Below are 72,089 nucleotides of genomic sequence, written 5' to 3' on the forward strand. Positions count from 1 at the left end.
GAAGTTTCTGAGAGAAGTCTTTTATACAGCATAGATTTTTAAGTCATCTGAAATATCTTTGCAAATATTTGGTGAGTTGTTTTTTCACTTTATTGATAGTGTCCTTTGAAACTCAAAAGTTTTTAATTTTGATGAAGTCCTATTTATCTATTTTTTTCTCTTGTCCCCTGTGGTTTTGGTGTCATATCTAAGAAACCATTACCAAATCTGAGATCATGAAGATTTACTCCTATGTTTTCTTCTAAGAGTTTTATAGTTTGTGCTCTTATATTTAGGTCTTCAAACTATTTTGAGTTAATTTTTGCATATGGTGTGAGGTAGGGGTCCCATTTCATTCATTCTCTTGCAAGTGGATATACATCGTCTCAGCACCATGTGCTGAAAAGACCACTCTTTCTGCATTGAATGGTGTGTGTGCTTTTGTCAAAAATCAGTTGACCATAAAGTAATGGCTTATTTCTCAATTCTATTCCATTTAGCTATACATTTATCCTTGAGCTGAGATCACATTGTCTGGAGTATGATTGCTTTTTAAAATTCAATATAAAAATAAGGAAGTGTGAGTTCTTCAATTTTTCTTCTTTTACAAGGTTGTTTGGGCTATCTGGGACCCCTTGAAATTCCATGTGAATTTAGGGTTTTTTCCATTTTTGCAAAAAGACACCATTGGTATTTTGATTGGATTGCACTGAATCCGTTTGTGGTAATAATGTCATCTTAACAATATTAGGTCTTCTAAACCATGTACATGGACTGTCTTTCCATTTATTAGATCTTTAATTTCTTTCAACGATGTGTATAGTTTTTGTTATAAAAGGCTTGCACTTCTTTTGTTAAACTTATTCCTAAATATTTTATTCTTTTTGATGCTGTCCTAAGTGGAATTGTTTTCTTTTGTTTTGGATTGAGTCATTTAAAATAGAATTTGACATAAAGCATTAGCATAAGGATGCTTTACTACTCAACTTGTCAAGACACCACCTATGTGAAAAGTGAAACCCACTGTGACCCTTAAGCCTAGGTCAGTCACTCCCCAGGGCCTGCTCTATGACCTCATCTCCTACCCTGGCCACTGCTGGGGGCCCGCCTTTAGGGGAACATTTCATCCTTGTCCTAGGTCTCCCTGACTCCAGTCTCTCTCTGCCCCTCTCTCCTCCTGTTGCCCAAATGATTCTTCTAAATCTGACTCTGGTCACTTCCCTGCTCAAAGCCTCCAATGGCTCCCCATCTTATGCATGAGAAAAATGTGATTTCTTTGGCCTTCTATTTAAGACCCTTCATCCTCATTAAAGACTTCTCTTGCCAGTTCTATGGTGGCAGCCATTGTGTCCATTGTCACTGAGATGTCCCAGATGATGCAAAACCATCGGACTCTAGGGAAACTCAGGGGTACTAGCTCAGGTCCCCCTGTCTGGTTCCATCTCCATCTACAGCCTCCACTCTGGTTTCTCGGATGCCTCCTGTCCTTCCCTCAACTCCAACATGCTGTTACCAAACTCTATAGATTTTATCTCCCTGTCCCTCTTGTGTCTGGCTCCTCTTCTTCATATACAGTCACTAAATTCAGGCTTTATCCTGGCCTGCTCACAGGCCACTAGAGTGATCTTTCTATAGCATAGATCCACCTGCTTAAAGTCTTTCAATAATCCCCCTTGGGCTCCAGGAACACATCTTGGGTGCTGATGTTCTGACCTTGCCCATCTCTGCCCTTTCCTTGGGCCTGCCTTGAACCCTCTGTGAGGCCTTCTGCAGAACCCCCACCTCCATGTCCACGGTGGCTTCTGACAGGCCCACCTGGCAAACTCCCATTCCTTACATCAGACTTGCCTCCAGAGCCACCTCTTTGCCACAGTGTCCCCACCTCCCAGGTGCAGAGACGTCTCCTTCTAGATGTCAGCCATGGCACCTCCATCTCTCTCACTCCCTCAGCCAGGACCATGGCTGGATTTCCCTCTGCCACAGAGCCCAGCACTGGAACACAGTGGTCATCTGCAAATGTTTGCTGGACACAGAGAGGACCAGTGGGGAGGGATGGAGCCATGAGACACTTTGGAAAAGTCTGAGTTTGGTGCCCCACGTGTGTGCTCATGTCTGAGCACTGTGGTGACCTGAGAGGGTCTGTGTGTGGCTGGTATGGCTTTAGCTGCACCAAGAGGACCCTGGGTCCTGAGAGAGGCTTTCTGTGTGTCCTCAAACCTCCCAAGGCCTCCCCCTCAGGGCTCACCTCTTTGGACCACCCCCACCCCTCAGCTGGGCTCTGGTCACCTCTACTTCCTCTCGTTGCCCTCACCCCTCTGTCTATTCTGATTTGGCTCCCAAGTCATTGCTCCAGGGAGGCAAAGGTTCTCCTTGCTCATCAACCTTAACGGCTGAGCATGGTGGGGTGGCACCCCTCCTGCCTCCTCCTGGCCTCCCTCCACCTCTCAAACCCTCAGCGTCTCTCTGGGGGCTCTCACAGGCCCACCACAGACCCTCCCAGCCCTGCGCTGGGCACAGGCCCTGCTGGACCTTTTCTAAGCACTCGCATGCAACTGGCCTCCCCTGCTTGACTAGACATTTCCCAAGGGCAGGGACTCAGAGGGCTTTCTCAGAATCCTTAGCATCTAGTGTTGGCCTGGCCCAGGAGTGGTTCAATAAATGGTTAAAAATGTAATTATTTGGTAAATGGCTTACTCTCTGCGTTCCATGCCCAGAGATGAGATATTATTTGAGAGACACAGAGTGGCCTCCAGTGGGGTGGGGTGGCAGAGGTATATGATTGATTTTGGGGGTTATTTGAATTATGGCTAGGCGAGGTCCTGGACCTTCTGGGAGTGGGAAGTGGATATGAGGAGCAGGTGCTGTGAACCTTTCCTCCTCCAGGCAGCAAGTGCTGTGGATTCAATACCAGGAGCCCTCCACTCCATGTCGCATGCCTCTCTCCTGCCCTGGGGTCCTCTCTAGATGCCCTCCAGAGGTGGGACCCTCTAGCCTCCCAGTACCCCAGCACGTGAGCCTAGTTGCACAGCCTGGCTTGGTACCTCCAAACGTACACAGCAGCCCTGAGCCCCTCAAAGCCTGGGGCTGGGAGGAAGCCCCCCCGCCAGGGTCAGAGCTCCCCGAGCTAGGTTCCCGTCTCCGCCCCGCGGCATCTCCCGCCAGCACCTAATCACTTCCATCTGCCCCACTGACTCATGGGGCTCCAGCTGTCAAGGTTTAAAAGATTTCCAAATCCCTCCACACCCTGCCCTTCCAGGCTATTTCCCCAGCTATGGCCCCCTGGGCACCCCCATATACCCAACCAACTGCCTTTCTCACACTGGCTGCACAGAGAGAGGAAGTGGTAGGCAGAGAGAGGCTTCTTCGAGGGGCTGAAAAGAAAGAGCCACTGCCTTGCAATGGGTTTCAGACCTGGGCAAGTTTGCTATGGATTCAATGTGACCAAAGAAATTGACAGCAAAACGTTCTTGGGGTGAAAGGGTTATACCCAACTTTATTTCCAGGTGGCAGGTCAGTCACTAAAATCCTGTTCACTCAGAACGAGTCTACATGCAGCAAGCCGGTCTCTGCCTCTGGGCCCCTCTGTCTGCACAGCCGTCCTCTGGGCCTCTGTCCTTGGCGCTGCCACCACTCCAGCCTCTGCTCTGCCCTCCTGCAGCCTTGCAGACCTGCCACCATGTTGCCCAGAGCACTGGGCAGAGCTTTTTTTATAGAATCAACAGCCATGCATTGCCCACAGGTGTGCAGTGAACTAGTCAACCACGGCCAGGTGAGAATCCTGGCCACAGTGACTCTCATTTTATCCATAGCCACCGAATCCCTCTCTCCTCAGGGGAGGCCCTGACAGCAGCAGAGAACATGAGAGCTGGAAGACCAGGGTCAAAAGAGACATCAGGACAGCCCATCCATTTTACAATGGGGAAACCGAGGCCAGAGCTGGTGACAAAGTTGGGTGCAGGATCCGTGTCTTGGGACTCCAGTCAAGGACTCTTCTCTGCTCCTCCCCCTGCTGTCACTCTTCCTTCCACCCACAGTTCTCCCTTTGGGCCATGAGAAAGGCAGCTTCAGACCCGGCCCCACCTTTCCCCAGGGACTAGAGCCACTTGGTGACCAGGAGGGATTTCTCCATGCCCCCTACCCCCTGGCCTCTCCCTGGCGGGCCCTCTCTGCCCCCTTTGTCCCTAGGATATTGCCTAAAGAAGTGTTTGTACTGAAATACTATTTCTAAGGCGACATGCATTCCTCGGGGTGCCGGGGGGGGGGGGGGACGCAGCTGGGGAGAAGGGTTGGGGAGAAGCAAGCCATCTGTGATGCTCCCATGACCCACAGCCTCTCTGGGTTTACGGGACTTAGGGCCTGGGAGCCTGTCTCACCCTTGATCTCAGACAGCTTGAGGATGAATTCGAACCATCCCATTCCCCTCTTCTACGGGGCATCCTCTGTGGGTGAACTGTGTAGAGGGTGCTGTGGTGTGTGGGGTCCAGAAGTTCCCTCGGTCTCAGGAGGCAGAGGGGCAGCCCTGGGGTGGTGTGGATAAAAATGAAACCCATTGGCAAGACACGTGGACAACTCCTTCCTTCTGCTCCTCAGGAGAATGTCAGTGCTGGGGACCCCTCCTGGGCAGTCCCTCTGCCGGCATACCTCTGTCTACTCTGTTTCACTAAAATGAAATCCTATCCCCATGACAACACTTGCCGGGCTAGGTGTGGCAGTGCCTGTCCACTTCTGCGGCCCTACGTTGCCCTTCTCCCTGCTGCTGGACAGCCCCTCCTCTCCCCATGCCAGGCCTCTTTACCTCGCCTCCTCCTTCAAGCCCCGCTCAAGGATCACGCCTCCTCCCCCTCCAAGCAGGCTTCCCGTGGGCTGCCAAAGGAGCTGACCACTGCCCCATGGACTAGCTCACACTGGAGCAGACTTGGGTCTCTATGTGTGCAGTGACCTGGTTCTCAGCCTGTGTCCCGTCTCTCCCCAGAGCCATTCCAGGGAAGGGTCCCTGTGCCTCTGTGCCACAGCCCCAGAGCCTGACCAGGGCCTGGAGCCTGAATCCCACCACGCCTGTACTGCCCAGGCCTTTGGGGAGATATCCTCAGAGGGCCCAGACCTTGGGCCATGCTGTCCTGGACATCAGTGAGGCCCTGGATGGAGAGGACCATGGCTGGATGGTCTGGCCCAGGCAGACAGGAGGCCAGAGGGAGCAGCTTCAGATGCGTGACAGCTGGGTGGCAGAGCTGAACAAGAGGACGTGTGATGAGGAGGGTGGGTAGGCCTGGGTCTGCTGCTGAGCGTACCCCATGTGGACTCAGGCAGTGAGCCCCTTGCTCTCTCTGAGCTCCCGTCCCTTTGATGTCCCCCTATGTTCAGTCCAATCCTGACTACACCCTCTACTGCCCTGGCCCCGACTCCCGGGTCCGGCTCTGCTGGGCATGCTCAGCATAGCTAGGAGCTGCTGGGCAGCAAGCAGCTGGGTCCCAGTCCTGGTGCTGTGGCCTCTTCCCAGGATTGGCCCAGAGCTGGGTGTTTTCTGGGGAGACCTCCGGCCTGTTCCCCCTCCATGGCATCCTGGGAATGCAGCCCCTGCACATGCAGAGCCGCCCACCGCGGGAGGGGAGCTCAATGCAGTGGACTTTTAAGGACTGAATGGGGAGTGAGCTTTGTCCCTGGACTGGCCGAGCTGTCTTCCAGATCTGGCTCTGTCTGGGAGGGGCTTGGCTGGCTGCCTTGGTGAGGACAGGTCCTGGTGCTTAGCTCAGGAATGAACTGGGGCTGGAAGGCCTGCTGGGTCTGGCTGGGCCGCCGTCCCTCTTTTGTCCCCACTGAGGGGCTGCTGAGAACTGAGGACCCCTACCACTCTCCAGCAGGGGTTCCAAGCCTAGCACTCAGAGCTTCTGATTCAGACACCCACACTGAGCTAGGGCCCCTGTGTGCTTCTCAGAGGTGCCTGGAGATGATGAAGTCATGGAGCCCGCAACCGCAGTCATCATTTCCCTGGGCCAGACCCTTCCCTGGCTTAGCCCATGCCATTCTCCAGCAGCCTATGTTTTATTATCACTCCGATTTACAGATGAGAAACTGAGGCTCAGAGAGATCATGTACCTTGTCCAAAGCCCTATGGCTGGTAAATGCCACAGCCAGGATTTAGAGGCAGCCCCTTGTCTCCTAGTCTCGGGGGACAGAAGATGAGGCAGAGGTAGGATATTCCCCCTCCGTGTCCCCTGTGAGCTTTCTCTTTTCACAGCAGATTTGGGAACTTCATCCCACCTTGGGCTGTTGGGTGGCTCCCTGCCCCTCTGTGCACGTGGCTCTTGAGCCTACACATGTGTTTTGAGGTCCAGAGCCTCTGGCCAGCATGACTGTGATAACTGGGCTTTGTGCCCCAACCCTGGGTCTCCCAGAGCCTCCTTCCTCATGGGCTGGTAATGGTTCCTGGCTCCCAGGTGTGACTTCCATACCTTCAGACCTCCCACTGCCCTGTTCTGCCCCACTGGACTATGGGGTCTGACTGTTCCACCAGTCCAGGGCTCCAGGAGGGCATGGCTACCTGTGGGTCACCCTGGGTCCCTGGGGTTTCCCTGTACAGAGAGGCCTTGGCCAGGGGTTCAGCCCAGAGCCTGTGGAGAGAGCCAGTGCATGAAAAAGCCCCAAGGTGCTAGGGATTCTGGTCCCTGCTGGGGTGGTCCTGTCCCCCACAAGTCACCAAGGCTGACCCACAAATGCCAGCCATCTCCCTCCCCGTCCTGCCACTCTGCTTGGTCTCAGTGACTTCCTGGAGGATGTGGGATGGAGAGACAGGTTGGACTCACATTAGTTGTCACCTGTGTCTTGTCCTTGTCACCTGGGCTTACCTGTGGCCTACTGGTAATTGAGGGAAGAACACACTATGGATTTGGGACCCCTGATGTAGGAGTTACTGTGATGAGCAAAACCGATCTCAGAAAGGTTGAGCAGCATGAGGGTGGGGTCAGGAGTTAAACTGAGGCGGGCCTGACCCACAGCTGGAGCCCCACAGGCCTCAGAGCCCCAGGTCTGGGGTGAGGACAGCCTTGGGGACAGTGCTGCTGAGCCCCAGTGAAGGTGGGCGAGACAATTTGAGAGGAGTTCTGCCCTTCACCAGGCGTAAAACTGCTGCCTGCTGTCCCCACTGGGTCTCCCCGTCCACGGAGCAGTCACCTGCCCAGGAGCCTCTGCTCTGACTGGCCCCGCGCAGTCCCAGTCCTCCTGCCCCAAGTTGGGGTCTGTTTACAGCGGTCCTTGGCTCAGAGACTCCTCTGGGGACCAGGGGAGCCCAGGGGTCAGTGGGCACCTGGCACCCTCCTTCATCTCCTTTCTCTGGGCTGCCCACCCTCTCCTGTAAAGACCTGGGGATTCTGGTCTGATGGAAGAAGCGCAGCCCTAGTCTGGGATGATAGTCTGAGGGGGACAAACCCTGTCCTAGGACGCTAGTCTCAACATGTGTGTGTGTGTGTGTAGACACAGCCCTGACATGGGGATCTTGGTTTTAGGGAGATAATAGTTTTGCTCTGAAATGGTCTGAGGGTTGAGGCATGGCCCTGGGGGGAGACACCAGGGGGCCTCAAGTGGACATGGGGAGAGAGACTAGAGGCAGCTGAACCTGGCCTCCCCTTGACTGTCCAGGCTTCCAGCTCTCAGTCAGCCCTGGGATCTGGGCAGTGGGTACAGAGGGGCCCACACTCCCGCAGGGAGTGGGAAGGGGCTCATGGAGGAAAATAAGGGCATGGGTTGGGGTGAGCAGCCTCGCCTGCCCCGGGTTCCTGGCCCTTCTTCATTCCCTGGCCATGGAGCAGGTGGCAGCCTTCCTCCAATTTCCCCTCCCCAGCCCTGCTGTCTGGGCCCCAGACGCGGCCTCGGTTTATGGAGTGATGTTCCCTCACTAGCCAGCTTGGCAGCCACTTCAGACATGCTCGTGCCTGAATGCCCCCCACCTTGCTGAGGATGGAGAGCACAGTCTGCCTCCCCCAGCCCAGCTCCCCCTGCACCCTGCTAATCCCGAGCAAATGGGAGGCCAAGAATGTCTTGCATATTCTGGCGGGCAGGCGAGCCACGAAGCCTGCTTGGAGGGGCATGAATCACGGCCCCTGCCTGCCAAGTGCTCCCTTGGGATGTGTTCGAGGCTGGCCGTGCCCAGAGTTGACCGGGAGAAGGGAGGGAAGGAGGGCTGGCAGCTGGGATGGGCAGACAGAGCGATTTCGAGGGGAGAGATGTCTGCTGGACTCATCCCTAGTGGCAACACAGAAATTATGTTATAAAATTTTAGGAGCCTGGAACCACACAATACTGACTTCTTGGAATTCCACAGGTCTGAATGCAGGATTCGTGGAAAGCCACATTGTAGCCCTCCGACAGCACATTGGCGCCAAGGCTGCATTCTGCAGGTGGGGAGGTGGAAGCCCGGGAGGGCGGAGGGGCTGCTCCAGGTCAGGCCTGGAGGCAGACGGAGAGCTGGGCTGAACGGGGGACTCCTGTCTTGGTCTGAGGCCCTTGTAGCCCCTTGAGCCCCTGCCCTGCTCCACCTGGCTGGCAGTCCCGTTTCAGCCCCCCTCAACTTGTGCGCTGCTCCTGGAACAGACAGGGTGTGAGCGTTGGGCCGCGGGTGGTGGAGGGCCTCCTCTGCTCCCATTTACTCCGAACATGTACACCACCCATGGAGACTCCTGACCTATCCTGCCTTCCTGTCTGCAAAATCCACTTCCTAGCTGGCTTTCTCCTCCCAGCTGTCCCTAACATGAAGGGGGCCTTGCCTGTCATCTGTACCTGCTCACTCATTTATCCAAAACCTGTCCCCTGAGCTGGAGGTCCCCTGAAGGCTGAGACCTCCCCCAGGCAACAACCCCTGCTCTCCTGGGTCTTCACACGCTTCCTGGCTGTCAGCATGGTACCACACCCAATTCTCTCTCATCTTAAATGAATAAAGTCCCTCTTAGTGTCCCTCTCCCAGCTTCCTCCATCTGTCCATGTCCAAGTTTCTCTGGAGTTACCTACACTTCCCACTCCTTACTGTCTCCCAGAACCCTCTCCAGTCTGGTGCCTGATCCTAGTCCTCCACTGATGGAGGGATGAATGCAGGAGCTCCTGTGGCCAAGTACACCTGCTCCGCCCCTACCCCCAAAGCCGGCCATTGCCAAGCCCGCCTGCCATGAAGCCCCTGCCACCCTGGTCTCCTCCTGCCTCCCCCAGAGCCTCCCTTTGAGTTCCTCCCCATGCTGGCGGTCAGCATGGTCTTCTCTTCTTGCCATCCTCTTCCAGGGCCAGCAGCCTGATTACCAGACACTGGGACCAGTGGTTGCCCCAGCTCTCCCTGGATCTGACCACCAGCACAGCCTTCCCTGGGCTCCGGACCAGCATATCCAGAACCAAGTTGACACACCCTTCTGGGTAACACACACAGTCACTCGCACTCAGCTATCTGTGCTCCTCCAGCCCTGTTCCTCCCCAGGATCCCCCTCACCTACCAGATTCCTGGGCACCTGATACTCCTCTCTCTCCCCACCCAACTCTTGGCCGGCTCATTGACCAAGGCCAGTCCACGTGGTCCCATGACTTCATTCCGTCCCTGCTGCCATCTTTTCATTCTGAGCTCACCCTACTGACCCAGACTATTGCAACAGCCACAACACTGGTCTCTGTCCCTCCGCTGCTCCTCCTCAGGCAGCCAGAGGGAGCTCCTTCCAGTGCAAACCTGGCCTTGCCACTCCCCAGCCTGCTGCCCTTCACTGGTTCCCACTGTCCACAGCCCCTCAGGGCTCCCTGTGGCCAAGTCTTTGACCACCCCTCCAGCTTGACCGGCACCCAGTGTTCCAATGCTTATCGCCCCAAACACATACAAATGCTTGCATATAATCTTTTACCTACCATTACTCCTGCCTGGGATGCACCTTCCTTTTTTTCAACTCGACAAACAATCTGCCCAAGTCCAGAGTCCTCTCCCGGCCATTTCTGTGCTCCTGCAGCCCCTGGCACTCACCATGCTGTGTGCAATTGTGCCTCAAAGTGTCCGCCACTTGAGTGAGAACTCTGAGATCCTCCTGGGTCTCTCCATGGGCCTGGAACAGAGAGAGTGCTCAACACATACTTACAGAACAAACGGATGAATGGTCCCAGGAAGGGCTTAGTCCTCTCTAAGGGTCCCTGCTGAGATGATGTGATCCCAGACTCTGGCTGCACTCCCAGCGCTGGGCCTTGGCAGGTCTGAGTTTGGAGCACTTTTGCCATGGGCTGATCTTCTGGGATTTCTAACCCCATGGGAGAGGGCAGAGTGGGGTGGGTGCCAGGGAGCTGGGAGGGCTGGCAACCAGTAGAAGGAAAAAGGCTAAGGGTCATGGGCTTGTGCCTGGGGTTAGTACTTGGGTCTCTTTCTGGGGCAACAGAGACTTTGAGGGTTTAGTTGTGGAAGGGGCATGAGACCTGTCTTCCCACCCTTCTTCAGGCCCATCCAGGAAATCCAGGCAGAAAAATCAGGGGGTGGAGGAACCAGTGCAGAAATGGAGTTTGTGCAACAGCATTCAATATGTTTGCAATAAAGGGGAAATGGAAAAAATGTTAATTTAATTTTGACAGTGCCCTGGGGACAACCCTCATGGCTCTGAGCTTTCTGATTGCCACCCTGTCCAGCCCTGCAAGGGGAGACTCTATAGAGAGAGGGAATGTGGGGTCAAAGGGTGAGATGGTTGGAACGTCTTGTTCCGAGATGTCCCCTATGCCGACTCCTGCCTCCAGGAAGTGGTCTGCTCAGGGCTTCTAGAGCCATATGCCTTTTAGACAAAGGAACGCTGCTGGCCAACTGCTCACTGCATTTCCCTCCCAGAGGAGGGCCTGGGGCTCTGAAAAATACCCCCAGCTGGGAAGTGCCAGCCCCTTCTGCCATGAGCTCCAAGCTCCTATGGTCCCCAGGTCTGCCCCAGAGTCTGGGGGCTGGAGGACAACAAGGCCCTGGCTGTCAGGAGACCTGGCTTCAGGAGCCCCTCAGTTCCACAGAAGCTGTGCAGCCTTTGTGGAATCGCTTCTCTCTCTAAGCCTTTGGGTCCTCACTGAAGATGTGCAGGTTCCTTTAGGAGGGAATTTCCTAGACTGCTGGCTGCAGGCAGGGTGGGGACCTTTAGGATAAGAGTGGGGGGAAGGGGGCAACCACTGCTCCGCTCTGAGTGTGAGGGACTGGCCTGCTCACCCCCAGATCTCAGGGCTGTTGGCCTCTCTACCAGTTGGCCTCTACGTGTCCCTCCATGTATCACCTTTAGAGACATGGGGATGGCACAGGGATCAGTAATCCGGTCCCTCTGCACCTTCAGGGACTCTCGGGCAGTGGTGGCTGTGGAATAGCAGCTGCCCTCATTCTGACGTCACCTGGCCTGTTGATTAAGGGGCTCCTGAAGGCAGGCCCTGGGATGATGACTTGGGTGCATGTCTTTTGTTTGCGAGGAGACCTCAGGAAGCCAGGTCAGGTTGTGGGGAGAGGGAGACAGGGAAGGGGGAAAAGCCAAGGAAAGATGTGCTCGTGAGCAGGCAGCTGGGGCTCATGCCCTGAGGACCCTCTGAGACAGTACTGCCCAACAGCACCTTCCGCCTTGATGGGAGTGTTCTAAATCTCCCTCGTCCAATACGGTGGCTGCTGGTGCATGCGGGCCACTGAGTACTAGAAGTGTGGCTAGTGTGCCAAAGAAATAAATTTCAGCTTTCATTTACTTTCAATTAACTGCAGGGCATTTCTGGGGAGGCCCAGGCACTTGCCCACTGACTGAGGGCTGTGCTGGGGGAATCCAGGCCCCTACACTTCTGGGTGGCACCTGGCAAGTCCCCAGGCACAGAAGAAAGGCAGAGGCAAGAGCTTGAGGCAGGAAACCATCCTCAGGCTGGAACTCGCCAGCAGCAGGTAAACTCAGGTGGCCTGGGGCCTGGAGTCTAGGTCGGTGGCATTCACGGACATGTCTCATTGGCCACCCTTGGGCTAACAATCCAGGGCGGTTGTCCCAGCCTCTGCTCAGGGAGTGGTCCACTGGGCAAGGAGAGAGGGCAGCTCCTTTTCCTCTGAGATCGGCTCCATCAGAGAGGCCCAGAGCAGGGCTGCTAGGGCCCAAAAGCTGTGGCTGACTCCAGCAAGGCAGCATTTTGCTCCTGCCACCACCCTTTTCTCCCCAGGGTGACCCATGCACATGGCCCATATGTCACTCAGTCCTGAGAGCCAATGCCTTAAAATCAATCTCTGTCTCTGTCTCTCTTTTATTGGTTCTGTTCTGGAGAACCTTGACTGACACATGCATGAAGGTTACTTTATTAAGGCAGGCATCTCTGTATTCTTAAGCATTTACCAAGCACCTGCCCTGGGCCAGAACTGGCAATGGCCCTACAGAAGTCACCACGAGGAAGTCCCATGCTGGCATTTCCCCTCACTGGGCCTTGGCATAACTGTCCCCTCTTCAGAGGAGCCCTCTTGTACTTTTGTAAAACCAGTTACTCCACCCCATTATTCTGTGTCAGCACCATCAAATCACACATTTAAATTATTTTATTAGTATCCTTTCAGTGAAGGAAGGGTCTATTTTCTGTATACTTGTAGAACCTAAGTGCCAGGAGGGATATAGCATAGAGCAGACAATAAATGTTTGTTGAATGAATATGTGGGAACTGCCACTTCTTACTCTCGAGACCCTCACCTCCAGTGGGCAGCTGTGGGTGAGACTGGGTGCCAGGTCCCAATCCTCCGTAGGTGCCTTGGCAGAGGATCTGAGGAAGTCTGTGTCCTGGTGAGCTCAGGGAAGTTGTCGCATGTGGCCTGAACCCCAACCTATACCCCAGCCAGTTGGCCAACTCTCTCAATTTTTAAATTCATTTATTTAAAAATCTTTATTGAGGTTTAATTTTCACACAATAAACTGCATCTATTTTTAGTTTCCTAAGTATAGACCCACCTGACCACCACAATGAAGACAGAAAATATTCCTACCACTGCAGAGAGCTGCCTCCTGCCCCTTGAAGATCTAAGCCCAGGCAACCACTGACTAGTTTTTTGTTACTATTGACAAAAAGTTTATGTGACCCTTTTCTAAGAGTGTCATACAAAGAGAATCGTATAGTATGTACTCCTTTCTCTTTGGCTGCCTGTGCTCCGCATGCTTTTGAGATTCCTCCCTGGAATCGAGTTGAGTGTGTCAGTAATTCATTCCTTTTCATTGCTGAGTGGTATTCCCCATTGGAGATAATAACACTTGTTGATCCATTTACATGCTGATGGACATCAGGGAAATTTCCCATTTGGGGCTATTACAAATAAAGCTGTTATGAACATACGTGTAAGAGCCTTTGTGTGGACATATGTTTCCATGTCTCTTGGGCATCTACTTAGAGGTGGGATTACTGGGTCATAAAGCAAACTTTATAAGCAACTACTTATAAAGTTCAACTTTCTAAGCAACTACTGAGTTGTTTTCTAAAGCAACCACACCATTTTGCATTCTCACTGCAGTGTATGAAAGCTCTAAAGATTCACCAACACTTAGTATTGTCAAGTGTTTTTAAAAATGTATTTTTCATTGTAGTATAATTTACCTACAGTGAAATGATAAAATCTCAAGTGTATTACTCAATCAGTTTTGACAAATGTGTATCACAGAGCATTTCTATCATCTCTGAAAGTTTCCATTGCTTCTTACCCATGTCCCCCAACCCTCAGAAGCAAACCTTGATCTGATTTCTTTTTTTTTTTTTAATAATTATTTTTTTATTGAAGGGTAGTTGATACACAGTATTACATTACATTAGTTTCAGGTGTACAACATACTGATTCACCATTTATATACATGACAATTCTAGGTACCAGCTATCACCATACCAAGCTGTTACAATATCTTGACTATATTCCTTATGCTATACATTACATCCCGGTTACTTATTATTTTATCATTGGAAGTGTATACTTTTTTTTTTTTTTGTGAGGGCATCTCTCATATTTATTGATCAAATGGTTGTTAACAACAATAAAATTCTGTATAGGGGAGTCAATGCTCAATGCACAATCATTAATCCACCCCAAGCCTAATTTTCGTCAGTCTCCAATCTTCTGAGGCATAACAAACAAGTTCTTACATGGAGAACAAATTCTTACATAATGACTAAGTTACATAGTGAACAGTACAAGGGTAGTCATCACAGAAACTTTCGGTTTTGCTCATGCATTATGAACTATAAACAGTCAGTTCAAATATGAATACTCATTTGATTTTTATACTTGATTTATATGTGGATACCACATTTCTCTCTTTATTATTATTATTTTTAATAAAATGCTGAAGTGGTAGGTAGATGCAAGATAAAGGTAGAAAACATAGTTTAGTGTTGTAAGAGAGCAAATGTAGATGATCAGATGTGTGCCTGTAGACTATGTGTTAATCCAAGCTAGACAAGGGCAATAAAACATCCACGTATGCAGAAGATTTCTATTTTTTTTTTTAGATAATTATTTTTTATTGAAGGGTAGTTGATGCACAGTATTACATTACATTAGTTTCAAGTGTACAACACAGTGATAAAACATTTATATACATAATTCTAGGTTCCAGCTATCACCCTACCAAGCTGTTACAATATCTTGACTATATTCCTTATGCTATACATTATATCCCGGTTAATTATTTATTTTACCATTGGAAGTCTGTCCTTTTTTTTTTTTTTGTGAGGGCATCTCTCATATTTATTGATCAAATGGTTGTTAACAACAACAAAATTCTGTATAGGGGAGTCAATGCTCAATGCACAATCATTAATCCACCCCAAGCCTAATTTTCGTCAGTCTCCAATCTTCTGAGGCATAACAAACAAGTTCTTACATGGAGAACGAATTCTTACATAATGAATAAGTTACATAGTGAACAGTACAAGGGCAGTCATCACAGAAACTTTCGGTTTTGCTCATGCATTATGACTATAAACAGTCAGTTCAAATATGAATACTCATTTGATTTTTATACTTGATTTATATGTGGATACCACATTTCTCTCTTTATTATTATTATTTTTAATAAAATGCTGAAGTGGTAGGTAGGTACAAGATAAAGGTAGAAAACATAGTTTAGTGTTGTAAGAGAGCAAATGTAGATGATCAGGTGTGTGCCTGTAGACTATGTGTTAATCCAAGCTAGACAAGGGCAATAAAACATCCATGTATGCAGAAGATTTCTCTCAGAACGGGGGGGTGAGGTTCTAAGCCTCACCTCTGTTGATCCCCAATTTCTCACCTGATGACCCCCCTGCGACTGTGCCTGTCTTAGGTTGTTCCTCCCTTGAGGAATCTTACCCGTCTCTGGCTAACCAGTCATCTTCCGGGGCCATACAGGGAAATGTAATGTTGGTAAGTGAGAGAGAAGCCTTATTGTTTGAAATGGTTAGCTTTTTATTTCTTTGCATATTTATGCCCTGTAGCTTCTATGCCCAGCATTTGTCTTGAGGTATCTTTGCCACTTGGAAGAATTATGATACTCGGTAAATTTGATATGAGGCACGAATTCTATTTAAGGCTTGTAATTAGGAAGGAAGAAGAAAAGCTATAGAAGTAGCAGGCGGAAGAAAACATGGGAAGATTGATTATTTCTTTGACATATCTTCTTGTAGAGTAACTTCAGCATGTATAGGTTTTAAGCTACTACTTAAATTGTGCACACACGTTAACATAATAGGAGTATAGTTACATAACCAAAGCATACCTGTAATTACCAGCCATCTCCAGTGAAACCAAGAAAACCAGTTAGGCACCTTAGGCATTTGTGAAAACTTATCTATGATATGGTGGATATTGTCCAACTGAACTTGAAAAGTCTGAGAGAAATCAGACAAATTAAAACAACCCATTCCTGGGGAATGTTCACATCCCTTATGTTCTTTTAACAGTAAATAGTCTGTAGTTGTAAGATTTTGGAGCGCTACAATTTGCACTTCTCCTAATTCTTGTTTGAGTTCCAACAGTATAGATCCAGTCAAATTTGTTGTTTTACTGTATGCACAGGCCAGCTTAGATATCTCCTTCCTCATTCCCATGGCAAGTCCAGGAACTGGTGGGATGAGTTCATCTACAGCTGTAGCAGTGCGTGGATCTTTGTTGGGGTTTTTTGATGATCATCTTCTGGCATGAGTCTTCCAGAGAGTGCTGATGTTGGAAGTTCTTTTTCATACCGTATCTTAGTTCATTTTCGGAGTAGCCCAGTTAGGCTTTGATCCTCTGTATAAACACAAACAGACCCTTTGCCTACACTTTTATATGCCTTTATACTTTTGTGTAGAACTCATTGGAGGTTACCACACAGGAACTGCCCTTTTTTTTTTTTTTGGTATCACTAATCTACACTTACATGAAGAATATTATGTTTACTAGGCTCTCCCCTATACCAGGTCCCCCCTATAAACACCTTTACAGTCACTGTCCATCAGCATAGCAAAATGTTGTAGAATCACTACTTGCCTTCTCTGTGTTGTACAGCCCTCCCTTTTCTCCTACCCCCAATGCATGCTAATCTTAATACCCTCCCACCTCTCCCCGCCATCCCTCCCCACCCACCCATCCTCCCCAGTCCCTTTCCCTTTGGTACCTGTTAGTCCATTCTTGAGTTCTGTGATTCTGCTGCTGTTTTGTTCCTTCAGTTTTTCCTTTGTTCTTATATTCCACAGATAAGTGAAATAATTTGGTATTTCTCTTTCTCTGCTTGGCTTGTTTCACTGAGCATAATACCCTCCAGCTCCACCCATGTTGCTGCAAATGGTTGGATTTGCCCTTTTCTTATGGCTGAGTAGTATTCCATTGTGTATATGTACCACATCTTCTTTATCCATTCATCTATCGATGGACATTTAGGTTGCTTCCAATTCTTGGCTATTGTAAATAGTGCTGCGATAAACATAGGGGTGCACTGATCTTTCTCATACTTGATTGCTGCATTCTTAGGGTAAATTCCTAGGAGTGCAATTCCTGGGTCAAATGGTAGGTCTGTTTTGTGCATTTTGATGTACCTCCATACTGCTTTCCACAATGGTTGAACTAACTTACATTCCCACCAGCAGTGTAGGAGGGTTCCCCTTTCTCCACAGCCTCGCCAACATTTGTTGTTGTTTGTCTTTTGGATGGCAGCCATCCTTACTGGTGTGAGGTGATACCTCATTGTAGTTTTAATTTGCATTTCTCTGATAATTAGCGATGTGGAGCATCTTTTCATGTGTCTGTTGGCCATCTGTATTTCTTTTTTGGAGAACTGTTCAGTTCCTCTGCCCATTTATTAATTGGGTTATTTGTTTTTTGTTTGTTGAGGCGTGTGAGCTCTTTATATATTCTGGACGTCAAGCCTTTATCAGATGTGTCATTTTCAAATATATTCTCCCATACTGTAGGGTTCCTTTTTGTTCTATTGATGGTGTCTTTTGCTGTACAGAAGCTTTTCAGCTTAATATAGTCCCACTTACTCATTTTTGCTGTTGTTTTCCTTGCCCGGGGAGATATGTTCAAGAAGAGGTCACTCATGTTTATGTCTAAGAGGTTTTTGCCTATGTTTTCTTCCAAGAGTTTAATGGTTTCATGACTTACATTCAGGTCTTTGATCCATTTTGAGTTTACTTTTGTATATGGGGTTAGAGAATGGTCCAGTTTCATTCTCCTACATGTAGCTGTCCAGTTTTGCCAGCACCACCTGTTGAAGAGACTGTCATTTCGCCATTGTATGTCCATGGCTCCTTTATCAAATATTAATTGACCATATATGTCTGGGTTAGTGTCTGGATTCTCTAGTCTGTTCCATTGGTCTGTGGCTCTGCTCTTGTGCCAGTACCAAATTGTCTTGATTACTATGGCTTTATAGTAGAGCTTGAAGTTGGGGAGTGAGATCCCCCCTACTTTATTCTTCTTTCTCAGGATTGCTTTGGCTATTCGGGGTCTTTGGTGTTTACATATGAATTTTTGAATAATTTGTTCCAGTTCATTGATGAATGTTGCTGGTAGTTTCATAGGGATTGCATCAAATCTGTATATTGCTTTGGGCAGGATGGCCATTTTGACGATATTAATTCTTCCTAGCCACGAGCATGGGATGAGTTTCCATCTGTTAGTGTCCCCTTTAATTTCTCTTAAGAGTGACTTGTAGTTTTCAGAGTATAAGTCTTTCACTTCCTTGGTTAGGTTTATTCCTAGGTATTTTATTTTTTTTGATGCAATTGTGAATGGAGTTGTTTTCCTGATTTCTCTTTCTGTTGGTTCATTGTTAGTGTATAGGAAAGCCACAGATTTCTGTGTGTTGATTTTGTATCCTGCAACTTTGCTGTATTCCGATATCAGTTCTAGTAGTTTTGGGGTGGAGTCTTTAGGGTTTTTTATGTACAGTATCGTGTCATCTGCAAATAGTGACAGTTTAACTTCTTCTTTAACAATCTGGATTGCTTGTATTTCTTTGTTTTGTCTGATTGCCATGGCTAGGACCTCCAGTACTATGTTAAATAACAGTGGAGAGAGTGGGCATCCCTGTCTAGTTCCCGATCTCAGAGGAAATGCTTTCAGCTTCTCGCTGTTCAATATAATGTTGGCTGTGGGTTTATCATAGATGGCCTTTATTATGTTGAGATACTTGCCCTCTATTCCCATTTTGCTGAGAGTTTTTATCATGAATGGGTGTTGAACTTTGTCAAATGCTTTTTCAGCATCTATGGAGATGATCATGTGGTTTTTGTCTTTCTTTTTGTTGATGTGGTGGATGATGTTGATGGACTTTCGAATGTTGTACCGTCCTTGCATCCCTGGGATGAATCCCACTTGGTCATGGTGTATGATCCTTTTGATGTATTTTTGAATTCGGTTTGCTAATATTTTGTTGAGTATTTTTGCATCTACGCTCATCAGGGATATTGGTCTGTAGTTTTCTTTTTTGGTGGGGTCTTTGCCTGGTTTTGGTATTAGGGTGATGTTAGCTTCATAGAATGAGTTTGGGAGTATCCCCTCCTCCTCTAATTTTTGGAAAACTTTAAGGAGAATGGGTATTATGTCTTCCCTGTATGTCTGATAAAATTCCGAGATAAATCCATCTGGCCCGGGGGTTTTGTTCTTTGGTAGTTTTTTGATTACCGCTTCAATTTCATTGCTGGTAATTGGTCTGTTTAGATTTTCTGTTTCTTTCTGGGTCAATCGTGGAAGGTTGTATTTTTCTAGGAAGTTGTCCATTTCTCCTAGGTTTCCCAACTTGTTAGCATATAGGTTTTCATAGTATTCTCTAATAATTCTTTGTATTTCTGTGGGGTCCGTTGTGATTTTTCCTTTCTCGTTTCTGATACTGTTGATTTGTGTTGACTCTCTTTTCTTCTTAATAAGTCTGGCTAGAGGCTTATCTATTTTGTTTATTTTCTCGAAGAACCAGCTCTTGGTTTCATTGATTTTTGCTATTGTTTTATTCTTCTCAATTTTATTTATTTCTTCTATGATTTTTATTATGTCCCTCCTTCTGCTGACCTTAGGCCTCATTTGTTCTTCTTTTTTGTGACATTAGAGCATTCATTTGGGATTGTTCTTCCTTTTTAAAACATGCTTGGATTGCTATATACTTTCCTCTTAAGACTGCTTTTGCTGCGTCCCACAGTAGTTGGGGCTTAGTGTTGTTGTTGTCATTTGTTTCCATATATTGCAGGATCTCCATTTTGATTTGGTCATTGATCCATTGATTATTTAGGAGCGTGTTGTTAAGCCTCCATGTGTTTGTGAGCCTCTTTGCTTTCTTTGTACAGTTTATTTCTAGTTTTATGCCTTTGTGGTCTGAAAAGTTGGTTGGTAGGATTTCAATCTTTTGGAATTTTCTGAGGCTCTTTTTGTGGCCTAGTATGTGGTCTGTTCTGGAGAATGTTCCATGTGCACTTGAGAAGAATGTATATCCTGTTGCTTTTGGATGTAGAGTTCTATAGATGTCTATTAGGTCCATCTGCTCTACTGTGTTGTTCAGTGCTTCCGTGTCCTTACTTATTTTCTGCCCAGTGGATCTGTCCTTTGGGGTGAGTGGTGTGTTGAAGTCTCCTAGAATGAATGCATTGCAGTCTATTTCCCCCTTTAGTTCTGTTAGTATTTGTTTCACATATGCTGGTGCTCCTGTATTGGGTGCATATATATTTAGAATGGTTATATCCTCTTGTTGGACTGAGCCCTTTATCATTATGTAGTATCCTTCTTTATCTCTTGTTACTTTCTTTGTTTTGAAGTCTATTTTGTCTGATATTAGTACTGCAACCCCTGCTTTCTTCTCGCTGTTGTTTGCTTGAAATATGTTTTTCCATCCCTTGACTTTTAGTCTGTACATGTCTTTGGGTTTGAGGTGAGTAGTGTAAGCAGCATATAGATGGATCTTGCTTTTTTATCCATTCTATTACTCTATGTCTTTTGATTGGTGCATTCAGCCCATTAACATTTAGGGTGACTATTGAAAAATATGTACTTATTGCCATTGCAGGTTTTAAATTCGTGGTTACCAAAGGTTTAAGTTTAGCCTCTTTAGTATCTTACTGCCTAACTTAGCTCGCTTATTGAGCTGTTATATACACTGTCTGGAGATTCTTTTCTTCTCTCCCTTCTTATTCCTCCTCCTTGATTCTTCATATGTTGGGTGTTTTGTGCTGTGCTCTTCCTAGAAGTGCTCCCATCTAGAGCAGTCCCTGTAAGATGTTCTGTAGAGGTGGTTTGTGGGAAGCAAATTCCCTCAGCTTTTGTTTGTCTGGGAATTGTTTATTCCCACCGTCATATTTGAATGATAGTCGTGCTGGATACAGTATCCTTGGTTCAAGGCCCTTCTGTTTCATTGTATTAAATATATCATGCCATTCTCTTCTGGCCTGTAGGGTTTCTGTCGAGAAGTCTGATGTTAGCCTGATGGGTTTTCCTTTATAGGTGACCTTTTTCTCTCTAGCTGCCTTTAAAACTCTTTCTTTGTCCTTGATCTTTGCCATTTTAATTATTATGTGTCTTGGTGTTGTCCTCCTTGGATCCTTTCTGTTGGGGGTTCTGTGTATTTCCGTGGTCTGTTCAATTATTTCCTCCCCCAGTTTGGGGAAGTTTTCAGCAATTATTTCTTCTAAGATACTTTCCATCTCTTTTCCTCTCTCTTCTTCTTCTGGAACCCCTATAATACGGATATTGTTCCTTTTGGATTGGTCACACAGTTCTCTTAACATTGTTTCATTCCTGGAGATCCTTTTATCTCTCTCTATGTCAGCTTCTATGCGTTCCTGTTCTCTGGTTTCAATTCCATCAATGGCCTCTTGCATCCTATCCATTCTGCTTATAAACCCTTCCAGAGTTTGTTTCATTTCTGCGATCTCCTTTCTGGCATCTGTGATCTCCCTCCGGACTTCATCCCATTTCTCTTGCTTATTTCTCTGCATCTCTGTCAGCATGTTTATGATTCTTATTTTGAATTCTTTGTCAGGAAGACTGGTTAGGTCTGTCTCCTTCTCTGGTGTTGTCTCTGTGATCTTTGTCTGCCTGTAGCTTTGCCTTTTCATGGTAATAGGAATAGTTTGCAGAGCTGGGACGAGTGACGGCTGGAAGAACTTCCCTTCTTGTTGGTTTGTGGCCCTCCTCTTCTGGGAGAACAGCGACCTCTAGTGGCTTGTGCTGGGCAGCTGCGCGCAGACAGGGCTTCTGCTTCTTGCCCGGCTGCTATGGAGTTTATCTCCGCTGTTGCTGTGGGCGTGGCCTGGTTCGGGCCTCTGCTCCAATGTGGTGGAGTCGCGTTGGAGGGGGAGCGGCCTGGAGGCTATTTATCTCCGTAAGGGGCCTCCCTGCTCCCTGCAGCCCAGGGGTTAGGGTGCCCAGAGATCCCCGGATTCCCTACCTCTGGATTAAGTGTCCCGCCCTGCCCTTTAAGACTTCCAAAAAGCACCCGCCAAAACAAAACAACGACCACAAAAAGAAAAAAAAAAAGTGGCCGCTCGTTTTTCTTTATTCTCTGGCGCCAGCCTCGGGCATCTGCTCACCGGTCTTGCTGCCCTGTTTCCCTAGTATTGGGGGCCCTATCCCTTTAAGACTTCCAAAAAGCTCTCGCCAAAACAAAACAGAAAAATAAAATGGTTGCGCGCTTTTCTTATGTCCTCTGGCGCCCGGCCTCCGGTGCCCGCTCACTGTTCTTGCTGCCCTGTTTTCTTAGTATCCATAGCCCTGCACTCTGGCCCTGATGGCTGGGGCTGGGTGTTCAGCAGTCCTGTGCTCCGTCTCCCTCCTGCTCTGCCTATTCTTCTCCCGCCGGGAGTTGGGGGGATGGGCGCTCGGCTCCCGCCGGGCCAGGGCTTTTATCTTACCCCCTTCGCGAGGCGCTGGGTTCTCTCAGGTGTGGATGTGGTCTGGATATTGTCCTGTGTCCTCTGGTCTTTATTCTAGGAAGGGTTGTCTTTGTTATATTTTCATAGATATATGTGGTTTTGGGAGGAGATTTCCGCTGCTCTGCTCACGCTGCCATCTTCCGCCCCCTCCTCCTTGATCTGATTTCTATCACCATAGGTTAGTTTTGCATATTCTAGAATTTTATATAAATGGAATTATATAGTATATACTTTTTTTGGGGGGTGGCATTCCAGCATTTTTCACTCAGCATAAAATTTTTGAGACTCATCCATTATTCAGATTGCACTTTTTTCCAAGTACTAACCCACTATATGGATTTACCACAGTTTATCTATCTATTCTTTTGCAGCTGGACATCTGGTTGTTTACAGTTTGGGGCTCTTAGGAAGAAAGCTGCTCTGAACATTTGTGTTCAAGTCTTCATGTGGCTATTTGGTTTTCATTTCTCTTGTGTAAAGATAGATATTCTCTTGGGCCTAGGAATAGATAGAATCACTGGCTGCATGGCCCATATATACTTAACTGAGAAACTGTCTATCTTCCAAGGTGATTGTCAATTCACACTTCCACCAACAACATATGAGAGCTTCGATTAATCCACATCTTCTGCAACATTTGGCATTGTTAACCTTTTTCATTTTAACCATTCTAATGGATATAGTGGTATCTCATTGTGGTTTTGGTTTGCATTTCCCCTCTGAATAAAGAGGTTGAGCATGTTTGCTGTATTTATTTAACTATTTGTGTATTTTCTTCTGTGAAATATCTTCTCAACTCTTTTGTTCATTTTTAATTGCGCTGTTTGTCTTACTGATTTGTAGGAATTCTTTACATATTCTTCATTCAAGTCCTTGGTCAGATGTATGTTTTGTGAATATTTTCTCTGTCTGTGGCTGTCCTATTCATTTTTTGTTAGGCTTTTTTGAAGAACAGATGTTTTAGATTTTGATGAAGTCTAATTAAAAAAATTTTTAAGTATCTAAAAATTTAAATTTATATTTCTTTAAAAATTTTCTCCTCCAATATTTAAGAAATATTTGCCTACCTCCAGGTGGGAAAGATATTCTCATTTTCTTCTAGAAACTTGGTAATTTTACCTTCTACTTCTAGGCCTAGAATCCATCCCAAATTAATTTTTGTGTATGTGGGTAGAAGAGATCAATGTTCATTTTTTCTATGCAGATACCTCCATCTATAGCAGTCCCTCCAAAATAGACTGTAGAGATGGTTTGTGGGAGGTAAATTATCTCAGCTTTTGCTTATCTGGAAATTGTTTAATCCCTCCTTCAAATTTAAATGATAATCTTGCCAGATAAAGTAATCTTAGTTGCAGGCCCTTCTGCTTTGTTGCATTAAATGCATCATGCCACTCCCTTCTGGCCTGTAAGGTTTCTGCTGAGAAGTCTGATGTTAGCCTGGTGGGTTTTCCTTTGTATATGATTTTATTTCTCTTTCTGGCTGCTTTTAGTAGTCTGTCCTTGTCCTTGATCTTTGCCAATTTTATTGCTATATGTCTTGGTGTTGTCTTCCTTGGGTCTCTTATGTTGGGAGAGCTGTGGATCTCCATGGCCTGAGAGACTATCTCCTTCCCCAGATAGGGGAAGTTTTCAGCAACTACCTCCTCAAAGACACTTTCTATCCCTTTCTCTCTCTCTCTTCTTCTTCTGGTATCCTTATAATGTGAATATTGTTCCATTTGGATTGGTCACACAGTTCTCTCAATATTCTTTCATTCTTAGCGATCCTTTTTTTCTCTCTGTGCCTCAGCTTCTTTGTATTCTTCTTTTCTAGTTTCTATTTCATTTATCGTCTCCTCCACTGTATCCAACCTGCTTTTAATAATTTTAATTAATAACCTGCCATTGTGCTCTTCAACAATTGGATCTCGACCTGAATTCATTCCTGACTTCTTGGATATCTTTCCATACCTCCATTAGCATGTTGATTATTTATATTTTGAACTCCCTTTCAGGAAGAGTCATAAGGTCCATATCATTTAAATCTTTCTCCGGAGTCATATTAATTTTACTCTGAACCAGGTTTCTTTGGCATTTCATATTTGCATATGGTGCCCTCTAGTGTCCAGAAGCTCTACTATGGAGCTGCTCAGCCCCTGAAGCAATGTCGGGGGTCTCAGGGGAGGGGTATTGGTGCCTGGGGGGAGGAAAGAGCTGTTTCCTGCTTTCCGGCTGCTATGCCTGTCTCCACTGCCTGAACCAGTGGGAGGAGCACACAGGTATAAGCTTTTGTCCCAGAGCAGCTGGATATGGGTCCCTGCTTTCCACAAGTGGCTGGAATCTGTCTCTCCAGGAATTCTGCCTATATTAGCTTTCCAACCCCGTAATCACGCGAGTATCATGAAAGCACCATGAAATGTAGATCTGTGCTCCCAGAGCAGATCTCTGGAGCTAGGTATTCAGCAGTCCCAGGCATTCCACCCCCTCCCTGTTCCATTTCTCTTCTTCCTGTCAGTGAACTGGGGTGGGGGAAGGGCTTGGGTCCCGCTGGGCCACAGCTTTGGTACGTTACCCTGTTCCGTGAGGTCTGCTCTTTTCTTCAGGCGTGTGCAGTCTGATGCAGTTCTCTTTCCTGTTGCTCTTTCAGGATTAGTTGCACCAACTATATTTTCTAATTGTATATGGTTTTAGGAGGAAGCCTCTCTCTCTCCTCTCATGCTGCCATCTTTAATCCATCTCTCTCCCATTTCTTATAAGACCACCAATCCTATGGATTAGGACCTGACATATACCACCTCATTCAGTCCTGATTATCTCCCAAAGGCCCTATCTTCAAATATCACATTGGGTTTCAATGTATGAATTTTGGGGAGATATAAATATTCAGTCTATAACAATCTGTTTTTAGCTGCTTGGAATTGCTGGGTCATGGAATAGTAATTCTATGTTTAACTTTTTGAGGAATTACTAAGCTGTTTTCTATTGCAGCTGCACCATTGCATATCCCCACCAGCAATGCATGAGGGTTCCAATTTCTCTACATCCTTGGCCACTTGTTGTTTTCTGAATTTTAAACAATTATAGGCATCCTAGTAGGTGTGAAGTGGTATCTCATTGTGGTTTTGGTTGGCATTTTTCTAATTACTAGTGATTTTGAACATCTTCTCATTGTTTATTGTTCATTGGCATATCTTCTATGAAATGTCTATTCAAATCCTTAGCTGGTTTCAAAATTAGGTTGTTTGTCTTGTTGTTGAGTTGTAGGAGTTCTTTATATATGCTGGATATTAAACCCTGATCACATATATGATTTGGAAATGTTCTATTTCAGTCTGTGGGCTGCCTTTTCACTTTCTTGATAGTGCCCTTTGAAGCAAAAAAGTTTTAAATTTTGATAAAGTCCAATTTATCTTCATTTGCTACCTGTGTTTTGTGTCATATTTAAATGGTGTCATATTTAAGAAACCATTACCAAATCAAGATCAGGAAGATTTCCCTCTATGTTTTCTTCTAAAAGCATAACCATTTGTTAAAGAGACTTTCTTTCCTCACTGAATGTCTTGGCACCTTTGTCAAAAATCAATTGACCATAGTTGTGAGGGTTTATTTCTGGGTTCTGTATTCTATTTCATTGGTCTATATGTCTGTCTTTATGTCAGTGACACTTGTTTTCTATTGTAGCTTTGTATTAAGTTTTGAAACTGGTAAGTGTGAGGTCTCAAAAATTTTTTTTCAAGATTGTTTTAGCTAACTGTCATCCCTTGAAATTCCTTATGAATTTTAGGATGTATTTTTCAATTTCTGCAAACCATGCATTGAGTTTTGTTAGACATTGCATTGAATCTGTTTAGAGTAGTATTGTCATGTGTTTTGGGTAGTACTGTCATCTTAATAATATCAGGTATTCCAATCCATGAACATGGGATATCTTTCCAATTATTTAGATCTTCTTTAATTTCTTCCAGCACTGTTTTGTACTTTTTAGTTTCAAATATTGCATCTCCCTGATTAAATTTATTCCTAAGGATTTTTAAATGTTACTGTAAATGACATTATTCTTTAAATGTCCATTTTACATTTTTCATTGCTAGTGTATAGAAAGACAACTGATTTTGTGTGTTGATTTTGTATTTTGGAACTTTGCTGAATTTATTAGTTTTTACAGTTGCACATGTGTGTAAATTCTTAAGGATTTTCTACATATAGGACCATATCATCTGTGACGAGAGATAGTTTTAGCCCTTTCTTTCTAATTTGGATGCCTTTTATTTCATTTCCCTGCCTAATTGTTCTGGCTTGAACTTTTAGTACTATGTTGAATAGAAGTGGCAAAACTGGGCATACTTGTGTTCCTGATATTAAGGGAAGAACTTTCAACTTTTTACCATTGACTATGAGTTATCTGTTAGTTTTACATCATGACCTTTATTTTGTTGATGAAATTCTCTTCTATTCCTAGATGTTTTTTTTTAACCATGAAAGGATGTTGGGTTTTGTCAAATGCTCTTTTGCATCAACTGAAATAATCATCCCCTTCCCCTTCATTCTATTAATGTCATATTTTACATTGCTTGATTTTCATATATTGAACAAATCTTGCATTCTGGAAAATAATCACATTTGGTCATGGTGTATAATTCTTTTAATATGCAGCTTAATTTAGTTTGCTAATGTTTTATTGAGGATTTTTGCTTCTATATCCATAAAGAATATTAGTCTATGGATTTCTTATGGTATCTTTCTCTGGCTTTGGTATCAGGGTAATGCTGACCTCATAGAATGAGTTAGCAATGTTCCCTCCACTTAAATTTTTGGGAAAAGTTTGAGGAGGGTTGGTGTTCATTCTTCCTTAAATGTTTGGTAGAATTCACCAGTAAAGTTATTTGGTACTGGGATCTTCTTTGTTGGGATGTTTTTGATTGGTGAGTCAATCTCCTTACTTAATATAGGTCTACTCAGATTTTCTATTTCTTTTTGAGTCAATTGTTAGTTTATGTTTTTAGGAATTCATCCATTTCAGTCAGGTTATCTAACTTATTGGCATGTAGTTTTTCATAGTGTTTTCTTAAAATCCTTTTTATTTCCATAAAGTCAGTAGTAATATCCCGTCTTTCATTTCTGATTTTGAGTCTTCTCTACTCTTTTTCTTAGTGAGATAAAAATTTGTCAATTTTGTTGATCTTTTCAAAGAAACAACTTTTGGTTTTCTTGATTTTCTCTATTGTTTCCCTATCCTCTATTTCATTAATCTCCATTCTAATCCCTATTATTTCCTTCCTTCTGCTAGCTTTGGGTTTAGTTAGCCCTTTTCCCCCTAGTTCCTTAAGGAATAAAGTTAGATTATTGATTTGATATCTTTCTTCTTTTTTAACATAGACATTTACTGCTATAAATTTCCCTCTGAGCACTGCTTTTGCTTCATTCCATACATTTTGGTATGCTGCATTTTCACTTCATTTGTGTCTAGTATTTTCTAATTTGCCTTGTGATTTCATTTTTGGACTACTGGTTATTTAAGACTGTGTTGCTTATTTTCCACATATTTTTGAATTTTCCAGTTTTCCTTCTGTTATTGATTTCTAGCTTTGATACTTTGTGGTCAGAAAAGATATGATTTCAGTCTTCTAAAATTTACTGAAATTTGTTTTGTGGCTCCAAATATGTTCTATCCTGGAGAATGTTCCATGTGGCTTTAAGAAGAATGTGTATATTCTGTTTTTGTTTACTGGGGTTCTATGTAGGTCTGTGAGAGCTAACTGTTTTATAATGTTGTTCATGTCCTCTTTTTCCTTATTGGTCCTCTGTTTAGGTGTTCTATCCATTATTGAAAGTGGAATATTGAAGTCTCTAACTTTATTGTAGAATTGTCTATTTCTCTTTCAATATTTGATTCATATGTTTTGGGACTCCTTTCTTTCATGAATAAATATTTATAATTATTATATCTCCTTGAGAAATTGACTCTTGTAAATGTATAATGCCTTATTTGTCTGCAGTAACAGTTTTTGACTTAATGTTTATTTTGTTTCATATTAGTATAACCATCCCAGCTCTTGGTTAGATTTTGCATGAGAAATCTTTTTCCTTCCTTTTACTTTCAGCACAATTTTTTCCTAAAGTGTCTAAAGTGAGTCTTTTATAGGCAGTATATAGTTGAGTTATTATTATTTTCAAAGTCCATTTTGCCAATTTTTACCTTTTGATTGGGAAGTTTAATCAATGTGCATTTAAAGTAATTACTAATAAGGAATGCCTTACTTCTGCTCTTTTGCTATTTGTTTGTTTTATGTCTTAGATATTTTCCTATTCCTTATCTCCTCCATTATTGCTTCCTTTATGTTTAATTGATTTCTTTTGTCATGAACTGTTTTAATTTTCTTCTTTTTATTTCCTTTTGTGTATATCTTTCATGTATTTTCTTAGTGATTACCATAGAGGTTATAATCAACATCCTAAGTTTATAATGATCTAGTGTGAATTGATACCAACTTAGCTTCAATAACATACAAAAATTCTGCTCATGTACAGTTCTGTCCAACCCCCACCATTATATTATGGTCAAAAATTACATCCCTATGCATTGTGTATCCATTAACATAGATTTATAATATTTTTAATGCTTTTGTCTTTTAAGTCATATGAGAACTAAAAAGAGGAGTTATAATCCAAAATTATAATAATATTGGCCTTTATATAGTTTTCTTTACTGGAGTTCTTTGTTTTCTCATATCTCTTCAAGTTACTGTCTAACTTCCTTTCATTTAAACCTAAAGGACTCCCTCATAGGGCAGTCCTAGATACTTCAAGTTGTCCAATTTTCAAAGTTGCCAGTTTCTTCTTCTGTTTATTTAAATCTGCTGTTGAATCCCTTGAGTGAATATTTCATTTCAGTTATTGTACTTTTTAGCTCCAAAATTTCTACTTGCTTCTTTTTTTTAAATGATTTCCATCTCTTTGTTGATATTTTTATCTTGTTAATCTATAGTTTTCCTGATTTCCTCAGTTCTTTGTTCATAGGTTCTCTTAGCTGTTTGGCATATTTAAAACAGTAGATTTAAAGTCTTTATCTAGTAAGTCTAATGTCTGGGCTTCCTCAGGGAAAAAATTCAATTGAATTTTTTTTCCCTGTGAACTGGCAATACTTTATTGGTTCTTTGTATACCTTACAATTTTTGTTAAAAACTTGGCATTTGTATAATGTAGTAACTCTTGACATAAAATTATTTCTTTTCCCCATGGTTTGCTTCTGATGATTTTTGATGATTTCAGTTCTCCATTTGTTTAGTGACTTTTCCAAGCTATTTTTCAAAGACTGTATTCATTGTTGTGTGCAGTCTCTAAAGTCTCTGTCTCATTATCTCAGTGGTCAGCCAGTAATCTGACAGAGATGTCCTCAAATACTTGGAGCCAAAAAGAAAAAAAATAGTACTTTCTCAGTCTTTCTAGCCTGGCCTTGAGCTGTGGCACTCCTTTAGTGTTAAGCATGCTACCTATAACTCTGCCTTAGCCTTTACCTTCTGCTTGTGTGGAAGTCACAGAATCACCAGAGATAAAACCAGGGCCATCCTCAGAAAAGTATACTTTTCTGAGTATGCATTCCATCCTGGCAGGTACATTGCACTCTGTTTTACCCAGAATGTGCAGTGGCCCTTCTGAGTCTTTATTCCTCAATATAGTTTTTATTACTGAACCAATTCCACTGTATGACTATACCATGACTTGTTTTTCCATTCATCAGTTGATGGACATTTAGGTAGTTTCCAGTTGGCTTATTATGAATAGTGCTGTTATTCATATTCTGGTATGTGTCTTCTGGTGGATATGATGTATGGACTTTTTTTTTCTTTGGTGTATGTTTGGGAGAAGATACTTTAGGTCATTTAACTCTTGGAGGATGCCCTGCTTTCTATATCCAGTGACCTTTATCCTGTGTCTATCCAGCTTGAATTCTGGTTGACCTTCTACTTTTTGAACCCCATAACTCTCAAGAATTCTGAGCTTTGCTTTGCCAGCTTCTCTCTACCCTGTTGAACTCATTTTTTTGGTCCATTGACTTCTTAAAACTCTGCTGGAGTCCCCATCTCCCCAGACCCTCTGGGTCTCCTTCTCTAGCAAAGTGAGCTGTCCACCTTGGCCATCTCATCTCTTTACAAAACCTCAACCCTCTCCAGTGAATATGGAATTCACCTCTGCCCTCTCTTCTAGGAGTGGGCCAATGGCCAACTTCTTGGTGGACATCTTTGCTTGGGTGACCTCAGACCCCTCACAGTCCCCTCTACCCCTCTGACCACTGTCCCAGTTCAGGTCTCAGGATCTCTTTTCAACACTCCTTGCCTGGTTTCCAATCTCCTGCTCTGCCTTTGCTAATCAACTTGGCCTGCAGCTCCAAACATAGTCCCCAAGCTGGCTCTGGTTGTGTCTGCCTTGGTGGCAAAGCGACATTCAAGGCCTTGCTTTGGGGCCTGGGCTGCAGCTGAGCCAGTCTCAGGCACTATTCCTTAGCACTGACTGATTGTACATGGCAGACATGTTGTGTGGCCAGGGCTCACGGACAGGTTTTTCAAGTTAGGGATTTGGAAGGGACTCTGATGCTGGTTGCAGTTCAGAGACTGTGAGGCAAAGGACAGCCTCTGTGTGAGCTCATCTTTCCTGGGGCAGTCAGATTCAGGGCTGAGCCAGCTGGGGAAACAGGTTGGAAAATTTCACACTTAGGCTTGCCACTTGGCTGGCCTCCAGGTGTTTGTCAGCTCAGGTGACTTGTGGTGAGGTCTCAGTCAACCCTTCTTTCTAGCAAATATTGCTAAGTATTGACCTTCTTTGGGTCATAAACAAGGGATTCAGTGGGAGACACTGACACATGATAAGACAACATATTGCAACACTGATCTAAAATCCTACAATGTGGCAGGGCCAATATTGATTTTGACCAGGCATAAATTGGTAATGATGTTGCTTGGAGCCAAGGCCATGGGGAAGCTGTGCTGTAAGATCCTGTGGGTGGCAGTGGTCAGGGAAGTCTTCCTGGAAGAGGAGGGGTGGGATTGATAAACCCAAGCTGGCTCCAACTGGCTCCAAAGATGTCAGCACTGAGGCACTGGCAGCTGGCTGTCCCCATGGTCTGCCTTGGGCCATGCTGCAGCCACTTTGGGGCCAGGGGAGTTTGGCAGAGTGTTGGTCCCCCTTCCACTCTGGTCCAGGAAAAAGGCCCAAATATGAGACGGTGGTGGTGAGGACCAGTACCCATTCTGGCGACACAAGGAACTTCTTAGAATGGATTTCACGCTCTCCACTCTAATACAGACCATCTCTGCTTTGCTTCGGAAAAACAGAGGTCTTTCCAGAGCCTTCCAAAACCAACTGGAAACAACCTTCCCCTTCCCCTCCCCCAACATCTGTGGAGGCTCAAAAAGGCAGAGGGAGGCAGAGCGCAATGACCAAGGGGCTTGGGCCCTGCTCCCTGCAGTGAGCAGAGTGGCCACTTCTTTGGAGCGATGCTGGTGGTCCCTCCAAAGCCACAGTCCCCATCGATCCTTCCATCCTGCTGCTCATGAGGGGGGGCCACAGACAGGGCCCACCAAAGCCACTGCTGGAGGAAGGACTGAAGCTGCCCTCCCACCCTGCAGTGAGGACACCTGCTTGCTGCCTCTCTCCATAAAGTCCGTGCCCCATGGCCTTCCACCCAGGCCCTGATTCCCACTTCTCCTGCTCATGCCCTGTCCTCTCCCCAGTGGTCTGTTACCCAGGAAGAGCTGTGAGGGCCTGGCTTCCTCTGGCCCACTGGGTTTGCTCCCTGGTTCCTCCCCTCCACTGCCTGGTGGCCTTGGCCAAGTCCTTGCATCTCTGAGCATCAGTTTCTTGGGTAAAATGGAGAGTGAGAGTGGCCACTTCTGTGGGGTGAGAGGAAACCCCATGAGCAGGTTGTGTGAAGAGATGCATCAAGTTCTTGCCTAAGAGCTTCTCTGGCTCCTCTTCCAAGCCCCAGTTCTGTTCTTCCAGTTATTTGCCATTTGCAGTACAACTCAGGACCACACCCCATGGAACCCCCTGGACCACTGTAACCCCCATGGGTGCCATGTAGGACCTGCAGTCTGTACCACTCAGCACTTACCATGCATACCTGGTTCTATTTATGAGCCTGTTTATTTCAGAAAAAGCACAACACCATTGGAAGCCAAAGGTCTGGGTTTGAATCCTTGCTCCAGCACCGCTGTCTGGCTGAGATGGGGAGGCAGCCTGCATTCTCTCTCGGAGCCCCCAAGTTCCTCATTTATAAGCAGAGATGGTTGTAATCACGCCCATCTCCCAGACTACTTATGGGGTACAAATGAGATGCACGCATGTGAAAGCATTTTGTAAACTATAAAAAGCCCTCGGTCATATTGCTTCTTTCTGTTTCTAGTTTGATGAAGTTTTCCTGTGGAAAAGACACGCTGCTCTCTGAGCCAGGGTGGCTGAGCCCTGCGGGTGTGTTCCCAGGCAGGTGCCCAGAGGGTGGCCCTGCTGGACCCTGTATGGGGGAGGCCCCCATGTCCCAGGGGAGCAGGCAGGAGCACTGGCCCACCAAAGTCCTCAGGAGCACTGCAGCAGGGGGAAGGTGGCAGTGGTGACCCTGTGGAATGATGTCTAGCCCTGTTCTTGGTCTAAGGACATCCAGATGGTCTCTTGAAGATGCTACCCAGGAAGCTGGTTGCCAGATACGAAGGCTCCAAAAGGAGGTCCAAGAAGGCTGAACCAGAGGACACAAGAGGACACATCTAGTCACTGAAACGGGAAAACAATCAAAATGTTGGATTGCCCAAAGCCCAGTTAGAAACCGTCAAAATATAAACACCCAGGGGTAAACAGAGCACAGCAGCAATCAGATGATGAAATGGAGTGCCAGAAAATTCTAAATAATTGAATTTGAAAATTCTTCTTTGAAAATGAAGGAGAAGGGCTGCCTGGTGTGGTGGGGTTGGGAGAGAGAGGGCTGGGCCAAGGGAGGACGTCTTCCTGAGTGGCACACCCAGGCTGGACTGTATCTGCATCCCAACATGTTGCCTGTGCCCAGCCAGAAGCTAAGTCCGGGGCAGGCGTCAGTGAGATCCTCGAGGGCCTTAGCCCCAACGCCCAAGAAGTTGTCTTTAAGATAGTGGGGAGCATGGAGGGGTTGACACACAGAAGTCATGTGGCCAGATATCTGGATTTGAACTGTAATGAACTGGATTTGAAAAGATTGGGTGGGGTGGTACATAAAGGAACCAAAACAGGTAAGGAGGACACAGTCATGAGATGATAAAGAGACAGAATCTACGGGAACTGGTGACTGACTGGGTATTGCAGATGCAAGGTGGTGGCGGTGACCTCACAGTTTGGGATCAGGAACAGGGTGGGTAAGGAACAGGAAGAGTAGCTTGGGACAGAAAAGGATGACTTTAGTGTGGGGCTTATGGAGTTTGAGGGGGGCCAGCCAGCTGGATGTGTCTTGAGGAGTTTGGATAAACAGGTTGGGCTTTGAAACAGAAGTCTAGACAGGAGTTACAGGCTTGGGAGTTGTCTGAGGTTGGGTTTCTTAGAAGCAGACCCTGAGATGCGAATTTTTATACAAATGATTTATTAAGGAAGTGCTCCCTGGGGAGACTTGGAAAAGGGGGATATGGTCGCAGGACACCATGGGGGAGAGGGGACATCAAAGTGTGATCTGGGGCACAAGCCCTGGAGCCTGGCCTTGTAGGGACTCTGGCGTGTAGGGTATGCTTCCTGGCCTGAGGCAAGCAAGTTGGGCCTTTCTGGGTGACTGTTCCAGCAGGTGCTAGACAGTGGCTGGGGACATGACTGGGAGGAGTGGGGAAACTCCTGGCATTCTGGCTCCCTGCAAGCACAGGGAAGCCTGCTCCAGTGGCCCAGGGGCAGTCTTCTAGAAAAGGGTCATGAGCTGGTTGTCGGAAGGACAGCCTCACAGGGCCAGGCACACAGAGCGGTCAGTAGGCTCTGCAGTGCGTGAGGTGGGGCTCCTGGCCTGCTCCCCAGGTCAGCAGTGTTGACAGCCACTGAAGCTGGGAAGGATGGGCTGACTCTGGAGACAACAGGGCGAGAAGAGGAGAGTGCTGAGTGTGGCAGCCTGGGCAGTACTGACCGTGCCAGCTCTTGGCTGGAAGGTGCCTGAACGTCCTCCCAAACCAGCTTCCCACTGATGCCAGAATCCATTTCCCTCTACCGCTCTGCAAGTATTGGTCACAAGTGAATGAAACTCAACTCAAACAACTTAAGTAAAGAAAAAGGAAATTATTGACTAAGGTAGGTGGGAAGTCCAAGGGTGTGGCCAGATCCTGGGACAGAAATTATGTCACCGGGTTTCTTTCTGCCCAGCTTTTGGCTCTGACCTTGTGTGTGTTGGTGTCTCAGATGACCAATCTCCATGAGCTGGAAAGGTTGGCATCTGGCAGCACTGTGGGCACTATCCTTAAGATTTCTAGTACAAAAGGAAAAGAGACATTTGAGAGGAGCCAAGATGGTGGAGTGAGTAGGGCCGCGGAAATCTCCTCCCAAAATCATATTTATTTTTGAAAATACAACAAATACAACTATTCCTAAAAGAGAGACCAGAAGATACAGCACAACAGCCAGGCTACATCTACACCTGTGAGAACCCAGCGCCTCATGAAGGGGGTGAGATACAAGCCATGGCCCAGTGGGACCTGAGCATGCCCCTGACCCTAGCTCCCTGGTGGGAGGAGAGGAGTCAGAGCAGGGAGGGAGTGGGAGCTCAGGACTGCTAAATACCCAGCCCTACTCATTGCACTGGGAGCGCAGACACACAGTGCGTGGTGTGATGGATACTAGGAAAATGGAACAGTAAAACCTGCAAGCGGGTACCCGCAGCTGGCGCCCCTGGGACAAAAGAAAAGCAAGTGCTTTTTGAAAGTCTTAAAGGGACAGGAGCCTCACAGCTGGACCAAAGTGTCCCGGCACACTCAGCCCAGCAGCTGGGAATCCCGGGGAACTCCGGGTGCCCTAACCCCCTGGGCAACAGTGCAGCTCTAAGGCCCCTCACAGTGATAAACAGCCTCCCACCCGTTCCCCCTCTGGCATGGCCCGGCCATAGCGGAGTAGCAGCCTGAGACTGGCCATGCCCACAGCAGCCATGCAGAGCTACCTCCACAGCCCTCCGGGCCAGACTAAGAGGCTCTGTTGGCACGCAGCTGCCCAGCACAAGTCACTAGGGGTTGCCATTCTTGCAGGAAGGGAAGGTGACAGGCAAGCAAGAAAGGACTTTGTTCTCCCAGCTGACACACGCGCCAACTGCCTATGACTACCTCTATTGCCATGAAAAGACAGAAGAATTTGATACAGACAAGAATATCCCAGACATTCCCTGAGAGGGAACCTGGGGAGATAGATTTAACCAATCTTCCTGAAAAAGAATTCAAAATAAAGGTCATAACCATGCTGATGGAGTTGCAGACAAAAATGCAAGAGCTAATGGATAAAGTTGGGAGGGAGAATACAGAAATGAAACAATCTCTGGAAGAACTTAAAAGCAGAATGGACAAGATGCAAGAGGCCGTTAATAGAATAAAAATCAGAGAACAGGAATGCAGAGAAGCTGATGCAGAGAGAGATATAGGGATCTCCAGTAATGAAAGAATATTAAGAGAACTGTGTGACCAATCCAAATGGAACAATATCCACATTATAGGGGTACCAGAAGAAGAAGAAGAGAAAAAAAGGGATAGAAAGTGTATTTGAAGAAATAATTGCTGAAAAATTCCCCAAACTAGGGGAGGAAATAGTCACTCAGACCACAGAAGCACACAGAACTCCCAACAGAAGAGACCCAAGGAGGACAACATCAAGACACATAATTAAAATGGCAAAGATCAAGGACAAGGACAGACTATTAAAGGCAGCCAGAGAGAGAAAAAAGGTCACCTACAAAGGAAACCCCATCAGGCTATCATCAGACTTCTCAACAGAAACCTTACAGGCCAGAAGAGAATGGCATGATATATTTAATGCAATGAAACACAAGGGCCTTGAACCAAGAATACTGAATCCAGCACGATTATCATTTAAATATGAAGGATGGATTAAACAATTCCCAGACAAGCAAAAGTTGAGGGAATTTGCCTCCCACAAACCACCTCTACAGGGTATCTTAGAGGGACTGCTCTAGATGGGAGCACTCCTAAGCTAAATAGATGTCACCAGAGAAAATAAAATCACAGCAAAGAAAGGAAAACCACCAAATACTAACTAAAAGCAAAAAATAAAATCAACTACCCATAAAAGCAGTCAGAGGAAACCAAAAGAGCACTAAATAAAACACCTAACATGTAGAGAATGGAGGAGGAGGAATAAGAAGGGAGAGAAATAAAGAATCATCAGACTGTGTTTATAAGAGCTCAATAAGTGAGTTAAGTTAGACAGTAAGATAGTAAAGAAGCTAACCTTGAACCTTTGGTAACCACGAATCTAAATCCTGCAATGACAGTAAGTACATATTTTTTCTATAATCACCCTAAATGTAAATGGACTGAATGCACCAATCACAAGACACCGAGTAATAGAATGGATAAAAAAGCAAGAGAATGCTTACAAGAGACTCACCTCAAACCTAAAGACATGCACAGATTAAAAGTCAAGGGATGGAAAAAGATATTTCATGCAAACAACAGGGAGAAAAAGCAGGTGTTGCAGTACTAGTATCAGACAAAATAGACTTCAAAACAAAGAAAGTAACAAGAGACAAAGAAGGACATTACATAATGATAAAGGGGTCAGTCCAACAATAGGATATAACCATTATAAATATATATGCACCCAGTACAGGAGCACCAGCATATGTGAAACAAATACTAACAGAACTAAAGGAGGAAATAGAATGCAATGCATTCATTTTAGGAGACTTTAACGCACCACTCACTCCAAAGGATAGATCCACCAGACAGAAAATAAGTAAGGACACGGAGGCACTGAACAACACACTAGAACAGATGGACCTAATAGGCATCTACAGAACTCTACACCCAAAAGAACAGGATACACATTCTTCTCAAGTGCACATGGAACATTCTCCAGAATAGACCCCATATTAGGCCACAAAAAGAGCCTCAGTAAATTCAAGAAGATTGAAATTCTACCAACCAACTTCTCAGATCACAAATGTATAAAACTAGAAATAAATTGTACAAAGAAAGCAAAAAGGCTCACAAACACATGGAGGCTTAACAACATGCTCCTAAATAATCAATGGATCAATGACCAAATTAAAATAGAGATCAAGTAATATATGGAAACAAATGACAAGAACAACACAAAGCCCCAACTTCTGTGGGATGCCACAAAAGCAGTTTTAAGAGGGAAGTATATAGCAATCCAGGCATATTTAAAGAAGGAAGAATAATCCCAAATGAATAGTGTAAAGTCACAATTATCAAAATAGGAAAAAGAAGAACAAATTGAGGCCTAAAGTCAGCAGAAGGAGGGACATAATAAAGATCAGAGAAGAAATAAAGAAAATAGAGAAGAATAAAACAAGAGAAAAAAAATCAATGAAACCAAGATCTAGTTATTTGAGAAAATAAACAAAATAGACAAGCCTCTAGCCAGACTTATTAAGAGAAAAAAAGAATCAACACACATCAACAGAATCAGAAATGAGAAAGGAAAAATCACGATGGACCCCAAAGAAATACAAAGAATTATTAGAAAATACTATGAAAACTTATATGCTAACAAGCTGGAAAACCTAAAAGAAATGGACAACTTTCTAGAAAAATACAACCTTCCAAGACTGACCAAGAAAGAAACAGAAAAAGCTAAACAAACCAATTACCAGCAACGAAATTGAAGCGGTAATCAAAAAACTACCCAAGAGCAAAACTCCTGGGCCAGATGGATTTACCTCAGAATTTTATCAGACATACAGAGAAGACATAATACCCATTCTCCTTAAAGTTTTCTGAAAAATAGAAGAGGAGGGAATACTCCCAAACTCATTCTATGAAGCCAGCATCACCCTGATACCAAAACCAGGCAAAGACCCCACCAAAAAAGAAAATTACAGACCAATATCCCTGATGAACATAGATGAAAAAATACTCAACAAAATATTAGCAAACTGAATTCAAAAATACATCAAGAGAATCATACACCATGACCAAGTGGGATTCATCCCAGGGATGCAAAGATGGTACAACATACAAAAATCCATCAACATCATCCACCACATAAACAAAAAGGACAAAAACCACATGATCATCTCCATAGATACTGAAAAAGCATTCAACAAAATTCAACATCCATTCATGATAAGAAGTCTCAACAAAATGGGTATAGAGGGCAAGTACCTCAACATAATAAAGACCATATATGAAAAACCCACAGCCAACATCATGCTGAACAGTGAGAAGCTGAAAGCTTTTCCTCTAAAATTGGGAACAAGACAGGGATGCCCACTCTTCCCACTGTTATTCAACATAGTACTGGAGGTCCTAGCCATGGCAATTAGACAAAACAAAGAAATACAAGGAATCCACATTGGTAAAGAAGGAGTCAAACTGTCACTATTTGCAAATGACATGATATTGTACATAAAACACTCTAAAGACTCCACTGCAAAACTACTAGAACTAATATCGGAATTCAGCAAAGTTGCAGGATACAAAATTAATACACAGAAATCTGGGGCTTTCCTATACACTAACAATGAACTAATAGAAAGAGAAATGAGGAAAACAATTCCATTCACAATAACATCAAAAAGAATAAAATACCTACGAATAAAACTAACCAAGGAAGTGAAAGACCTATACCCTGAAAACTACAAGACACTCTTAAGAGAAATTAAAGAGGTCACTAACAAATGGAAACTCATCCCATGCTCCTGGCTAGGAAGAGTTAATATAGTCAAAATGGCCATCTTGCCCAAAGCAATCTACAATTCAATGCAATCCCTATCAAATTACCATCAGCATTCTTCAATGAACTGGAACAAATAGTTCAAAAATTCATATGGAACCACCAAAGACCCCAAATAGCCAAAGCAATCCTGAGGAGGAAGAATAAAGTGGGGGTGTCTCACTCCCCAACTTCAAGCTCTACTACAAAGCCACAGTAATCAAGACTATTTGGTACTGACACAAGAACAGACCCACAGAAAAGTTGAAGAGAATAGAGACTCCAGACATCAACACAAACATATATGGTCAATTAATATACGATAAAGGAGCCATGGACATACAATGGGGAAATGACAGCCAATTCAACAGCTGGTGTCAGCAAAACTGGACAGCTACATGTAAGAAAATGAAACTGGATCATTGTCTAACCCCATACACAATAGTAAATTCGAAATGGATCAAAGACCTGAATGTAAGTCATGAACCTATAAAACTCTTAGAAAAAAACATGGGCAAAAATCTCTTGGACACAAACATGAGTGACTTCTTCATGAACATATCTCCCCGGGCAAGGGAAACAAAAGCAAAAATGAACAAGTGGGACTATATCAAGCTGAAAAGCTTCTGTACAGCAAAGGACACCATCAATAGAACAAAAAGGTATCCTACATAAATGACAGATCCGATAAAGGGTTGACATCCAAAATATATAAAGAGCTCACGCACCTCAACAAACAAAAAGCAAATAATCCAATTTAGAAATGGCAGAGGAGCTGAACAGACAGTTCTCCAAAGAAGAAATTCAGATGGCCAACAGACACATGAAGAGATGCTCCACATCACTAGTCATGAGAGAAATGCAAATTAAAACGCTGATGAGATATCACCTCACACCAGTAAGGATGGCTACCATCCAAAAGACAAACAACAACAAATGTTGGTGAGGTTGTGGAGAAAGGGGAACCCTCCTACATGGCTGGTGGGAATGTAAATTAGTTCAACCATTGTGGAAAGCAGTATGAAGGTTCCTCAAAAAACTCAAAATACAAATACCATTTGACTCAGGAATTTCACTTCTAGGAATTTACCCTGAGAATACAGCATCCCAGTTTGAAAAAGACAGATGCACCCCTATGTTTATTGCAGCACTATTTACAATAGCCAAGAAATGGAAGCAACCTAAGTGTCCATCAGTAGATGAATGGATAAAGAAGATGTGGTACATATACACAATGGAATATTATTTAGCCATAAGAAGAAAACAAATCCTACCATTTGCAACAACATGGATGGAGCTAGAGGGTATTATGCTCAGTGAAATAAGCCAGGCGGAGAAAGACAAGTACCAGATGATTTCAGTCATCTGTGGAGTATAAGAACAAGGCAAAAACTGAAGGAACAAAACAGCAGCAGAATCACAGAATGCAAGAATGGACTAACAGTTACCAAAGGGAAAGGGATTGGGGAGGATGGGTCGGAAGGGAGGTATAAAGGTCGGGGGGAAGAAAGGGGGCATTATGATTAGCATGTGTAATCTGGGGGGAGGCACAGGGAGGGCTGTGCAACACAGAGAAGACAAGCAGTAACTCTTACAGCGTCCTACTACGGTGATGGACAGTGACCGTAATGGGGTTTGTGGAGGGGACTTGGTGAAGGGGGGAGCCTAGTAAACATAATGTTCCTCATGTAATTGCAGATTAATGATACCAAAATAAAAAAATAAAAACATTAAAAAAAAAAAGGAAAAGAGACCCCCTTCCTTCCAGCTGCCAAATATCAAATCCAAGACTAATAGTCCTCCTGGGGTCATGTGACCACCTCTGAGCCAATCACTACAGTGCTTCCCATCGAGAGGCCCCGCCATTAGCACCATTAGCCAGCACAGCTTCTGGGTCCCTCTCTTTTGCTCTCTCTTTCCCCCTTTCTATTTGCATTTCACGTTGGTCTGAGTCACAGGCCTACCTCTATGAGGGGAACAGAGAAGGGTTAGCCCCTCCAAACCCGATGAAATGGATTGTCCGCAGGAAAAAGTGTTCTGCCACTAAAAGAAAGGAATGAGGCTGGGCTGATGGCAAGGGCTGTTCTTGCCACCCGCTAGGGGGCACCAGGCCTCCGCTAGCATTTCTGAGACGGGGAGTACCCCCAAAGGCCTCTAGAAAGGTCAGGATGGATCCTGGGAGTTGGGGGACTGGGGGAAATGGAGGACCATCCACGTCCTACCCTCAAGAGAGGGAGAGATGGAGGCAAGGCTTTGGGTGGCTGGAGCAGGTCTGGGATCTGGCTCTGGGTCTGGGAAAGGGACAGAAGCAAACCCTAAATTGAGTTCCAAGGAGTCTGGCTCTGGGATTTGGGGAAGTCTCTCCTGAAAGCTGGTTCTTGTGGCAGGTAGTGGAACAGACACTTCCCATTTCCAACTTAAAAGGAAGGGCTAGGTAGGGCTGTCAGGAGGAGCTGCCAGCTGCAGGGGCTGTCCTGGGAGTCAGGCTGGAGGACACAGCTGGCATCTGAAGGCAGGGGAGCTCCATGGTGGTCCGGGGGCTTTAACCCTGCTGGTGAGCATAATAGGCTCGGTCAGTGTCAGGGCACTGGGGTGGGAGTTAGCACCTAGACAGAGGTGGCAAAGAGGAGACCATTCTTACAGGGACCGGGAGCAGTGTAGTGGCTGCTTAAGGGGGGTGGGCTGGGAGGAGGGCAGGGAATGATAGTGAAAGGATAGGGTATCTTTTTGAGGCAATGAAAATACTCTGAAATGGCCTGTGCCTTTGGTTACAGGCATCTGTGAGTAAACTAAAATCCATTGACCTGTATGCTTTGAATGGGTGAGTGGTATGATAGGTGGATTACATCTTAAAGTGTTTTGTTGTTGTGTTTAAAAGAGTCCAGGTCACAGAACAGTTGTGCTTGGCACGGAGACTAAGGCATAAGCCCCTCCAGTTTGCTGGCTGTGTCCCCATACTGCAGCTGTGGCTCGGATGGCCCCTGGCATGTCCCCAGGCTGACTGGCCACCAGGTTCCAAGTGGTGGGGCTAACTTAAGACCCCACCTGCCGGAGAACTACTGGGAGGACTGTCTATGTCACCCGCTTGTCTGCAATGGCCCCTGAGTGGTGTGTCCTTGTTCCTCTGCATGCCCTCTACTCTGTCCCCAGGGCATCTTTGCAAACGCGAATGTACTCACCTCACCCCATCAGTGATGTGCACATCTGGCCTTCCTATACATCTTGCCCTTGCAGAGGATGCTTCAAAACCCCAGGGTAGACAGTTGGGTGGGGGCAGATGGGGCCAGCAGGTGACTCCCGGGTACCTGAGTCACAGCCCTGTGAGCATCAGGGGCCTAGGGCTCTGGGGTCACTGTGGCCACAACCACAGAGGTCAAAAAGCCTAGCAAGATGGAGCCCCTGTTGCACCTGATGTACAGTTGCAGGCTGGGGGCAGGGGCTGTCCTCAGACTGCGGCAGGGGTGAGGTGGAGCTAGAGGATCCATGGGTAAGGAGATGCCTCAGCCTGGAAAATCATATCACGAGCTTGAAACTGGGCCCAGGACAAAGAGAAAGTGCTAAGAGGCTGGCGTTCCAAGAGGCGGCCTGAGTGAGCCAAGAGAGTCATTTTTGGAAAGTGGAGCCCCCAGGGGGCTGCAGCAGGTCTTTGAGCCTCTGTTAGCTCTATCCTGGTTTGGGGACCATCCAGAGTGGTGAGAGCAGTGTGGCTGGAGATTTTGGCCACCTTGCAGGGTGGACAGGATAGTGATCTCCAGAGGACGGGTGCCATCCTCCAGGGCTGCACAAGCTGGAATGCGGGCCCAGGTATCCTGGCTCTTGGTGTGGCTTCTTTTCTCTCTGCCAGCCTGCTGCTGCCTCTTCCAAATGGGAAAATCCACGTGGCATCTCTCTGGATTCTGGAAGGGATGATAGAGTGTGCATGTGGATGCTTACAAGTCTGTGTGTGTAAAGTGGATTTCCCTTCCTACGCATCCTTATGTGGGGTGAGTCCGTGGCATCTCTACTTTCTGAGTCCCCATAGGCTGCCTTTGCCAATTCACTTTATTGTTTTTTTGAAAACTTCTTATTCAGAAATAATTTTACATTTATAGACAAGCTGCAAGAGTATTACAAGGAGCTTCTCTGTAATCTTTTTTCTTTTATTCTTTTTTTTTTTTATTTAAATTTATTTTTTGTTATCATTAATATACACTCACATGAACAACATTGTGGTTACTACCTTCCCCCATTATCAATTCCCCACCACATACCCCATTATGGTCACTGTCCATCAGCGTAGTAAGATGCTATAGAATCATTACTTGTCTTCTCTGTGTTATATACTTCCTTCCCCATGAACCCCCCCTACATTATGTGTGATAATCATAATGCGCCATTTTCCCCCTTATCCCTCCCTTCCCACCCATCCTCCCCAGTCCCTTTCCCTTTGGTAACTGTTAGTCCATTCTTGGGTTCTGTGATTGTGCTGCTGTTTTGTTCCTTCAGTTTTTGCTTTGTTCTTATACTCCACAGATGAGTGAAATCATTTGATACTTGTCTTTCTCCGCCTGGCTTATTTTACTGACCATAATACCTTCTAGCTCCATCCACGTTGTTGCAAATGGTAGGATTTGTTTTTTTCTTATGGCTGAATAATATTCCATTGTGTATATGTGCCACATCTTCTTTATCCATTCATCTTCTGATGGACACTTAGGTTGTTTCCATTTCTTGGCTATTGTAAATAGTGCTATGATAAACATAGGGGTGCATATGTCTTTTTGAATCAGAGATTCTGTTTTCTTCAGGTAAATTCCTAGGAGTGGAATTCCTGAGTCAAATGGTATTTGTATTTTGAGTTTTTTGAGGACCCTCCATACTGCTTTCCACAATGGTTGAACTAATTTACATTCCCACCAGCAGTGCAGGAGGGCTCCCCTTTCTCCACATCCTCGCCAACATTTGTTGTTGTTTGTCTTTTATGATGTAGGCCAACCTACCTGGTGTGAGGTGATATCTCATTGTTGTTTTAATTTGCATTTCTCTGATGATTAGTGATGTGGAGCATCTTTTCATGTGCCTATTGGCCACCTAAATTTCTTCTTTGGAGAAGTGTCTGTTCAGATCCTGTGCCCATTTTTTAACTGGGTTATTTGCTGTTTGTTTGTTGAGGTGCATGAGATCTTTGTATATTTTGGATGTCAACCCCTTATCAGATGTCATTTATGAATATATTCTCTCATGCTGTAGGATGTCTTTTTGTTTTACTGATGGTGTACAGGAGCTTTTTAGTTTGATATAGTTCCACTTATTCATTTTTGCTTTTGTTTCCCTTGCCTGGGGAGATATGTTCATGAAGAAGTTGCTCATGTTTATATTCAAGAGAGTTTTGCCTTTATTTTCTTCTAAGAGTTTTTTTTTGTTTTTGGATTTTTTTGTTTTTTTTTTTTGAGCCTCTTTGAAATGCCTTTTTAAAAAAATTTTGTTATCATTAATCTATAATTACATGAAGAACATTATGTTTACTAGGCTCTCCCCTACACCAAGTCCTCCCCACAAACCCTATTACAGTCACTGTCCATCAGCGTAGTAAGATGTTGTATAATCACTACTTGTCTTCTCTGTGTTGCACAGCCCTCCCCTTTCCTCCACCCCCTACATTATACATGCTAATCATAATACCCCCTTTCTTCTTCCCCACACTTATCCCTCCCTATCCTCCCATTCTCCCCAGTCCCTTTCCCTTTGGTAACTGTTAGTCCATTCTTGGGTTCTGTGATTCTGCTGCTGTTTGGTTCCTTCAATTTTTCCTTTGTTCTTATACTCCACAGATGAGTGAAATCATTTGGTATTTGTCTTTCTCCACTTGGCTTATTTCACTGAGCATAATACCCTCTAGCTCCATCCATGTTGTTGCAAATGGTAGGATTTGATTTCTTCTTATGGCTGAATAATATTCCATTGTGTATATGTGCCACATCTTCTTTATCCATTCATCTACTGATGGACACTTAGGTTGCTTCCATTTCTTGGCTATTGTGAATAGTGCTGTGATAAACATAGGGGTGCATCTGTCTTTTTCAAACTGGGCTGCTGCATTCTTATGGTAAATTCCTAGAAGTGAAATTCCTGGGTCAAATGGTAAGTCTATTTTGAGCATTTTGAGGAACCTCCATAGTGCTTTCCACAATGGTTAAACTAATTTACATTCCCACCAGCAGTGTAGGAGGGTTCCCCTTTCTCCACAGCCTCGCCAACATTTGTTGTTGTTTGTCTTTTGGATGGTAGCCATCCTTACTGGTGTGAGGTGATATCTCATTGTGGTTTTAGTTTGCATTTCTCTGATGACTAGTGATGTGGAACATCTTTTCATGTGTCTGTTGGCCATCTGAATTTCTTCTTTGGAGAACTGTCTGTTCAGCAACTCTGACCATTTTTTAATTGGATTATTTGCTTTTTGTTTGTTGAGGTGTGTGAGCTCTTTATATATTTTGGATGTCAAGCCTTTATCAGATCTGTCATTTACGAATATATTCTCCCATACTGTAAGGTACCTTTTTGTTCTATTGATGGTGTCCTTTGCTGTACAGAAGATTTTCAGCTTGATATAGTCCCACTTGTTCATTTTTGCTTTTGTTTTCCTTCCCCGGGGAGATATGTTCATGAAGAAGTCACTAATGTGTATGTCCAAGAGATTTCTGCCTATATTTTTTTCTTAGAGTTTTATGGTTTCCTGACTTACATTCAGGTCTTTGATCCATTTTGAATTTACTTTTGTATATGGGGTTAGACAGTGATCCAGTTTCATTCTCTTACATGTAGCTGTCCAGTTTTGCCATTACCATCTGTTGAAGAGACTGTCATTTCCCCATTGTATGTCCATGGCTCCTTTATCAAATATTAATTGACCATATATGTTTGGGTTAATGTCTGGAGTCTCTCATCTGTTCCACTGGTCTGTGGCTCTGTTCTTGTGCCAGTACCAAATTGTCTTGATTACTATGGCTTTGTAGTAGAGCTTGAAGTTGGGGAGTGAGATCCCCCTCACTTTATTCTTCTTTCTCAGGATTGCTTTGGCTATTCGGGGTCTTTGGTGGTTCCATATGAATTTTTGAACTATTTGTTCCAGTTCATTGAAGAATGTTGTTGGTAATTTGATAGGGATTGCATCAAATCTGTATATTGCTTTCGGCAGGATGGCCATTTTGACTATATTAATTCTTCCTAGCCAAGAGCATGAGATGAGTTTCCATTTGTTAGTGGTGTCCTCTTTAATTTCTCTTAAGAGTGTCTTATAGTTTTCAGGGTATAGGTCTTCCACTTCTTTGGTTAGGTTTATTCCTAGGTATTTTATTCTTTTTGATGCAATTGTGAATGGAATTGTTTTCCTGATTTCTTTTTCTATTGGTTCATTGTTAGTGTATAGGAAAGCCACAGATTTCTGTGTGTTAATTTTGTACCCTGCAACTTTGCTGTATTCCGATATCAGTTCTAGTAGTTTTGGAGTGGAGTCTTAAGGTTTTTTTATGTTCAATGTCATGTCATCTGCAAATAGTGACAGTTTAACTTCTTCTTTACCAATCTGGATTCCTTGTATTTCTTTGTTTTGTCTGATTGCCATGGTTAGGACCTCCAGTACTATGTTAAATAGCAGTGGGGAGAGTGGGCATCCCTGTCTTGTTCCCGATCTCAGAGGAAAAGCTTTCAGCCTTTCACTGTTCAGTATGATGTTGGCTGTGGGTTTATCATATGTGGCCTTTACTATGTTGAGGTACTTGCCCTTTATACCCATTTTGCTGAGAGTTTTTATCATGAATGGGTGTTGAATTTTGTCAAATGCTTTTTCAGCATCTATGGAGATGATCAGGTGGTTTTTGTCCTTCTTTTTATCTATGTGGTTCTTCTAAGAGTTTTATGGTTTCATGACTTACATTCAGGTCTTTGATCCATTTCGAGTTTACTTTTGTGTATGCAGTTAGACATTAATCCAGTTTCATTCTCTTACATGTAGCTGTCCAGTTTTGCTCCTCTGTAATTTCTTTTTAACGTAGATTGTGTGCTTCTTTCCTTTTTACCCCATCTCCTTTATCATATAATCTCCCTCTACACACACACACACACACACACACACACACACACACACACAAACTGAATTCATACTGATACATCCAATTCCTAGCCAACAACCTGTATACTTCTAGACTTCTCTTTTCCATGTATGTATGTTCCCCTTCTTCAGCAATGAGAACCCTAGCTCCCATTTTTCACTCTTTTGCTCAAGCCTAGAATACAAGGTAACAGCTTCAGATTTGGTAACCCTACCCCTGTACCAGGAAAACTTACTCACGGGAATTTAATGTTTCCTTATGCTTCCTAAGGACACAGTTTAATACAGAAAACACACACCTCTTAAGTGTATAATTTGACAAGTTTTAACAAATGCATGTACTTGTGGTGCCCACAGGCCAATTGTCTTGGTCAGCTCAGACTGCCATAACAAAACACCATACACTAGGCAGCTTAAACAACAGACATTTATTTCTGCTGTTTCTGAGGACCGGGAAGTGCAAGATCAAGGTGTCGGCAGCTTTGGTTCTTGGTGAAGGCTCTTCTCCTGGCTTGCAGGAGGCCATCTTGCCGCGCCCTGACATGGCAGGGAGAGAGAGCTCTGGTATATCTTCCTCATCTTATAAGGTGCTAATCCCATCACAGGGTCTCCACCATCATGACCTCATGTAACCCTCATTCCTTCCCAAAGGCCCCACCTCCAAATGCCATCACCTTGGGGATTAGGGCTTCAACAGATGAATTTTGGAGGGACACAAGCATTCAGTCCATAACACCAATCCAGGCAGACCTCATGTCCAGCATTTCAGAGTGTTCTCTGGGGTAGCTAACTAGGAATGGAATGACTGGCTGATAAGGAAAATGTGTGCTTAACCAAACAAGAAATGGTCAAAACTTTTCATGCAGTGTTTTATTTTTTACATTCTCCCTAACAGTGAGGAAGATTTTTACCCCACATTCTCACCAACATTTGGTATTGTCAGTCTTTTAAATTTCACCCTTTAGAGGAGAATCATCAGTATATATCCTTTTTTAGTTAGGCCATTCTAATATATATGTAGTGGTATCTCATTGTGATTTTATTTTGCATTTTCCTGCAGGCTATTTATGTTGGACATATTATCACTTATAAGACTTCATTTGAGATGTGTCCAATGTTTAGATGTTTTTTTAAATTGGGTTTTAAATTTTTGTTATATTGATTTGTAGGAGTTCTTTACATATTTTGGATACAAGTCCTTTGTCAGGCAGATGTTTTGCAAATATTTTTTCAAGTTTGTGGCTTGTCTATTTACTTTCCTATTGATGACTTTTTTATTGTGGTAAAACACACAGAACATAAAATCTACCACCTTTGCCATTTTAAAATCTAAAATTCAGTGGCATTTAGTACATTTACAATATTGTGCCAACCACTACCACTAATTCCATATTCATTACTCCAAGAGGAAACCCAATGCCCATTAGGCTGCCACTCATCATTCTCTCATTTTTCAACCCTGGCAATCATTAATCTACAATTAAGAAACTGCCACACTGTTTTCCACTGTGGCTGCACCATTTCACATTTCTATCAGTGATGTATCAGTTCCAATTTCTCCACAGGCATCCAAAACTTATTTTCCATTTTTTTATTATAGCCATCCCTGTGGGTATGGCATCTCATTTGTAGTTTTGATCTATATTTCCCTGATGACTAATGACATTAGCATATTTTCATGTGATTTTTGGCTGTTTATATATTTTATTCAGAGATGTGTCTATTCAAATTCTTTTGTTATTGAGTTGTAAGGGTGCTTTTATATATGATGGATATCAGATCCTCAGCAGATGTATGATTAAAAAATATTGTCTTCCATTCTGTGAGTTGTCTAATTTCTTTGCTAGTGTCCTCTGATGTGTAGAAGTTTAAAAATTTGATGAAATTCAGTTTATCTGCTTTTTTTGTTGTTGCTTACTCCTTTGGTGTCATAGCTAAGAAACCATTGCCTAATCCAAGGTTGTGCAAATTTTTCCTTCTAAGAGTTTTATAGTTTTAATTCTTATGTTTAAGTCTTTGATCCATTTTGAATAATGGTGTGAGATAAAGGTATATCATGCAATGTAAAGGTCCAACTTTACTCTCTTACCTGTGGATATCCAGTTGTCCCAGCCACTGTGTGGAAGACACTATTCTTTCTCCACTGAATGGTCTTGGCACACTTTTTAAAATTAATTACCATAAATTATAGAGTTTATTTCTGGACTTTCAATTCTATTACATTGATCTACATAGCTATTGTTATTGTGGACCATGGTCTTGATTACTGTAGTTTTGTAGTAAGTTTTGAAATCAGGAGTGTGAATTCTCAAACTTTGTCCTTTTTCAAGACTGTTTTGGCTCTTTGAAGTTCATTACATTTCCATTTGAATTTTAGGATCAACTTGTCCAACTGCAAAAAAGGTATTTGAATTTTTGAGAGGGATTGCATTGAATATGTAGAGCAATTTGGGGATTATTGCCATCTTAACAATATTAAGTCTTCCTGCCCTTGAATATGGGATGTTTTCTTATTCTTTTCAATCTTCTTTTATTTCTTTCAACAGTGTTTTCTAGTTTCAGTACAAATTTTGTACTTCTGTTAAATTTATTTTCAAGTATTTTACTCTTTTAGATGCTATTGTAAATGGAATTTTTTCTTAATTTCACCTTGAGGTTGTTTATTGCTAGTGTATAGAAAAACAATTGGTTTTGTATATTAATTTTGAATCCTCTAAATTTGACAAACTCGGTTTTCTCTGTAGAAGGTCATGTCATCTGCAAATATGTTGTTTCACTACTACTTTTCTATCTGAATGCCTCTGTATCTTTTTCTTGCCTTATTGTCCTCACTAGAACCTGTAATACAACGTTGAACAGAAATGGAGAGAACAGATAATCTTGTCTTGTTCCTGATATTAGGGAAGAAAATTTCAGTCTTTCACAATTAAATATGATGTTAGCTCTGTTTTTTTTTTCATAGATGGCCTTCATCAGATTGAGGAAATTCCTTCTATTCCTAGTTTGTTGAATGTTTTTGTTAGGAAAAATTGTTGAATTTTGTTAAACGCTTTATCTGCATTTGTTTAGGTTATCATGCATCTCCCCCTTTATCTTGTTAATATGATATATTTCATTGGTTGATTTTTGTATATGGAATAAGGCTTGCATTCTTGGGATAAATCCCACTTGGTCATGGTGTATAATCATCTTCGTATGCTGCTAGATTCAGTTTTCTAATGTTTTACTGAGGATTTCCCATCTATTTTCATTCTAATTTATAACAATCTAATTTGGATTAATACTAACTTAGTTTCAATAATATACAATAAATTTGCTCCCTAGAACTTCATTAGCCTCCCCCTCCCCCAGTGTTCTCATAATAACCCTTTATAGCCCATCTGTCCTATACTTCCCACTTCTCCCCTCCGTAGACATTGATCTTTCTCTCATTATAAATTGGCTTGCATTTTCTTTTGTTCTCCCAGCTTTATTGACATATCTCTCTTTTGGAAAAATGTCTATTTGCTTCCTCTGCCCATTTTTAAATCAGATTGCTTGTTTTTTTGCTATTGAGTTGTATGAGTTCTTTATGTATTTTAGATATTAACCTTTTACCAGATATATGATTTGCTAATATAGTCTCCTATTCTGTAGATTGTTTTTTCATTTTGAATCTAAGCTATTTTATAGCTGGCTAAAATTACAATTTCAGATCCTGTACAAATTGTTAAAAGATTTTTTTTTTAAATTCTGATTTCAGATGGCTAATTTTGTCATTTCTCTTTTTGACCATTGAGAGGAAAGTTTTAACCAAATTTAGTATGGGTTTGCTTAAAGTGTTTCTTAATATTGCCTGCTTTACTATATTTTAAATATATTTATAAAACCACCAGCTCTTTTTGTTTGTTTTGCAAAACTGCAGCCAAATTGTGATTCATCATGAAATTTGCAAGATAGCTTCTTCCAGTCTCTCCCCTTTGTTTTTTTTCCTGTTGTAGTCATAGTACTAGCTTCTGTATCTCCATTTGGTTCTGTACCAATTATACTTTTGTTTTAAATTTAAAAATTTGTTCATACTTATTTTTTTAAACTGGAAAAGAGAATTGATTATATCATAATGAAAATGAAAGTATTTCAATTTCATTACCAGTTACAATTTACATAGGTATCATTATACCCAATGCTTTCTACATACATATTCAAATAAACGCATTATAACGTTCCAATGGCACTTAGCAAAATACCATGCCAGGAGAATCAGTTCATTGACATTGACATTGTATTTATGTGTTACGTGCTTCTAACATGTACTATTTATGGAATGCCTGGGTCATCTGGTAGGTATATGTTTGACCTTTTAAAAAACTGCCAAACTGTTTTCCAAAGTGATTGTACCATTTTACATTCCCACTAGCAGTGTATGAGAGCTCCAGTTGTTCCACATCTTTGACAACACTTCATGATCAGCCTGTTAAATTATAGCCATTCTGAAGGGTATGTAGCTGTGTCTTGTAGTTTTATAGCATTTCCCTAAAGACCAATGATATTGAGCATCTTTTCATATACCCATGAGATACTGTGATTTATAGTAAGAAATATATGTTTGGTCTTCCTTCCTATTCCTGGCACAAAGCTCCTCAGCCCCTTGGAATTTTCTCAGTGATGACAGCCATGAAAGTGTGCGGTTATGTTAATGAATGACTTTTGCAAAGCCCCTAGGTAACCTAATGATGGGGACTGGTTGTCAGGAGAGACAACCATGTGATCAGAGGATTGGAACTTCAGTCCTACGCCCACCCCAACCCCTGGGGAGGACAGAGTGAGTTCAGTCATCAGTGGCTAGTGATTTAATCAGTCATGCCTATGTAATGAAGCCTCCATAAAAACCCAAAACGACTGCTTGGTGGGATTGGAAAAATACACATCAGAATTGGTGTCAGAATCATAACCGGTTTTATTATCTTTAGAGAAGCATCTGTTCAATGATTTCCCCATTTTTGGTGGGGTGGGGTCGGAGAGATTGACTTCTTATTGTTGCAGGAACTGCAGGAACTACGAACAAGGAGTCGGGACACTGAGACGGTTTGGCGAGAAGCAGCATTTATTGGTGCCAGCACTGGCTCAGCGGATTCCTATCCAAAGGCTGAGCCCCGAGTGCAGCAGGGCCATGCCTTTTATACGTTCGCTACAAGGTTGAGGGGGAATCAGCAACCAGGAACCGTTGCAGTGGGAGCTATTAGGTCACTATAGTTGTATTCAGGTTGCTAGTTCTATTTTAATCTATCTCTGTAAAGGTTACCCAGATACCCTATTATAAACTAATGGACCTCCATGACTATGATCAGCAAGCTGTTCCATACCACTGAGACACAGTAGGGGGGAAATACATTGTTACATTGTTTCAATCTCTAGCACCCAAGCACCTTGTGATTCCTTTACATTCCTGAAGCCTCAACAGAAACTTTGTCTCCTTGACTTCCTACCACATTATTATTGAGTTTTAAGATTTCTTTATATATGTTAGATGCAAGTCCTTTCTTGGATACATATTTGCAAGTATTTTCTTCCTTTGTTGTGGCATGTCCTTTCCTGTTTTAAAACAGTGCCTTTCACAGAGCAAAAATTTACAACTTTGATGAAGCCTAATCAATCAATTTTTAAATTTTGCCAGTGGTGGTTTTGGTGTCATATCCAAGAACTCTTTGCCCAACCTAAGGTCACAATGATTTTCTCCTATGTTTTCTGCTAAAAGTTTTTGAGTTTTACATTTAGATCTATGACCTTTCTGAGATTATTTTTCATATAAGCTGTGAGGTTAGGTTAAAGTTCATTTATTTGTGTGTGAATATCCAATGTTCTAGCACTGTTTGTTGTAAAAATTATCCTTCCTCCATCGGACTGTCTGCACTTTTGTCAAACACCAGTGAGCCATACTTGTGTGGATCTATTTCTATCATTTCTATTCTTTTGCATTGATCTATTATACTCTACATTCTATTGCCTTGATCTACAGGCCTCTTTTTGCCAGTACTATGCTGCCTCAATTACTGCCTTAGAGTAAATCTTAAATTAGGACAGTGTGGGTCCTCCATTTATTTATCTTTTTCAAATTTGTTGTGGTTAGTCTAGTTCCTTTGCCTTTATGTATAAATAGAATCAGCTTGTGTATATCTATATGTATATACAACAGTCTTGCTAGGATTTTGATTGGTGTTGGGTTAAATCTACAGATCACGTGGGGAGGGCTGTCATGTGTCCTACACCAAGTCTCATAATTCATGAACATGGTATGCTTCTTCATTTATTTGGATCTTTCTAGATTTCTTTTAAAAGTATTTTGCCATTTCTAGCATAAATATCCTGCACATGTTTTGTTAGTTTTATACCCAAGTATTTCTTGTTTTGGTGCTATTGTAAATGGTACTGTTTTTTTAAATTTCAGCCTCCAATAGTTTGCTGTTAGTGTATAGATCTGCACTAATCTGCCAGAGTGGCCCACAGAGCTCAGGGAAACACTGTTACTCATTTATTATTAAAGGATGTGATAAAGGATACAGATGGACAATCAGATGGAAGAGATGTGTAGGGCAAGATATGCAGAAAGGGGCATGGAACTTCCATGTCCTGTCCAGGCACACCACCCTCCCAGTGCCTCCACGTGTTCACCGACCCAGAAGGTCTCTGAATCCCATACTATTGGAATTTTATGGAGGCTTCACACATAGGCATCATGAGTTATTAACTCCACTTCCAGCCCACTCTTTTCTGAAGAATGGGGCACAGGAACTTAAAATTCCAAGTTTCTAACCATGGCTTGGTCTTTCTGGTGACTGGCTCCCATCCAGGAGCCCAACAAGAACAACCTTATTAGAAAAAAGACACTGCTATCACCCAGGAAATTTCAAGGGATTTTGGAGCTCTGTGTCAGGAACTGGGGCCAAAGACCAAGTTTTAGACTCTTATCACATAGGAAATTACAAGGGTTTTAGGAGCTCTGTGCCAGGAATGGGAGATAAATGAGAGACAATAGATAGATGATAGATAAATAGATAGATAGATAGATAATAGATAGACATACAGATATAGATATATTTCTATTATCCTATATGTACATATTCATTCTTTTCCTATTTTGGTTTATTTATCTAATAGTTAAGCATTGCTCTTTCATTTAATCTGACAATCTCTGCCTTTTAACTTTTAATTGGCACATTTAGACCAGCAGCTGAGGAACATTTTCTGATCAAGGACCAGGTAATAAATATTTTAGGCTTTGTGGGCCACATATGGTGTTTGCTACATACTCTTCTCATCTTCTCTTTTAACAACACTATAAATGTCCAAACCATTCTGAACGTGAGAGCCATATGAAACATGCTAAGGGCAGGGTTTGGCCTGTAGGCCATAGTTTGCCACACTTCCTATAAACCTTTTATATTTTATGTAATTATTTATATGATGGGATTTAAGTCTGCCATTCTGATATTTGCTTTCTATTTGATCCATCTGTACTTTGTTACCTTTTCCCTGTTTTTGGCCTTCTTTTGAATTAATTATTTTTATGATTCTATTTAATTTCAGTCATTAGTTTATTAAGTATAATTGTGAGTTTTATTATTTAATTTTTATTGAGGTATCATTGATATACAATGTTATATTGGTTCCAAATGTACAGCACAGTGGTTCAACAGTTACCCATATTATTAAATCCTCACTCCCTCTAGTGCAGTTACTATCAACATAGAAAATACATTACAGAATCATTGACTATATTCTCCATGCTGTACTACCATCCTGTGGCCAACTTATATTGTGATTGTGAATTATTGTGCCTCTTTATCCCCCTCACAGTTTTTTTATTTTTTATTATTTAGTGATTGCTTTCTGGCTTATAGTATACATCGTTAACTTATTAGTCTACCTTTGAATAACATTACATCACTTAAAATAGAGTCTAAAAACCTTACAGCACTGCTATTTTCCCCCTCAGGCCTTTGTGTTTTTGTTGTCATGTATTTTGCTTTTCCATGTTATCAACTCCACAAAACTTATCATTATTTTTGCTTTAAGTAGTCAATTAGCTTTTGAAAAGATTGAAAATTATAAGAAAAAGTCTTTTATGTCTCCCCACATACTTATCATTTCTGATGTTCTCAATCCCTTTATGTACATCCATGTTTCCATCTGGTATTATTTTTATTCTGTCTGAAGGATTTCCTTTAACTGATTTATTGAAGGGAAGATCTGTTGGTAATTAGTTCTTTCAGCTTTCACATGTCTAAAGAAATCTTTAGGTTCCAGTACTGGGTACAATGGAGTAAGCGGACTCCAGCCTGTCTCCCCTGCTGAATACAACTATAAAACCTGGATGGCGTACATGAACAGCTTCCTGAGAACTCTAAAAATTCAATATTAGCAGGAATGTTGGAAAAAAAGACATCAATTTGGAGCACCACTGAACCAGTGGGGAGTCTACCAATTCTTTTCCTTCTTCCAGCCTGAGGAGAAGGGAAGGGACCTCCTAGTGCTTAGAGAGAGGAGAGAAATTCTGTTTCTTTTTTCTCCCGTCTCTCATGACACAGCATCAAGCAATTCTGTGTTAGTGGTGAGAGACATCCCAATGGAGCTCAGAGGACCAGTTCCTCAATAACCACAAACCACCAAAATGACTAATTAGATAACCCAGATAGTTTCTTATCAATTGAATAAATTGAATTCATATAGTTAGACTTTACTAGTGAACTCATCTTGGTCTGCTGCTTTCTGTTTTGGTAAGTTATTAATTATTGATTCAATTTCTTTAATAGGTATAGGCCTACTTAGATTGTCTGTTTCTTCTTGTGTGAGTTTTCACAGATTGTGTCTTTTGAGCAACTGATCCAATTCATCTAGGTTATCACATTTTGGGCATAGAATTGTTCATAATATTCCTTTATTATCCTTTTAACATCCAGGGGATCTATACAACTATTTCCTATTTCATTTTTTATATGAGTAATTTGAGTCTCTTTTTCTTAGATAGCCTGATTAGAGGCTTATCAATTTTACTAATCTTTTCAAAGAATCAGCTTTTGATTTCATTCATTTATAAATAAATCACAATGTATTGATTACCTATTTTCAGTTTCATTTATTTTTACTCACATTTTTATTTCCTGTCTTCTGCTTACTTTGGATTTAATTTACTTTTATTTTTCTAGTTTCTTAAGGTGGAAGATTAGTTGATTGATTTTATATCTTTCTTCTTTTTAAATATATCCAATGCTATAAATTTTCCTCTAAGCACTGCTTTTGCTATATCCCACAAATTTTGATAAGTTGTGTTTCCACTTCATTTTGTTCAAAATATTTTTAAATTTCTTTTGAGATTCCTTCTTTGACCCATGTGTTATTTAGAAGTGTGTTGTTTAATCTCCAGACATTTAGGGATTTTACAGTTATCTTTCTGTTATGGATTTCTAGTGTAATTCCATTGTGGTCTGACAACAGACATTATATAATTTATATCGTTTTAAATTTGCTAAGGTGTGTTTTATGGCCCAGAATGTGGTCTGCCTTGGTGAATGTTCCAGGTGAGCTTGAGAAGAATGTATATTCTGTTATTGTTGGATGAAATAATCAATAGATGTCCATTATAGCTAGTTGATTGATGGTAGTGTTGAGTTCAACTAAGTCCTTACTGATTTTCTGCCTGTTGGATCTGTCCATTTCTGGGTGTTGAAATCTCCAAATATAATAGTGGATTATATTTCCCCTTGCCATTCTATCAGTTTTTACCTGACATATTTTGGCACCCTTTTGTTAGGTCCATCTACATCTTTGTAGAGTGTTGATCTCTTTATCCTTAGGTAATGTCCTCCTTTATCCCTGATAACATTCCTTGCTTTGAAGTCTGCTCTGTCTAAAATTAATATAGCTACTCCTGCTTCCTTTTCATTAGTGTTGGCACAGTATACCTTTCTCTTTCTCTGCCTCTTCATTTACTTTTAATCTGTATTTATATTCATGTTTAAAGTGGGTTTCTTGTAGACAAGTTTCTTGTAGACCAAACAATAGTTGGGTCTTGTTTTTTGATTCACTCTGGCAATCTCTTTTAATTGGTGCATTTAGACCATTGACACTGAAAGTGATTATTGATATAGTTGGGCTAAAACATACCATAATTGTTTCCATTTTCTATTTGTCCTTGTTTTTTGTTCTTATTTTGTCTTCCACTCTTTCTGCCTTTTGTGGTTTTATTTCAACATTTTTATTATCTACCTCTAGTAATTCAGCATTTTATTATCAGCACATTCTCTACTTTCATAGCATATCAGTTATACTTTTTTAAAAAAAGCTTTGTTTAGGAGGAGGGGCAGAAGATGGCGGCGTGAGTAGAGCAGCGGAAATCTCCTCCCAAAACCACATATATCTATGAAAATATAACAAAGACAACCCTTCCCAGAATAAAGACCAGAGGACACAGGACAATATCCAGACCACATCCGCACCTGAGAGAACCCAGCGCCTCGCGGAGGGGGTAAGATACAAGCCCCGGCCCCGGGGGAGCCGAGCGCCCCTCCCCCCAGCTCCTGGCGGGAGACGAGCAGGCAGAGCGGGAGGGAGACGGAGCCCAGGACTGCCGAACACCCAGCCCCCGCCATCCGGGCCAGAGTGCAGGGCGCTCGATACTAGGAAAACAGGGCAGCAAGAACAGTGAGCAGTCACTGGAGGCTGGGCGACAGAGGGCATAAGAAAAGCGCGCGACCATTTTTTTTTTTTGCTCTTTTTTGCTGTTTTGTTTTGGCGAGTGCTTTTTGGGAGTTTTAAAGGGATAGGGACCCCAATACTAGGGAAACAGGGCAGAAAGACTGGTGAGCAGAGGCCTGAGGCTGGCACCGGAGAATAAAGAAAAACGAACGACCACCTTTTTTTTTTTTTTTTTTTTTTAATTAAAAACCTTTTTTTTTTTTTAATTAAAAAAAATTTTTTTTTTCTTTTTTTTTGGTGGGCGTTGTTTTGTTTTGGCGGGTGCTTTTTGGAAGTCTTAAAGGGGCAGGGCGGGTCACTTAATCCAGAGGTAGGGAATCCGGGATCTCTGGGCACCCTAACCCCTGGGCTGCAGGGAGCAGGGAGGCCCCTTACAGAGATAAATAGCCTCCCAGCAGCTCCTGCTCCAACGCGACTCCACCATTTTGGAGTAGCTGCCCGAGCCAGGCCACGCCCACAGCAACAGCGGAGATTAACTCCATAGCAGCCGGGCAGGAAGCAGGAACCCTGTCTGTGCGCAGCTGCGCAGCACAAGCCACTAGAGGCCGCTGTTCTCCCAGGAGAGGAGGGCCACAAACCAACAAGAAAGGAAGTCCTTCCAGCCGTCACTGGTCCCAGTTCTGCAGACTATTCCTATCACCATGAAAAGGCAAAGCTACAGGCAGACAAAGATCACAGAGACAACACCAGAGAAGGAGACAGACCTAACCAGTCTCCCTGAAAAAGAATTCAAAATAAGAATCATAAACATGCTGACAGAGATGCAGAGAAATACGCAAGAGAAATGGGATGAAGTCCGGAAGGAGATCACAGATGCCAGAAAGGAGATCGCAGAAATGAAACAAACTCTGGAAGGGTTTATAAGCAGAATGGATAGAATGCAAGAGGCCATTGATGGAATTGAAATCAGAGAACAGGAACGCATAGAAGCTGACATAGAGAGAGACAAGAGGATCTCCAGGAATGAAACAATATTAAGAGAACTGTGTGACCAATCCAAAAGGAACAATATCCGTATTATAGGGGTCCCAGAAGAAGAAGAGAGAGGAAAAGAGATGGAAAGTATCTTAGAAGAAATAATTGCTGAAAACTTCCCCACACTGGGGGAGGAAGTAATCAAACAGACCATGGAAATACACAGAACCCCCAACAGAAAGGATCCAAGGAGGACAACACCAAGACACATAATAATTAAAATGGCAAAGATCAAGGACAAGGAAAGAGTGTTAAAGGCAGCTAGAGAGAAAAAGGTCACCTATAAAGGGAGACCCATCAGGCTAACGTCAGATTTCTCAACAGAAACCCTACAGGCCAGAAGAGAATGGCATGATATATTTAATACAATGAAACAGAAGGGCCTTGAACCAAGGATACTGTATCCAGCACGACTATCATTCAAATATGACGGTGGGATTAAACAATTCCCAGACAAACAAAAGCTGAGGGAATTTGCTTTCCACAAACCACCTCTACAGAACATCTTACAGGGACTGCTCTAGATGGGAGCACTCCTAGAAAGAGCACAGCACAAAACACCCAACATATGAAGAATCGAGGAGGAGGAACAAGAAGGGAGAGAAGAAAAGAATCTCCTGATAGTGTATATAACAGCTCAATAAGCGAGCTAAGTTAGGCAGTAAGATACTAAAGAGGCTAACCTTGAACCTTTGGTAACCACGAATTTAAAGCCTGCAATGGCAATAAGTACATATCTTTCAATAGTCACCCTAAATGTTAATGGGTTGAATGCACCAATCAAAAGACACAGAGTAACAGAATGGATAAAAAAGCAAGACCCATCTATATGCTGCTTACAAGAAACTCACCTCAAACCCAAAGACATGTACAGACTAAAAGTCAAGGGATGGAAAAACATATTTCAAGCAAACAACAGTGAGAAGAAAGCAGGGGTTGCAGTACTAATATCAGACAAAATAGACTTCAAAACAAAGAAAGTAACAAGAGATAAAGAAGGACACTACATAATGATAAAGGGCTCAGTCAAACAAGAGGATATAACCATTCTAAATATATATGCACCCAACACAGGAGCACCAGCATATGTCAAACAAATACTAACAGAACTAAAGGGGGATATAGACTGCAATGCATTCATTCTAGGAGACTTCAACACACCACTCACCCCAAAGGATAGATCCACTGGGCAGAAAATAAGTAAGGACACGGAAGCACTGAACAACACAGTAGAGCAGATGGACCTAATAGACATCTATAGAACTCTACATCCAAAAGCAGCGGGATATACATTCTTCTCAAGTGCACATGGAACATTCTCCAGAATAGACCACATACTAGGCCACAAAAAGAGCCTCAGAAAATTCCAAAAGATTGAAATCCTACAAACCAACTTTTCAGACCACAAAAGCATAAAACTAGAAATAAACTGTACAAAGAAAGCAAAGAGGCTCACAAACACATGGAGGCTTAACAACACGCTCCTAAATAATCAATGGATCAATAACCAAATCAAAATGGAGATCCAGCAATATATGGAAACAAATGAGAACAACAACACTAAGCCCCAACTTCTGTGGGACACAGCAAAAGCAGTCTTAAGAGGAAAGTATATAGCAATCCAAGCATATTTAAAAAAGGAAGAGCAATCCCAAATGAATGGTCTAATGTCACAATTATCGAAATTGGAAAAAGAAGAACAGATGAGGCCTAAGGTCAGCAGAAGGAGGGACATAATAAAGATCAGAGAAGAAATAAATAAAATTGAGAAGAATAAAACAATAGCAAAAATCAATGAAACCAAGAGCTGGTTCTTCGAGAAAATAAACAAAATAGATAAGCCTCTAGCCAGACTTACTAAGAAGAAAAGACAGTCAACACAAATCAACAGTATCAGAAATGAGAAAGGAAAAATCACAACAGATCCCGCAGAAATACAAAGAATTATTAGAGACTACTATGAAAACCTATATGCTAACAAGCTGGGAAACCTAGGAGAAATGGACAACTTCCTAGAAAAATACAACCTTCCAAGACTGACCCAAAAAGAAACAGAAAATCTAAACAGACCAATTACCAGCAACGAAATTGAAGCGGTAATCAAAAAACTACCAAAGAACAAAACCCCCGGGCCAGATGGATTTACCTCGGAATTTTATCAGACATACAGGGAAGACATAATACCCATTCTCCTTAAAGTTTTCCAAAAAATAGAGGAGGAGGGGATACTCCCAAACTCATTCTATGAAGCTAACATCACCCTAATACCAAAACCAGGCAAAGACCCCACCAAAAAAGAAAACTACAGACCAATATCCCTGATGAACGTAGATGCAAAAATACTCAACAAAATATTAGCAAACCGAATTCAAAAATACATCAAAAGGATCATACACCATGACCAAGTGGGATTCATCCCAGGAATGCAAGGATGGTACAACATTCGAAAGTCCATCAACATCATCCACCACATCAACAAAAAGAAAGACAAAAACCACATGATCATCTCCATAGATGCTGAAAAAGCATTTGACAAAGTTCAACATCCATTCATGTTAAAAACTCTCAGCAAAATGGGAATAGAGGGCAAGTACCTCAACATAATAAAGGCCATCTATGATAAACCCACAGCCAACATTATATTGAACAGCGAGAAGCTGAAAGCATTTCCTCTGAGATCGGGAACTAGACAGGGATGCCCACTCTCTCCACTGTTATTTAACATAGTACTGGAGGTCCTAGCCACAGCAATCAGACAAAATAAAGAAATACAAGGAATCCAGATTGGTAAAGAAGAAGTTAAACTGTCACTATTTGCAGATGACACGATACTGTACATAAAAAACCCTAAAGACTCCACCCCAAAACTACTAGAACTGATATCGGAATACAGCAAAGTTGCAGGATACAAAATCAACACACAGAAATCTGTGGCTTTCCTATATACTAACAATGAACCAACAGAAAGAGAAATCAGGAAAACAACTCCATTCACAATTGCATCAAAAAAAATAAAATACCTAGGAATAAAACTAACCAAAGAAGTGAAAGACTTATACTCTGAAAACTACAAGTCACTCTTAAGAGAAATTAAAGGGGACACTAACAGATGGAAACTCATCCCATGCTCGTGGCTAGGAAGAATTAATATCATCAAAATGGCCATCCTGCCCAAAGCAATATACAGATTTGATGCAATCCCTATGAAACTACCAGCAACATTCTTCAATGAACTGGAACAAATAATTCAAAAATTCATATGGAAACACAAAAGACCCCGAATAGCCAAAGCAATCCTGAGAAAGAAGAATAAAGTAGGGGGGATCTCACTCCCCAACTTCAAGCTCTACTATAAAGCCATAGTAATCAAGACAATTTGGTACTGGCACAAGAGCAGAGCCACAGACCAATGGAACAGACTAGAGAATCCAGACATTAACCCAGACATATATGGTCATTTAATATTTGATAAAGGAGCCATGGACATACAATGGCGAGATGACAGTCTCTTCAACAGGTGGTGCTGGCAAAACTGGACAGCTACATGTAGGAGAATGAAACTGGACCATTGTCTAACCCCATATACAGAAGTAAACTCAAAATGGATCAAAGAGCTGAATGTAAGTCATGAAACCATTAAACTATTGGAAGAAAACATAGGCGAAAACCTCTTAGACATAAACATGAGTGACCTCTTCTTGAACATATCTCCCCGGGCAAGGAAAACAACAGCAAAAATGAGTAAGTGGGACTATATTAAGCTGAAAAGCTTCTGTACAGCAAAAGACACCATCAATAGAACAAGAAGGATCCCTACAGTATGGGAGAATATATTTGAAAATGACACATCCGATAAAGGCTTGACGTCCAGAATATATAAGGAGCTCACACGCCTCAACAAACAAAAAACAAATAACCCAATTAAAAAATGGGCAGAGGAACTGAACAGACAGTTCTCCAAAAAAGAAATACAGATGGCCAACAGACACATGAAAAGATGCTCCACATCGCTAATTATCAGAGAAATGCAAATTAAAACTACAATGAGGTATCACCTCACACCAGTAAGGATGGCTGCCATCCAAAAGACAAACAACAACAAATGTTGGCGAGGCTGTGGAGAAAGGGGAAACCTCCTACACTGCTGGTGGGAATGTAAGTTAGTTCAACCATTGTGGAAAGCAGTATGGAGGTATATCAAAATGCTCAAAACAGACTTACCATTTGACCCAGGAATTGCACTCCTAGGAATTTACCCTAAGAACGCAGCAATCAAGTTTGAGAAAGACAGATGCACCCCTATGTTTATTGCAGCACTATTTACAATAGCCAAGAATTGGAAGCAACCTAAATGTCCATCAATAGATGAATGGATAAAGAAGATGTGGTACATATACACAATGGAATACTACTCAGCCATAAGAAAAGGGCAAATCCAAACATTTGCAGCAACATGGATGGAGCTGGAGGGTATTATGCTCAGTGAAACAAGCCAAGCAGAGAAAGAGAAATACCAAATGATTACACTTATCTGTGGAATATAAGAACAAAGGAAAAACTGAAGGAACAAAACAGCAGCAGAATCACAGAACTCAAGAATGGACTAACAGGTACCAAAGGGAAAGGGACTGGGAAGGATGGGTGGGTAGGGAGGGATAAGGGGGGGAGAAGTAGGGGGGTATTAATATTAACATACATGGGGGGTAGGAGAAAAGGGAGGGCTGTACAACACAGAAGGCAAGTAGTGATTCTACAACATTTTGCTCTGCTAATGGACAGTGACTGTAAAGGGGTTTATAGGGGAGACCTGGTATAGGGGAGAGCCTAGTAAACATAATATTCGTCATGTAAGTGTAGATTAGTGATACCAAAAACAAAGCAAAAAAAAAAAAAAAAAGGGCAGTTCCTGTGTGGTAACCTCCAACGAGTTCTACACAAGGGTATAAAGGGCATATAAAAGTGTAGGCAAAGGGTCTGTTTGTGTTTATACAGAGGATCAAAGCCTAATTGGGCTACCCCGAAAATGAACTAAGATACGATATGAAAAAGAACTTCCAACATCTGCACTCTCTGGAAGACTCATGCCAGAAGATGATCATCAAAAAACCCCAACAAAGATCCACGCACTGCTACAGCAGTAGATGCACTCATCCCACCAGTTCCTGGACTTGCCATGGGAATGAGGAAGGAGATATCTAAGCTGGCCTGTGCATACAGTAAAACAACAAATTTGACTGGATCTATACTGTTGGAACTCAACCAAGAATTTGGAGAAGTGCAAATTGTAGCGCTCCAAACTCTTACAACTACAGACTATTTACTGTTAAAAGAACATATGGCATGTGAACAGTCCCCAGGAATGGGTTGTTTTAATTTGTCTGATTTCTCTCAGACTGTTCAAGTTCAGTTGGACAATATCCACCATATCATAGATAAGTTTTCACAAATGCCTAAGGTGCCTAACTGGTTTTCTTGGTTTCACTGGAGATGGCTGGTAATTACAGATATGCTTTGGTTATGTAACTATACTCCTATTATGTTAATGTGTGTGCGCAATTTAAGTAGTAGCTTAAAACCTATAAATGCTGAAGTTACTCTACAAGAAGATATGTCAAAGAAATAATCAATCTTCCCATGTTTTCTTCCGCCTGCTACTTCTATAGCTTTTCTTCTTCCTTCCTAATTACAAGCCTTAAATAGAATTCGTGCCTCATATCAAATTTACCGAGTATCATAACTCCTCCAACTGGTAAAGATATCTCAAGACAAATGCTGGGCATAGAAGCCACAGGGCATAAATATGCAAAGAAGTAAAAAGCTAACCTTTTCAAACAATAAGGCTTCTCTCTCACTTACCAACTCTACATTTCCCTGTATGGCCCCAGAAGATGACTGGTTAGCCAGAGACGGGTAAGATTCCTCAAGGGAGGAACAACCTAAGACAGGCACAGTCGCAGGGGGGCCATCAGGTGAGAAATTGGGGATCAACAGAGGTGAGGCTTAGAACCTCACCCCCGCTGTTCTGAGAGAAATCTTCTGCATACGTGGATGTTTTATTGCCCTGGTCTAGCTTGGATTAACACATAGTCTACAGGCACACACCTGATCATCTACATTTGCTCTCTTACAACACTAAACAATGTTTTCTACCTTTGTCTTGTATCTACCTACCACTTCAGCATTTTATTAAAAATAATAATAATAAAGAGAGAAATGTGGTATCCACATATAAATCAAGTATAAAAACCAAATGAGTATTCATATTTGAACTGACTGTTTAGAGTTCATAATGCATGAGCAAAACCAAAATTTCTGTGATGACTGCCCTTGTACTGTTCACCATGTAACTTATTCATTATGTAAGAATTTGTTCTACATGTAAGAACTTGTTTGTTATGCCTCAGAAGATTGGAGACTGATGAAAATTAGGCTTGGGGTGGATTAATGATTGTACATTGAGCATTGACTCCCCTATACAGAATTTTATTGTCGTTAACAACCATTTGATCAATAAATATGAGAGATGCCCTCACAAAAAAAAAAAAAAAAAAAAAAAGGGCAGACTTCCAATGGTAAAATAAATAAGTAACCGGGATGTAATGTATAGCATAAGGAATATAGTCAAGATATTGTAACAGCTTGGTAGGGTGATAGCTGGAACCTAGAATTATGTATATAAATGTTCTACCACTGTGTTGTACACTTGAAACTAATGTAATGTAATACTGTGCATCAACTACCCTTCAATAAAAAATAATTATTTAAAAAAAAAAAAAAAAGCTTTGTTTATTAGTTGCCCTAGAGTTTGCAGTTTATATTTACAACTGATCCAAGTCCACTTTCAAGTAACACTAACACTTCACAGTAGTGCAAGTACCTTTTAATACCAAAATAATCCTAATTTCTCCCTCCTGTCCCTTGTATTATTGCTGTCATTCATTTCATTTACACATAAACATATGTATATAAGCCTAAGCACACATAATCAAATAAATTGTTGCTATTATTATTTTGAACAAACGATTACCTGTTAGATAAATTAAAAACAAGAAAAATTAAAGTTTTTATTTTACTTTCACTTATTCCTTCTCCAATGCTCTTCCTTTCTTTATGGGTTTCTGACCTAGATTATTTTCCTTCTCTCTAAGGAACTTCTTTTAACATTTTTTACAAGGCAGTTCTGCTAAGAAACTCTTTACTTCTCCTTCACTTAAAAAAATGTTTTCATAAGGTACAGAATTCTAGATTGGTGGCTTTTTCCTCTCAACACTTTAAATATTTCCCTCCACTCTTTTCTTGTTTGGATCATTTTGAGGAAAAGCCAGATGTAATTCTTATCTTTGCTCTTCTATAGGTAAGTATATAGTTAAGCTGTCTTTTCCCCCTAGTTTCTTTCAAGGTTTTCTCTTTACCTTTAATTTTTCTGTAGTTTGAAGATGATATGGCTCAGTGCAGGTTTTTGACATTCATCCTGATTGGTATTCCTCGAGCTTCCTGAACCTGTTGTTTGGTGTTTGACATTAATTTGGGGGCAATTCTCAGTCATTATTGTTTGAAATATTTCTTCTTTTCCCCTTTCTCTTTCTTCTCCTCTGGTATTCCCATTATGCATAGTGACAGCATTTATAACTGTCTCACAGTTCTTAAATGTTTTGTTCTGGTTTATATTTTTCCAGTCTTTTTTCCTCCTTGCTTTTCAGTTTTGGAGGTTTTTATTGAGATAGCCTCAAGCTCAAAGATTCTTTCCTCAGCTGTGTCCAGTCTACTAATAAGTCCATCAAAAGCATTCTTCATTTCTGTTACAGTGCTTTTGATCTCTAGCATTTCTTTTGGTTCTGAGAATTTCCATCTCTCTGCTTACATTGCCCATCTTTTCTTGCATGTTATCTACTTTATCCATTAGAGTCCTTAGCATATTGATCACAGTTGTTCTATATTCCCAGTTTGACAAATCCAACACCTCTGCCATACCTGAGTTTGGTTCTGATGTCACAGATTCTTTCAGACTGTGGGTTTTTTTTTGCCTTTTAGTATGTCTTGTAACTTTTTTCTTGGTAGCTGGATATGATGTACTAGATGAGAAGAATGGCTGTAAATAGGCCTTTAGTGATGAAGTGGTAAGGTATGGGGGAGCATTCTATGGACATATGATTAGGCCTCAGTCTTTTAGTGAACATATGTCTCTGCATTGTGAATTCACAAGTGCTTATCAGTTGTTTTTTTTACCCATTTAGGTGGGACATTTGATTAGTGTTGGCACAGTATACCCAGGACAGCTTAGGGCTGGAGTTGTATATTTCTCTTTCCCAGAGTCAGTTAGGTTCTGATGAAACCCCAGCAAGTTAGACTCTGGTTAGATAGTCTCTCCTCAGGACAGGCTTTGTTAAGAACAGAATACTCTGGCATATTTAATAATGGTTCATTTTCTCCTCCTTGTGCCAGAAGCATGAGGGGATTTTCCCTTTATATTCACTGCGAGAACCTGATGGAGCTCCAGGAGGTAAAACTCACAAAAGTATGTGTGGAGGGGTCACCCTATGACTGGATTCCTCTGGATTTTTTTATTCTTAAATTTCCACATGGAAACTTCAGGAATTTGTCAATTGTAGTTTCAGGTTTTCCTATCATGACACTGGTTCCTGCTGGTTCCTGCTCTGGTAAGTTATAATTTTCTGCATTTGCCTATCTCTGCAGTTGTCTATCTCTGTGGTTTTGGGGGTAAAAGTTTTCCCTCTGATCTCACTTCTCTTATGGAGCTAAAAGGAGTTGTTGATTTTTCAGTTTTTTCAGCCTTTTGCTTGTTGTAAGGACAGAGTGGTGACTTGCAAACTTTTCACATGCCAGGTGGGGAAATTTTCCTTCTATTTTTAGTTTGTTGAAAGTGTTTTTTGACATGAATGGATGCTGAATTTTATCAAATGCTTTTTTCTGTGACTATTGAGATGATTATATTGTTTTTAACTTTTAATCTGTTAATCTGTTATCTTACATTGACTGATTTTTGTTTTTCTATTTGTAAGCCAACATTGCATTTCTGGTATACATACTACTTGATCTTGATGTTTTATCTGTTTTATGTATTTCTTGGTTGATTTGCTAATCTTTCTAAAGGATTTTCACAGCTTCTTCATGAGAGCTATTGGTCTATAGCAGATGTCAGCAAACTTTTTATGTAAAGAATCGGGTAATAAATATTTGAGACTTTGCAAACCATGTAATCTATGCCACAACTACTTAGTTCTGCCACTAGCATGAGAACAGTAATTGACAGTATGTAAATTAATGTGTATGGCTATGTTTTAAACATTACATAAACATATTGTAGGCTGACTTTGGCCCATAGGCCATGGCTTGTTGATCCCTTGTCTATACATTTTTTTAAAGGCTTTTTTCCTTTTATAATGTTTTTCTCTGTTTTTGATATCAGAGTAACACTGGCTTCATACAGTTAGTTGGGAGAATTCCCTTCTGTGTTTTATAAAAGATTTTGTGGGATTGATATTACCTCATCCTTAATTGTTTGCTAGGATTTACCAGTGAAACCATCTGGGCCTGGAATTTTTCCTTGTTGGAAAGTTTTAACTATAAAATATAAATTTTAGTAGATGTAGACTTATTCAGATTTTCTCTTTTAAATTTTTTTATTGAGGTAAAATTCATAGACTAAAAAAGTTAACATTTTAAAGTATAAAATTCAGTAGTGTTTAGAATATTCACAAAGTTGTGCAACCATAGCCATTATCTAATTTCATAACATTTTTGTTTCCCTCAAAGAACCCCATTACCCATTAGCCGGCATTCTTCATTCTCCCCTCCTCCCAAGCTCTAGCAACCTCTTTCTGTCCCTATGGATATTCTTATGCTGGGTATTTCATATAAATGGACTTATATAATATATGACCACCTTTTGTGGCTGTCTTCTCTCACTTAGCATAATGTTTTCAAAGTGCATCTGTGTTATAGCATGCGTAAGTATTTCATTCATTTTTACAGCTGAATATTATTCCATTGTATAGATACACATTATGGATTACATAGATTCATTCATCAGTTGATTCTACTTTTTAGACACTATGAATAAGGTGGCTATGAACATTTGTGTTCAAGTTTTTGTGTGAACATATGCTTTCCCTTCTATTGGGTATATACATATTAGAAGAACTGCTCCTTTGGTAACTCTATGTTCAGCTTTTTAAGATACTGCCAAACTGTTTTCCAAAGTGCCTGCACCATTTTATAGTTCCACCAGCAATGTATGAAGGTTCTAGTTTCTCTACACTCAATACTTGTTATTGTCTTTCTTTTTTCTCATGGCCAGCACAGTGGTTTTGATACATTATAGCACAGTTTTGATTTTCACTTTCTTAGTGATTAATAAGGTTGGACTTCTTTTCTTGTGCTTATTGGCCTTGTATATGTACATCTTCTCTGGAGAAATGTTCATTAAAATCATTTTAACAGTTTATTGGTTTAACAGGTTTTTGGAGAAGTGTTTGGCATTTTCTATATATTTCATGTCATCTATAAACAGAAACAATATTATTTGTTCCTCTCAGATTTGGATGCCTTTTATTCCTTTTTATTATTATTTTATTTTGGTATCATTAATCTACACTTACATGAGGAACATTATGTTTACTACACTCACCCCATCACCAAGTTCCTCCCACATATCCCATTACAGTCATTGTCCATCAGTGTAGTAAGAAGTTGTATAATCACTACTTGTCTTCTATGTGTTGTACAGCCCTCCCAGTGCCCCCCGCTACATTATACATGCTAATCATAATGCCCCCTTTCTTCCCCCCCCCCCCACTTAAAACTCCCTTCCCACCCATCCTCCCCAGTCCCTTTCCCTTTGGTAACTGTTAGTCCATTCTTGGGTTCTGTGATCCTGCTGCTGTTTTGCTCCTTCAGTTTTTGCTTTGTTCTTATACTCCACAGATGAGTGAAATCATCTGATACTTGTATTTCTCTGCCTGGCTTATTTCACTGAGCATAATACTCTCTAGCTCGATCCATGTTGTTGCAAATGGTAGGATTTGTTTTCTTCTTATGGTCGAGTAATATTCCATTGTGTATATGTACCACATCTTCTTTATCCATTCATCTACTGATGGACACTTAGATTGCTTCCATTTCTTGGCTATTGTGAATAGTGCTGCAATAAACATAGGAGTGCATCTGTCTTTTTCAAATTGGACGGCTGCATTCCTAGGGTAAATTCCTAGGAGTGGAATTCCTGGGTCAAATGATATTTCTATTTTGATTTTTTTTGAGGAACCTCCATACTGCTTTCCACAATGGTTGAACTAATTTACATTCCCACCAGCAGTGTAGGAGGGTTCCCCTTTCTCTACAACCTTGCCAACATTTGTTGTTGTTTGTCTTTTGGATGGTGGTGATCCTTACTGGTGTGAGGTGATATCTCATTGTGGTTTTAATTTACATTTCTCTGATGACTAGTGATGTGGAGCATCTTTTCATGTATCTGTGGGCAATCTGAATTTCTTCTTTGGAGAAGTGTCTGTTCAGCTCCTCTGACCATTTTTTAATTGGATTATTTGCTTTTTGTTTGTTGAGGTGTGTGAGCTATTTATATATTTTGGATTTATTCCTTTCTTTTTGCTAATTGCTCTGGCTAGGACTTCCCGTGTTATGTTGAATAGAAGTGGTAAGAGTGGACATTCTTGTCTTGTTCCTAACCTTAGGAGACATAATGTTGAGAATGACATTGAGTATGATGTTAGCTGTGGGATTGTCATATGTGGCCTTTATTATATTGAGGTATGTTTCTTCTCTGCTTAGTTTATTGAAAGTTTTTATTGTGAAAGGATGTTGAATTTTGTCAATTGCTTTTTCTGCATCAATTGAGCTAATCTTATGATTTTGATCTCTAATTATATTTATATGATACATCATCTTTATTGATTTACACATGTTGAGGCATCCTTACATATCAGGGATAAATCCCACTTGATCATGATGTATGATCCTTTAATGCACTGTGGAGAAGAATCTATATTCTGCTGCTGTTGGATGGAATGTTCTATGTATGTCTATAAGGTCCATTAATTGAAGTTCAGTCTTTCCTTTTTGATTTTCTGTCTAAATGATTTATCCATTAAGAAAGTTATATATTGAAGTCCCTTGCTATTATTGTATTGCTATGTATTTTTCCCTTCAGATCTGTTAATATTTACATATATATAAAGTGATGTCAGCTGCATGTATAACTGTAATTATATCCTCTTGATGAAATGATGCCTTTATCATTATATAATGACCTTCTTTATCTCTTATTACAGTTTTTTTACATAAAGTCTATTTTGTCTAATATAAGCATGGCTGCCTCTGCTCTCATTTGGTTTCCATTTGTATGGAATATCTTTTTCTATCCCTTCACTGTTAGTCAACATGTGTCCTTAAAACTGAGGTGAATCTCTTGTGGTCAGCATACAGTTGGTCTTTTAAAAAATCCACTTAGCCACTCTATCTTTTGAATGGAGAAAATTTATATTTAAAGTAATTATTGATAGATAAGGACTTACTATTGCATATTTTTTCTGTTTTGTACTTCACTTGTTCCTTTCTTCCTCTTTTGCTCTTTCTTTGTGATTTGATGATTTTCTGTAGTGATATTCTTTGATTCCTTTCTCTTTATCTTTTATGCATCCATTATAAGTTTTTGCTTTGTGATTACCATAGGGCTTACATAAAACATCTTATTGTTATAACCATCAATTTTAAGCTGTTAAAACTTAACTTCAGTTTTACTCTCCCTCCCCCACATTTTATGTGTGTTTATAAACAAATTATTGTAACTATAGTTGTATAATTTTTTTGCATTATAACCTTTTCACTAGAATTAAAAGTAGTTTACACACCACCATGAAGTTATTGAAGTATTCTGAATTTGACTACATATTTACCTTTACCAGTGAGTTTTATGCTTTAGTATGTTTTCATGTTACTAATTAGCATCCTTTTGTTTCAGCAGGTCTAGTAGTGATGAACATCCTCAGCTTTGTTTTCTAGGAAAGTTTTTATCTTTCCTTCATTTCTGAAAGCCGTCTTTGCCTGGTAAAGAGTTTCTGATAAGCAGTGTTTTTCTCTTAGCACTTTGAATGTATTA

The 72,089-nt window shown here is 42.0% G+C and overlaps 1 long non-coding RNA gene across 1 annotated transcript; it reads right to left on the reverse strand.

Annotated features, from left to right (window-relative positions):
- Positions 1-3,477: 3,477 nt before the first annotated feature.
- Positions 3,478-10,197, reverse strand: LOC130685150 (uncharacterized). Its single transcript, XR_008999527.1, has 3 exons — positions 9,959-10,197; positions 4,353-4,498; positions 3,478-4,019 (listed from the first exon to the last, which is right to left on the reverse strand). It is a non-coding gene; the product is annotated as an uncharacterized LOC130685150 (long non-coding RNA).
- Positions 10,198-72,089: the final 61,892 nt, after the last annotated feature.

Source organism: Manis pentadactyla, chromosome 10 (assembly GCF_030020395.1).
Source record: "Manis pentadactyla isolate mManPen7 chromosome 10, mManPen7.hap1, whole genome shotgun sequence".
Lineage (NCBI taxonomy): Eukaryota > Metazoa > Chordata > Mammalia > Pholidota > Manidae > Manis > Manis pentadactyla.